We start from the raw sequence: 72,089 nt of genomic DNA, 5'->3' as shown, positions 1-72,089 counted from the left end.
CAATGCTGAATACGGAGAGCATATTGCTCTCTGCATTCAGTGAGGTCTTGCAGACCTGATCCACACTGTTGGATCAGGTCCGCAAGACCTTTGATAAATAGGCCTCAGTGACTCTATAAATGGGACAATCGCTATTGATTGGAGGAGACCTGGTCCAAACATTTACATCAGACCAGATTGAGAACGCTGCAAATTGATCACTTATTTTTATGTGCTTTTATCATACCTCATATGTTTGAGTGATTATAGTGTGAGTGTGCATTTGTGTTTTAATAAAACCATAATCGTTTTAATGTATTTCACTTAGAGGGGTTTGCGCCTTTCTTTTTCTGTGTTTTTGTAACACTTAAACTAAGATAATTATTAAACTACAATTAAACTAACTACCAATTAAATTAAACTAAACTATACATTAACAGAATCCTAACACTACTCTAAAAATTACAAAAAGTATCTAATTACAAAAAATAAAATAACTAAATTACAAAAAAACAAACACTAAATTACGAAAAATAAAAAAACAAATTATCAAAAATAAAAAAGAATTACACCTAATCTAATAGCCCTATCAAAATAAAAAAGCCCCCAAAATAAAAAAAACCCTAGCCTACAATAAACTACCAATGGCCCTTAAAAGGGCCTTTTGTGGGGCATTGCCCCAAAGATATCAGCTCTTTTACCTGTAAGAAAAAAATACAAACAGCCCCCCAACAGCAAAACCCACTACCCTCACAACCAACCCCCCCAAATAAAATAACTATCTAAAAAAACCTAAGCCCCACATTGCCCTGAAAAGGGCATTTAGCTCTTTTACATGCCCAGACCCTAAACTAAGAATAAAACCCACCCTAAAAACCCTTAAAAAAAACCATAAAACACTAACCCCGACGATCCACTTACAGTTCTTGAAGTCCCGCTTGAAGGATCCATCCAGCCGGCGAAGTCCTCATCCATGCGGGATTTTTTAAGGGTTTTTTGGGTGGGTTTTATTTTTAGTTTAGGGTCTGGCCATGTTAAAGAGCTAAATGCCATTTTAAGGGCAATGCCCATACAAATGCCCTTTTCAGGGCAATGGGGAGCTTAGTTTTTTTTAGATAGTTATTTTATTTGGGGGGGTTTGGTTGTGGGGGTGGTGGATTTTACTGTTGGGGGGGTGTTTGTATTTTTTTTTACAGGTAAAAGAGCTGATAACTTTGGGGCAATTAGTAGTGTATTGTAGTGTAGGATTTTTTTATTTTGGGGGGCTTTTTTATTTTGATAGGGCTATTAGATTAGGTGTAATTCTTTTTTATTTTTGATAAATTGTTTCTTATTTTTTGTAATTTATTGTTTGTTTTTTTATGTAATTTAGTTATTTTTATTTTTAGTAATTTTAGTGTTTATATTTTTTTTGTAATGTTAGGTTTTAGTGTAAGGCAGGTTAGGTTTTATTTCACAGGTAAGTTTGTATTTATTTTAACTAGGTAGTTAGTAAATAGTTAATAACTATTTACTAACTAGTCTACCTAGTTAAAATAAATACAAACTTACCTGTGAAATAAAAATAAAACCTAAGCTAGCTACAATATAACTATTAGTTATTGTAGCTAGCTTAGATTTTATTTTACAGGTAAGTATTTAGTTTTCAATAGGTATTATTTTGTTAATAATTGTAACTTTAATTTATCTATATTTTAATTATGTTAAAGTTAGGGGTGTTAGGGTTAGGGTTACATTAGGGTTAGTGTTAGGGGTTAATGGATTTATTTAGTGGTAGTGATGTGGGAGACCAGAGGTTTAGGGGTTAATAACTTGAGTATAGTTGCGGTGACATCGGGAGTGGCAGATTAGGGGTTAATAGTTTTATGTAGGTGGTTGCGATGTTGGGGGTGGCAGATTAGGGGTAAATAATTGTATGTAGGTGGCAGCGATTTCAGGGGCGGCAGATTAGAGGTTAATAACTGTATGTAGGTGGCGGAGATATCGGGGGCGGCAGATTAGGGGTTAATAACTGTATGTAGGTGTTGGCGATGTCAGGGGTGGCGGATTTGGGGTGTTTAGACTCAGGGTTTATGTTAGGGTGTTAGGTTTCAACTTAACTTTTTATTTCCCCATAGACATCAATAGGGCTGCGTTACGGAGCTTTTCATTCCGTAGGTGTTAGGCTTTTTTTTGCCGGCTCTCCCCATTGATGTCTATGGGAAAATCGTGCATGAGCACGTCAAAGCAGCGCTTGATTTCGGTGCGGTATGAAGCTCAATGCCACCATATCGCCCGCACAAGCCTGCTTTATTTAAACTTGTAATAGCAGCGCTATAGGAAGGTGTAATAACGCCGCTTATTTCTTAAAGCATATTCGGCTTTAGTGCACTTGACTTAATGCACCTTCAGCTTTAGTGCACTTGACTTAATGCACATTCAGCTTTAGTGCACTTGACTTAATGCACCTTCAGCTTTAGTGCACTTGACATAATGCACATTCAGCTTTAGTGCACTTGACTTAATGCACCTTCAGCTTTAGTGCACTTGACTTAATGCACCTTTGGCTTTAGTGCACTTGACTTAATGCACCTTCAGCTTTAGTGCACTTGACTTAATGCACATTTGGCTTTGGTGCACTTGACTTAATGCACATTCAGCTTTAGTGCACTTGACTTAATGCACCTTTGGCTTTAGTGCACTTGACTTAATGCACCTTCAGCTTTGGTGCACTTGACTTAATGCACCTTTGGCTTTAGTGCACTTGACTTAATGCACATTCAGCTTTAGTGCACTTGACTTAATGCAACTTCAGCTTTAGTGCACTTGATTTAATGCACCTTTGGCTTTAGTGCACTTTAATTAATGCACCTTTGGCTTTAGTGCACAATAATTAATGCACCTTCGGCTTTAGTGCACTTGACTTAATGCACCTTTGGCTTTAGTGCACTTGACTTAATGCATCTTCAGCTTTAGTGCACTTGACTTAATGCACCTTCGGCTTTAGTGCACTTGATTTAATGCACCTTTGGCTTTAGTGCACTTGCCATAATGCACCTTCGGCTTTAGTGCACTTGACTTAATGCACTTTCATCTTTAGTGCTCTTGATTTAATGCACCTACGGCTCTAGTGCACTTGACTTAATGCACCTACGGCTTTAGTGCACTTTACTTAATGCACCTTCAGCTTTAGTGCACTTGATTTATTGCACCTTCAGCTTTAGTGCACTTGACTTAATGCACCTTCGGCTTTAGTGCACTTGACCTAATGCCCCTTCGTCTTTAGTGCACTTGACTTAACGCACCTTTGACTTTAGTACACTTGAATTAATGCACCTTTGGCTTTAGTGCACTTGACTTAATGCACCTTTGGCTTTAGTGCACTTGACTTAATGCACCTTAGTGTTAGTGCACTTGACTTAACACACCTTAGGGTTAGTGCAGTTGACTTAATGCACCTTCAGCTAAAGTGCACTTGACTTAATGCACCGTCGGCTTTAGTGCACTTAACTTAAAGCACCTTCGGCTTTAGTGCACTTGACTTAATGCACCTTCGGCTTTAGTGCACTTGAATTAATGCACCTTCGGCTTTAGTGCACTTGACTTAATTCACCTTCAGCTTTAGTGCACTTGATTTAATGCACCTTCAGCTTTAGTGCTCTTGATTTAATGCACCTATGGCTCTAGTGCACTTGACTTAATGCACCTACGGCTTTAGTGCACTTTACTTAATGCACCTTCAGCTTTAGTGCACTTGATTTATTGCACCTTCAGCTTTAGTGCACTTGACTTAATGCACCTTCGGCTTTAGTGCACTTGACCTAATGCCCCTTCTTCTTTAGTGCACTTGACTTAACGCACCTTTGACTTTAGTACACTTGACTTAATGCACCTTTGGCTTTAGTGCACTTGACTTAATGCACCTTTGGCTTTAGTGCACTTGACTTAATGCACCTTAGCGTTAGTGCACTTGACTTAACACACCTTAGGGTTAGTGCAGTTGACTTAATGCACCTTCAGCTAAAGTGCACTTGACTTAATGCACCGTCGGCTTTAGTGCACTTAACTTAAAGCACCTTCAGCTTTAGTGCACTTGACTTAATGCACCTTCGGCTTTAGTGCACTTGACTTAATTCACATTTGGCTTTAGTGCACTTGAATTAATGCACCTTCGGCTTTAGTGCACTTGACTTAATGCACCTTCAGCTTTAGTGCACTTAATTTAATGCACCTTCAGCTTTAGTGCACTTGACTTAATGCACCTTCGGCTTTAGTGCACTTGACCTAATGCCCCTTCAGCTTTAGTGCACTTGACGTAATGCACATTCGGCTTTAGTGCACTTGACTTAATGCACCTTCAGCTTTAGTGCACTTGACTTAATGCACCTTTGGCTTTAGTGCACTTGACCTAATGCCCCTTCAGCTTTAGTGCACTTGATCTAATGCACCTTTGGCTTTAGTGCACTTGACTTAATTCACCTTCAGCTTTAGTGCACTTGACCTAATGCACCTTTGGCTTTAGTGCACTTGACTTAATGTACCTTTGGCTTTAGTGCACTTGACTTAATGCACCTTCTGCTTTAGTGCACTTAACTTAATGCACCTTCAGCTTTAGTGCACTTGACTTAATGCACCTTTGGCTTTAGTGCACTTGACTTAATGCACCTTAGGGTTAGTGTGCTAGCAAAAACCAGAACAGGGTTTGAAGTCTATAGGGAATGGAAGTTAGGATGGCTGCACTCTCCAACCTCCAGTGATAGTTTTTTTTATTTTAAACTTGAAAATTGAAATGAATTGAAGCACTATTGATTTAACTTGAGCAGTGTTAGTGCTCAGTAGCGATAATGTCTTTGTGCTCCCCTTGTTATCTTGCCCAATATGTTTATCATCATAACTGTTACCTCACTTTTGCAATAAACATGTTGTTGGCTCTCCCGTTGCAGATTTCCATGGGCGTTCTACAAGTCACTTTGTTGTTTTTATGAGTGTTGGTCCTCACATCGGGGTTCTCATCCCTATCATTTGTACTTTGCAACTAGCCAGAAGGAAACGCTATTATATAATGAAAACAAAAGTATTAAATCACTGTTATAATCTTTACCCAGCACAAAGTTCTATTTGGTGATAATGACCACGCATATGACCACGCTCTGATGGTTAACACAGGAAGATATTTATAACTATGGTATCACTGTTTTTTGGAGATTACATAATCCTCCTGAACCAAAATGAATCTCTTACACTCCTGACCCTCCCACTGGAAAACATATTGGGCTAGATTATGAGTGGAGCGCAATTACGCGCAAGCGATATGGGGTTTATCGCAGGTTTTTGCTCGTATTACAAGTTGAAAGTAAACGCAACTACTTGACTGCAATTAACCTCAGAGGTCTGGTTAACTGTTTTGTAAAACAAAAAAGTGGCACAAAACACATCAAGAATACATTACAAAGTACAGTTACAGTTACACAGTTGTGGATATATGTACTGTACATATGTATTTATGTATTTATATATTTATTTTTTTATTTACAGGCATATATATTCACATTTAACAAAGTATTATCCTGTTTATTTACTGTAAATATTTCACATTAAAATGCAGAATATAATATTTATATATATATATATATATATATATATATATATATATATATACTTTCAAGTAATAAAACTTGTGATGTTAGTGTGTCTGCTTCGCTATATCACCTGTTTTATTATTTATGGTACGCTGATAGCCATTAACCATGACATATTTCTATTTGATAGTTTTTCTACCCTGGTCTGATTTTAATTTGGTACTTTGTGTATCCTGGTTTTATAATAAAATAATTACAATCTTATCATTAAATTATACACAATTAAATTTATAATTATATTAAAGAAATTTCATTTCTGTTTTGTTATGATATTATTTTGCTCGAAAAATGAAAAGGTTTGTGAAGGTGGCTTTAAAGCTTAGTGCGTATGTATCTGTGTGTGTGCATGTGTGTATGTATGTATGTATGTGTGTATGCATATGTGTGTGTGTGTGTGTTGTATGAATACGTGTGTTTGTAAGCATGTATGTGTGTGTAAGCATGTGTGTGTATGTATATGTGTGTTTGTGTGTGTAGGTATGTTTGTGTGTGTGTGTGAAAACCTGTATGTGTGTATGTATCTGTGTGTGTATGTATGTGTGTGTGTAAGCGTGTTTGTGTGTGTGCTGTATGAATATATGTGTGTGTAAGCATGCATGTGTGTGTATGTATATGTATGTTTGTGTGTGTGTGAAAACCTGTATGTGTGTATATATCTGTGTGTTTATGTATGTGTGTGTGTAAGCGTGTTTGTGTGTGTGCTGTATGAATATATGTGTGTGTAAGCATGTATGTGTGTGTATGTATATGTGTGTATGTATGTTTGTGTGTGTGTGAAAACCTGTATGTGTGTATGTATGTGTGTGTGTAAGCGTGTATGTGTGTGTGCTGTATGACTATATGTGTGTGTAATCATGTATGTGTGTGTATGTATATGTGTGTTTGTGTGTGTATGTATATTTGTGTGTGTGTGTGTGAAAACCTGTATGTGTGTATGTATCTGTGTGTATGTATGTATGTGTGTGTGTGTAAGCATGTATGTGTGTGTATGTATATGTGTGTTTGTGTGTGTATGTATGTTTGTGTCTGTGTGAAAACCTGTATGTGTGAATGTACATGTGTGTGTATGTATGTGTGTGTGTAAGCATGTATGTGTTTGTGCTGTATGAATATATGTGTGTGTAACCATGTATGTGTGTGTATGTATATGTGTGTTTGTGTGTGTATGTATGTTTGTGTGTGTGTGAAAACCTGTATGTGTGTATGTATGTATGTGTGTGTGTGTAAGCATGTATGTGTGTATGTATATGTGTGTTTGTGGGAGTGTATGTGTGTCTATATGTGTGTGTACCTGTGTTTCATTTGTGTATGTACTGTATGTGTAAGAATGTATGTGCATATGTATCTGTGTGTGTGTAAATTTTTTTGTGTGTGTAAGCATGTATTTGTCTGTGTGTGTACGTATGTGCATATGAATCTGTGTGTGTGTGTGTGTGTGTAAGCATGTATATGTGTATGTATATGTGTTTTTGTGTGTGTTTGTATGTGTTTGTATAGTCATGTTGTGTGAGAGTATGTGTGTGTGTTTATAGTGCCTGTGTGTTTGTGTATGTACTGTAAGGGGGGTAGTTATCAAGCCGTCAACCTCAAATACGCTGGAATTCCGCAGCGTATTTGTGGCGAGGCTGATTAGCCTTAGTTATCAAAGGCTAGAGACCAGCAAAAGTAGAATTTTGTGACGTAAACTTCGATCCGCCAGACTCAGTCCGACACAGATCGATTCTTACGTCACTACAGATGTTCCGCACACAAGTGCGGCACAATCTGACTACTTTTGCTAGTTATCAAAAAACTAGCAGGTACGCTCGGCACTTTTACGGCCCAGCGTACCTGGTTTTCAAACCGCCACCCTGGAGGCGGCGGATCCCATAGGAATCAATGGGAGTCTGACCATAGCGAAAGTACAAGTTCGCTGCTGACAGACATCCCATTCATTTCTATGGGAGCTGTCTATACCTAACACCCTAACATGTACCCCGAGTCTAAACACCACTAATCTGTCCCCCTACACCGCCGCAAGTAAATAAAGTGTTTAACCCCTAAACTGCCGCTCCCGGAGCCCACCGCAAGCTACTCTATACATATTAACCCCTAAACCGCCGCTCCCGGAGCCCACCGCAACTATAGTAAATGTCTTAACCCCTAAACCTTTACAGCCGCGACTTTTCCATACCGCAGATCCCCTTACGTCAATTGCGTATCCTATCTTTTCAATGGGATCTTTCTAACTCCGGTATTTAGAGTTGTGTCTGAAGTGAGCGTTAGAAATTTAACGACAAGACTCCAGCCGCAGAAAAAAGTCAGCAGTTAAGAGCTTTCTGGGCTAACGCCGGTTTATAAAGCTCTTAACTACTGTGCTCTAAAGTACACTAACACCCATAAACTACCTATGTACCCCTAAACCGAGGTCCCCCCACATCGCCGCCACTCGATTAAATTTTTTTAACCCCTAATCTGCCGACCGCCACCTACGTTATCCTTATGTACCCCTAATCTGCTGCCCCTAACACCGCCGACCCCTATATTATATTTATTAACCCCTAACCTGCCCCCCACAACGTCGCCGCCAGCTACCTACAATAATTAACCCCTAATCTGCCGACGGCAAAGCACCGCTACTTACGTTATCCTTATGTACCCCTAATCTGCTGCCCCTAACACCGCCGACCCCTATATTATATTTATTAGCCCCTAATCTGCCTCCCTCAACGTCGCCTCCACCTGCCTACACTTATTAACCCCTAATATGCCGAGCGGATCTCACCGCCACTATAATAAAGTTATTAACCCCTAATCCGCCTCACTCCCGCCTCAATAACGCTATAATAAATAGTATTAACCCCTAATCTGCCCTCCCTACAATCGCCGACACCTAACTTCAAGTATTAACCCCTAATCTGCCGACTGGAGCTCACCGCTATTCTAATAAATGTATTAACCCCTAAAACTAAGTCTAACCCTAGCACTAACACCCCCCTAAGTTAAATATAATTTAAATCTAACGAAATAAATTAACTCTTATTAAATAAATTATTCCTATTTAAAGCTAAATACTTACCTGTAAAATAAATCCTAATATAGCTACAATATAAATTATATTTATATTATAGCTATTTTAGGATTTATATTTATTTTACAGGTAACTTTGTATTTATTTTAACCAGGTACAATAGCTATTAAATAGTTAAGAACTATTTAATAGCTAAAATAGTTAAAATAATTACAAAATTACCTGTAAAATAAATCCTAAACTAAGTTACAATTAAACCTAACACTACACTATCAATAAATTAATTAAATAAAATACCTACAATTACCTACAATTAAACCTAACACTACACTATCAATACATTAATTAAATACAATATATACAAATAAATACAATGAAATAAACTAACTAAAGTACAAAAAATAAAAAAGAACTAAGTTACAAAAAATAAAAAAATATTTACAAACATCAGAAAAATATTACAACAATTTTAAACTAATTACACCTACTCTAAGCCCCCTAATAAAATAACAAAGACCCCCAAAATAAAAAAATGCCCTACCCTATTCTAAATTACAAAAGTTCAAAGCTCTTTTTTTTACCTTACCAGCCCTGAACAGGGCCCTTTGCAGGGCATGCCCCAAAGAATTCAGCTCTTTTGCCTGTAAAAAAAACACATACAATACCCCCTCCAACATTACAACACACCACCCACATACCCCTAATCTAACCCAAACCCCCCTTAAATAAACCTGACACTAAGCCCCTGAAGATCTTCCTACCTTATCTTCCCCATACCAGGTTCACCGATCGATCCAGAAGAGATCCTCCGATGTCTTGATCCAAGCCCAAGCGGGGGGCTGAAGAGGTCCATGATCCGGCTGAAGTCTTCATCCAAGCGGGAGCTGAAGAGGTCCATGATCCGGCTGAAGTCTTCTATCAACGGCATCTTCAATCTTCTTTCTTCCGGATACCATGTTCATCCCGCCGACGCGGAACATCCATCTTCACCGACGACTTCCCGACGAATGACGGTTCCTTTAAGGGACGTCATCCAAGATGGCGTCCCTCGAATTCCGATTGGCTGATAGGATTCTATCAGCCAATCGGAATTAAGGTAGGAAAATTCTGATTGGCTGTTGGAATCAGCCAATCAGAATCAAGTTCAATCCGATTGGCTGATCCGATCAGCCAATCAGATTGAGCTCGCATTCTATTGGCTGTTCGCATTCTATTGGCTGTTCGCATTCTATTGGCTCAATCTGATTGGCTGATTGGATCAGCCAATCGGATTGAACTTGAATCTGATTGGCTGATTCAATCAGCCAATCAGATTTTTCCTACCTTAATTCTGATTTGCTGATAGAATCCTATCAGCCAATCGGAATTGAAGGGACGCCATCTTGGATGACGTCCCTTAAAGGAGCCTTCATTCGTCGGTAGTCCGTCGGTAAAGAAGGATGTTCCGCGTTGGCGGGATGAAGATTCAAGACCCGGCTTGGAAGATGACATCGCCCGGATAGAAGACTTCTTCAGCGCCTCTTGGAAGATGACATCGCCCGGATGGAAGACTTTTTCAGCGCCGCTTGGAGGATCACTTCATCGGATGGAAGATTTCTTCAGCGCCGCTTGGAGGATCACTTCTGCTGGTCCGGGTCTCCTCTTCAGTTCCATCGGTGGCTCGGCTGAGTGAAGACGACTAAAGGTAGGATGATCTTCAGGGGATTAGTGTTAGGTTATTTTAAGGGGGTTTGGGTTCGATTAGGGTTATGTGGGTGGTGGGTTTTAATGTTGGGGGGGTTGTATTTTTCTTTTACAGGCAAAAGAGCTGAATTCTTTGGGGCATGCCCCACAAATGGCCCTTTTAAGGGCTGGTAAGGTAAAAGAGCTTTGAACTTTTTTAATTTAGAATAGGGTAGGGCATTTTTTTATTTTGGGGGGGTTTGTTATTTTATTAGGGGGCTTAGATTAGGTGTAAGTAGCTTAAAATTGTTGTAATATTTTTAAAATGTTTGTAACCTATTTTTTTTTATTTTTTGTAACTTAGCTTTTTTTTATTTTTTGTACTTTAGTTAGTTTATGTAATTGTATTTAATTGTAGTTATTTGTAGGTAATTTATTTAATTTATTTAATGATAGTGTAGTGTTAGGTTTAATTGTAACTTAGGTTAGGATTTATTTTACAGGTAATTTTGTATTTATTTTAGCTAGGTAGTTATTAAATAGTTAATAACTATTTAATAACTATTCTAACTAGCTAAAATAAATACAAAGTTACATGTAAAATAAAAATAAATCCTAAGATAGCTACAATATAATTATTATTTATATTGTAGCTATATTAGGGTTTATTTTAAAGGTAAGTATTTAGTTTTAAATAGGATTCATTTATTAAAGTATAGTGTAGTGTTAGGTGTAATTATAACTTAGCTTAGTTTTTATTTTACAGGTAAATTTCTCTTTATTTTAGCTAGGTAGCTATTAAATAGTTAATAACTATTTATTAGCTATTGTACCTAGTTAAAATAAATTGAAATTTGCCTGTAAAATAAAAATAAATAGCTAAAATATAATTATTATTTATATTGTAGCTATATTAGGGTTTATTTTAAAGGTAAGTATTTAGTTTTAAATAGGATTAATTTAGTTCAAAATAGAAATATTATTTAGATTTATTTAATTAATATTTAAGTTAGGGGGGTGTTAGGGTTAGTGTTAGACTTAGGTTTAGGGGTTAATAAATTTATTACAGTGGCGGCGGTGTAGTGGGGGGCAGGATAGGGGTTAATAAATTTATTATAGGTGGCGACGGTGTAGGGGGGCAGGATAGGGGTTAATAAATTTATTATAGGTGGCGACGGTGTAGGGGGGCAGGATAGGGGTTAATAGGTATAATGTAGGTGGCAGCGGTGTCCGGGAGCGGCGGTTTAGGGGTTAATACATTTATCAGAGTTGCGGCAGGGTCTAGGAGCGGCGGTTTAGGGGTTAATACATTTATCAGAGTTGCGGCAGGGTCTAGGAGCGGCGGTTTAGGGGTTAATACATTTATCAGAGTTGCGGCAGGGTCTAGGAGCGGTGGTTTAGGGGTTAATAACTTTATTTAGTTGCGGGGGGCTCCGGGGGCGCCGGTATAGGGGGTAGAACAGTGTAGTTAGTGTGAGTGCTTAGTGACAGGCTAGCAATAAAGCTGGGAAAAAGCCGAAGAGCAGCGAGATCGGATGAGTGATAACTCTCACAGTCCGCTGCTCATCGCCCCGCGGCTTTTTTACAGCTTTATTTGATAACTTAGGCGAAATTTTTCAGGTCCGCGGAGGCGATTTGAGGCGAGCTTAGGCGGGCGTATTGGGCCGGCGAAGGCAGGAAAGTTGGCACGTTGATAACTACCCCCCAAAGTGTGTATGTATGTGTGTATGTGAGTGTGTATGTGTGTATGTATGTGTGTATGTATGTATGTGTGTATGTATGTGTGTATGTATGTGTGTATGTATATGTATGTGTTTATGTATATGTGTATGTATGTGTGTATGTATATGTGTATGTATTTGTGTATGTATATGTGTATGTATATGTGTATATATGTGTGTATGTATATGTGTATGTATATGTGTATGTATGTGTGTATGTGTGTGTATGTTTGTGTGTATGTATGTGTATATCTATATGTGTATGTATGTGTATATCTATATGTGTATGTATGTGTGTATGTATGCATATGTTTATGTATGTATGTATGTGTATATGTATATATTTGTGTATGTATATGTGTATGTATTTCTGTGTGCATGTATATGTGTATGTATGTATGTGTGTATGTATATGTATGCATGTATGTATTTATGTGTGTATGTATATGTGTATGTGTATATGTCTGTATGTATATGTGGGAATGTATATGTGTATGTATGTACTGTATGTATGTGTGTATGTATATATGTGTATGTCTATGTGTGTATGTATATGTGTATGTATGTATGTATATGTGTGTGTATGTATGTATGTGTGTATGTATATGTCTATATGTGTATGCGTGTATGTATTTATGTATATGTGTATGTATGTGTGTATGCATATGTCTGTATGTATATGTGTATGTATGTATGTATATTTATATGTATTTATGTGTGTATATGTGTATGTGTATATTTGTGTATGTATGTGTGTATGTGTGTATTTATATGTGTATGTGTAATTATATGTGCATGTATATGTTTTAGGGTTGCCACCTTTAGGTCAGGTGAAACCCGAACACTATTGTGCTGCGCACAGTACAGTGACATTTGCTTTGCAGAGTATACAATATGCATAACATTACAGATGATATGATACAGTTATATGAACTGAGCATGTGCAAGAGTTCAGTGTATAGGTATATAAGTCTGTGATTGGCTGATGGCTGTCACATGTAACAGGGGGCCAGCAAACTAAATTACATTTTGAAATTAGTCAGAAAAAAAATCACTTCTATTGCATTGTCTTTTTATTATGCACTTGCTGACAATGCAGTTGAACTGTATTTAATGGTCCTTTAACCCCCTCCAAGTATACCCAGTTGTATTTTACTGTCATGCTTAATGCAATTTGTTTTCTGATTTTACATTATCCAGAATGTTGTGGTGGTTCATTCTGTGTTATGCAGTTTTCATCCTTGATTTCCCAGTGTTCCATCTCCCATAATCCTCTACTCATCACTGTCCCTTACCTAGCTCAAATCACATCCCTTCATACGTTAAGAAGCAGCGGTCGTAAGACTTGTCCGCCACATTTTAGATACGAATGGGAGGATTAACATCCCCTGCTAGTGGCCGTTTGCCCGCGAATGTGCAGAGGACGTCATTGCACAAGCATTTCACAAGAAATGCTTGTGCAATGTTAAATGCCAACAGTGCATGCTGTCTGCATTTACCAATGTTGGACAGACTTAATTCACTACAGCGCATCATGTCCGCCCGGCACTTGTTAAATCTACCCCAAATGATCATATATTAATTTGTAATGTGATATCATATTGCTCTTTATGGCAGCTAATGATGTGTGCATGTAATGCAAATACAACATTTTTCGAACTAAAAGTAAGTGGAAAGCCCTGAGATGGGCTTGCTGCACCCTCAGGATGGAGGGATGGATAGGAGAAGGGGAGTAGTTGGTGAGCTGCAACAATGTTGCATTTGGTAGTGAGTGTTTTACCTTTTATATTCTGCCTGCAATGGTTCCTGTTCGTTTTTCCTCCTGGACATGAAGCTGTCAAGATGACGTGAGTCTTTTCTCAGATTGGATCATTGATCACGCTAGACGTTCTGCTATGCCTCCTTTGAGCTTTATTGATGGTGTGAAGCAGACATCTGGACATTGCAGACCTGTGCAAAAGCAGGTAAGTGGTGAGGGGTTGGGAGACATCATTCCAACCTCCCAGGAACCTAGGCCTGGTTGTCCTTTTCCGGCTTTCTCTCCCCCTGCACCTGTAGTGGTAGCTTCCCCTTCTACTGTAGTGGTAGCTGAGGCCCATGTTCCTTCTAGGGAACTTCTACCTAGTCCATTTACGGCTGTTGCAGACTCTCAGCTTTGTTTTGAGGAAAAAGCTATTTCTAATCCTGCTCCGGCTCCTCCAGTTCAAGTTTCCAGTAAGCTACAACATACAATTTCGGCTGAAAGCACAGGAAATAATATCTCTATGTTTCAAGCTCTTCATCCCTGTGGCAGCAGGGGCCTATGGCATTGTTGCTATCTTTACTGGCAGCTGCGCTTGATGGTGCCTAAGTGGATAGGCCCTCAATTTCTAGACCTAACCAATTGGGCCCTTTAGTGGATAATTCCTCCCCTGCATCCCTGTCTTCCCCTGCAACCCTGTCTTCCTCTGTTACTCTCAATTGTGGATCTAATGTGGAAAAAGATAGCAGATTGGAGTCCGTAGACCTAGCCCAAATTCAACCCTCTGCCTTGGTTACACTCGGTGGTTGCAGCGATGATATAGCAACATCTCCCCATGTGCCCCTGCACATGGACCTTGAGCAGCCTGTTGCCCCTGATACTCTCATTGGCGGCCAACTTTATTTAGGCCCTGTTCCCCAAGTTAAAGGTACTTGCGGCATGATACGGTGGTAGGCCCTGTTTACTTGTTTCAGATGCTGTATCTGATCCATCTGGCACTCCTTGTCTTCCTGCTCCCTTATCTATATGCTCAGATATTCTTTCAGTGTCTTCTAGGGTGGCTCCGGTTTCTACAGTGGGCCTACCAGGTCCTGACTTCAGGTAATGTCGCTGGAAAACATTTTAGAAATCATTGGGGAAGGTTGGCGTCACGTCGCAGTGCTCCAGCAAACACAGATGAGCACCGCAAGTGCCCAGAAGAAAAATTCAGCTTGGTGGCTTGCCGGTAGGCTAACAGGGATAATTATTTGGGATTGGGCCAGGATCAAGCAAATGAGATTGGTGGTTATGCAGTGCTTAAGGGGGCAAATTGAGAGAAATGAGGATGAACGAGCTGCAAATTAGCAGATTCCTCTGCTCAGAGTGTGCATGTGAGTATGCTAGATAATGCCAACCAGCACAGTAGGGACAATATAGGCAGTTCAGTGCAGCAGCAGGAATTACCAAGATACATTGTGGTTTATACTGTACCTCAGTCAATTAACAGATAATCCAGCTAATCCTGGAGTGAGAAATAACACCAGGATTAGCCACTTCACCTGCCACAACTGCTCCTTCTCCTCCCTCCAGACCACTAACCCACCAGTCACCTCACGCAAAAACAACCACAACCACCTCAACTTCATCCTCCTCAACACCCACTCCGTCCACAAGCACGCCGTCGAAATCTGGAAACCTGCTCAAATCCACCTCCACAGATGTTGCCTTCCTCACTGAAACCTGGGTGAAACCCACATCAATGCCTGCCAAGTGCCAACGCCATCCCTGACAGATAAAAGATCTCCCACAAGGACCGCAGCAACCGACTGGGAGGAGGCATCACCATCATCCACAAACACTCCCTCCACATCACAACCAGCTCCGACTACTACTCACCAGGCTTAGATCACCTACACTTCAAGATCCAGGTCAGTCCCAACAACACCCTCTGCGGCACCCTCATTTACAGACCTCCCGGACCTTGTCCTGCCTTTTGCTACTCCATCACCGACCTCATCGCACCCCACGCCCTCGCCTCAACAGACTTAATCCTCCTCGGTGACCTCAAGTACCACATAGACAACCCCAATGACCACAACACCACCAACCTCTTGGAAAACCTTGGAACCATCAGACTGAAGCAAGTCGTCAACTCCCCAACCCACTTATCTGGACACACCCTCGACCCTATATCTTCTCTGCAGGCAACCACATCCCAGTCAACCACATCACCGAACTCCATTGGACCGACCACCATTGCATACACTTTTCCTTCAACAAACTCACAACACACCTCGGGCAGCACCACCCACCCTGCAGAAACTGGAACAACATCACCGAAGACCAACTGTACTCCACCCTGAACAAGTTCCCCCCAGCTACCTCCACAGACACCAACTCCTCCACCCGCAACCTCCACCACTGGCTCACAAACTGCGCCAACACCCTCACCCCCCTCAAAAAAACATCCAACCGCCAACCCACCAACAAGGCTAGTTGGTTTACCCTGGCCCTCCAGGACTTCAAACGCCACTGCAGGCTATTGGAAAGGACTTGGAGATCCTAAAAAGAAGCCATCACTACCCACCACCACCTCATCAAAACCACCAAGAAGACAGTCATCCAAGACAGAATCAATGCCAATGTCCACAATAGCAAGGAGCTATTCACAGTCATCAAGGAATTCTCCAATCCCAACATCAACACCATTGACATCCCGCCCTCCCAGGACCTCTGCGATAACCTCGCAACATACTTCCACCCCAAGATCGTCAACATCTATGACAGCTTCACGCCCCAGAACTCACCCACCAACGCCGAGCCACCAACTCCCACCGATAGATCACCCAAATACACCACTGCCTACCTCCCACGGACCATCTGGAGCCCCCTCACCACAGAGGACACCATTAGAATCATGAGATCGATGCACTCAGGAGCACCCTTGGACCCATGCCCGCATCACATATTAAACAAAGCGGGTTACACCATCGCCCCCAAGCTCTGCAGCAGTATCAACTGCTCCATCGAAACCGGCACCTTCCCGGATGACCGGAAGCACACAGAATTAAAACCCCTACTGAAAAAATCCACAGCTGACCCCAATGATCCGAAGAACTACCGCCCCATCTCTCTGCTCCCCTTTACGGTCAAAGTCATTGAGAAGTCCATCAACGCACAACTCGTTGACCACATCAAGGCCAACCACACCCTGGATCCCTCCCAATCCGGTTTCAGGAGCAACAACAGCACCGAGACCGCTCCCTCCTCACCGCCACAGACTTCATACTCGACGAGGAAAGACCGCCACCCTCATCCTCCTAGACCTCTCCCAAGCATTCAACACTGTCTCCCACCTCACCCTCCGCACCCGCCTACACGATGCCGGCATACACGACAAAGCCCTGGAATGAATCACCTCCTTTCTCACCGGCAGAACCCAGAAAATTAGACTCCCACCATTCACCTCTAAGCCCACAGAGATTTGCTGAGCCCCACCCTATTCAACGTCTACATGGCCCGTTCACTGCCATCGCCCTACGACACAACCTCAACATTGTCTCCTACGCCGACAACCCCCAGCTAATCATCTTACTCACCAGTGAACCAACCACCACCAAGAGAAACGTCCATGAAGGGCTGACAACAGTTGCCACCTGGATGAGCTACAACTGCCTAAAGCTGAATGCAGACAAGACCAAAGTCCTCCTCCTCGGTCTCACCACATCCGCCTGGAATAACTCCTGTTGGCCCACAGCCATCGGACACCCTCCAACCCCCACCGACCATGCACAAAATCTAGGCATCATCCTGGACTCATGGCTCTCCATGGACTGACAAATCAATGAAGTTTACTCTGCATGCTTCCACATACTCCACCTGCTGCGAAAGATCTTCAAATGGATCCCAACCAAGACCAGGAAGACTTTCACCCATGCCCTCATTCTTTGTCAAGAGGTTCTACCGTTGTTCAGACTCCTATGTGTGCTTCTGCAAGTGAGAGGAGTGCTTCTGCTGGCAATTCCCATGTTACTCCAGCTGTTGTCAGGCCTAGAGAAAGTAGTTTAGGTAGAGGAGTATTAGCTATTGCCTCAGGGACTAAGGTCACCCCTGGGATTTCTCTCTCTTCTCGACTTAGTGCTTGCAACATTTTTTCTCAATTGCAGGAGGTTTTTTTTATCAGGTGAGGGTCTCCCCAATATGGATCCAATCACAATTTCCCTCCTCAGTCAGGATCTTCAAGTATCCCTGCGGCTGCTGTCTCCGTGCCTTCCACGAATCAGAAGTTTCTCCCCTTGCTACTTCTCATCTTAATGGAGGTCCTTTGTCGTCATCATCTGGGGGTGTCTGCTTTCTTTAACTCTTCCACCACAGACTCTGATCTTGACAGTGACACCTCATTAGGTCTATTAACTAAGGGGCAGAAAGGAATGTTCAAGCAGTTTAAGTCAGGTTAGGTTTCAAAAGGTCAGCAGACAGGTGCCGTAGTTTCCATGGGTGATTGTCAACCACAGGTTACAACTACAGTAGTCAGTCGTAAAACAGCATTGGAAGGGGATACTTATCCATATTTAATTAATTCTCTCCATGCACATATAAAACCAAAAATTTTTAGGAAAATACAGAAAGGCAGATACGTCAAGGAGTTTAAACTTTCTGTAGAGGCATACAGGCAGAGAGAAAAGAGCTCTGATGGAACAGGACCAAAAAGATTTAAAGGACCGGATACTTTTGATGAAAGGCTACAAAGTTTGGATATCTTGGTAGGTATCCTAGACATGTGCATGCAATTTTAAAGTATATTGATGCCATCTCTGGATCCATAGATATTATAAAGAAGGTGCATGGCGTGAGTATGATTCAGAATTTAGAAGAAATATGGCCAGAAATCCTATCTTAAATTGTGGGTCTCAAGATATGCAGTTACGGTCACGTTTGGGTCCAGTGAGATCCCCTTCTCCTCTTGCTACTGTTGGTAGGGGTTCAAGCTTTTGATTCCCACATAGAAATAGAAAAAAATATTTGAGAATGCTGGGCCTTTCAAGAGAAGAGGTGTGAAAGGAGAAGTGGCTGCTTGTTTATACAAGTCTGCAAATTCTGTGTGGGGTTCCATTCAGCTCTAACTGCATTAAAAAAAAATTGGAAACATCCAACGTTAAAGCACCTTCAATGGCTAAGGGTGACCCCTCCAGCGAGGGAGAACATGCTTAAGCTCTGGTTAAGAATGTACCCTGACTGCTAGGAGGCAGGCTTTCTGCTGGTGGGATTTTGGGATGGGTTTGTGATCCCAGTAGACAAAGTTGTGACTGGTTAACATGCTCACCAAAATCTTAAATCTGCATACCATCATCCTGAGTTAGTTAGAGATAAGCTTGCTTTGGAGTTCATCTTGGGCAGGATTGTGGGTCCCTTTCCTGAATCTCCTCTTCCTAATTTGGTAGTAACCCCTTTGTGGGAAGGGGGGTGCCAAAGAAGGAAACAGGCATGTTCTGCCTAATTCAGCACCTCTCTTACCATAGAATTTAATTCCATTCATTTTCAATCATTTGATAAGGCTCTTGACCATGTTCGTGGAAAAGGGAAAGGTGCTTGATAAATCGGCCCCCATATCTTCTCTTTACACTCTCTCTTTTCACTTTTTTTTCTCCATTCTTTGTTAAGGCTATCTTTTTCTCCACTTTATCTTTTCCTCTGCAATCTCTCTCTGCCCCTGTTTACCATCTTAGAAGTAACAGTCTAAGCACTAATGGGATCCCTATAGCCCTAGAGGAATAACATATCTGTCATGAGATGCAGGACACAGGATAGAAGATACAACGCTATTTTACTGCAGAGCATAGAAGTAAACAGCTTGTACAACACATCTAACTTAAAAACTATGACATAGACAATAACGGCTATAAGCCAAGCCCCAACAAATAACAAGGTATACAAGAAGCATACAAACATAGTTTTGTTTAGTGTACAACAAATAACAAGTTAAATATAATATATATATATGAACAACAAGAAATACAATCCTGACTTGAACATTGGGGTAGACTACCCTAGTCCACAGTGACCAGGGGATTATTCTGCCCATTCTTCTGGTCACTGCTCTAACTATAGTGCTAATCCCAGTGCTAATCCCGGTAGCGGGCTGGAAGTTTCACAACTCTTCCACTTAACGTCATTTTACATGAACTGTCCTCTGATACAGAAGAAGGTGATTGAGAGTCTGCTGGAAGCAAAGAAGTATCCCGGCTGTGGTCTTGCTGAGGGGAAGGTACCCCTTTTAAAACAGGGGATCCCACCGGCTGTGGCTCTGAGGCATCCAGTCCCATACTCTCAGGTACTGGTCTTCTATTTCGACGTGTGACTGTCCCTCCTTCAGTAAGGACTACATAAGACCTTGGTTCTGTAAAACGTCCTATTACCGTAGCAGGCGTCTTCCATTTCTTCTCATCATCCAGCTTAACTCTGAAATATTGGCCACATTCAGCTCCTGCAAGGGCCTCACAGAGAGCTAGATTACAAGTTCTGCGTTGTGGCTTGTAACGCTGAAAATATGGCATTTTCAGAGTTAAAACAGAACTGCAGCTATTGAAAGTGTTGTCGGTATAGCTGTACCGCACACCTTTTAGCCTGTAACGCAACGTCAGTCCCGCACAAGTAAAAATTAAGTTTTTTCATAGGATTACCTAAGCGCCTGTATTACGAGTTTTGCGGTGAGGCTTAAAAGTGAGCGTTACACTCTAAAATGACAAGATCCGTACCGCCATCTAAAGTCAGTAGTTATGAGTTTTACGTTACATAGCTGTAATATAAAACTCATAACTAAAGTGTTACAAAGTACACTAAATACCCATAAACTACCTATTAACCCCTAAACTGAGGGCTCCCCGCATTGCAAACACTATATTAAACTTATTAACCCCTAATCTGCCACTCCCGACATCGCCGCCACAATTTTTTTTTATTAACCCCTATTCCACTGCTCCCCAACATTGTCACCACTATACAAAAGTTATTAACCCCTAAACCACCGCCCTCCCAGATCAAAAACACTATTTAAATATTATTAACCCCTAATCTGCCATTCGTCCACACCGCCAATATAATAAACCTATTAACCCCTAAACCGCAAGCCCCCCACAACGAAATATACTAAAATAAACTATTAACCTCTAAACCGAAAGCCCCCCCCCACAACGAAATAAACTAATTTAAACCAGTAACCCCTAAACCTAACGACCACCTAACTTTATATTAAAATTACAATTTCCCTATCTTAAATTAAAACTTACCTGTCAAATTAAAAAGATAATTTTAAACTTACAATTAAACTATTATTATAATTATTAAACTACAATTAAACTAACTACCAATTAAACAAAACTAAACAACCAATAAAAAAAATCCTAGCACTACTTTAAAAATTACAAAAAGTATCTAATTACAAAAAATAAACTAACTAAATTACAAATTAAATTAAATTAAAAAACAAACACTAAATTATGAAAAATAACAAATTATCAAAAATAAAAAAGAATTACACCTAATCTAATAGCCCTATCAAAATGAAAAAGCCCACCCAAAATAAAAAAAACCCTAGCCTACAATAAACTACCGATGGCCCTCAAAAGGGCCTTTTGTGGGGCATTGCCCCAAAGATTTCAGCTCTTTTACCTGTAAAAAAATACAAACAACCCCCAACAGTAAAACCCACCACCCACACAACCAACCCCCCAAATAAAATCATAACTTAAAAACCTAAGCTCCCCATTGCCCTGAAAAGGGCATTTGTATGGTCATTGCCCTTAAAAGGGTATTTAGCTCTTTTACTGCCCAGACCCTAAACTAAAAAAAAACACCCAAAAAACCCTTAAAAAAACCTAACACTAACCCCAAGACGATCTACTTACAGTTGTTGAAGTCCCGCTTGAAGGATCCATTCAGCCGGCGAAGTCCCCATTTATGCAGCAAGAGGTCTTCATCCAGGCGGCCTCTTCTATCTTCATCCAGCCGGCGAAGTCGTCATCCATGCAGCAAGAAGTCTTCATCCAGGCGGCCTCTGCCTTCCTATTGGCTGAAAAATTTGATTTAGCCAATATGAATTAGAGCTGCTAAAATCCTATTGCAAGGGACGCCATCTTGCATCCCATTCCTTGTATTGAAGTTTACGGTGGCGACCGTAAGTAAAGGAGCTCTGCGTCGGATGGCTTCAGGATGGACCCACTCCGTGCCGGCTGGATGAAGATCGAAGAGGCCGTCTGGATGAAGACTTCTTGCCGCATAGATGAGGACTTCGCCGGCTGGATGAAGATAGAAGAGGCCGTCTGGATGAAGACTTCTTGCCGCATGGATGGGTACTTTGTCGGCTGGATGGATCCTTCAAGCGGGACTTTAACAACTGTAAGTGGATCGTCTTGGGGTTAGTGTTAGGTTTTTTAAGGGTTTTTTGGGTGGGTTTTTTTTTAGTTTAGATTCTGAGCAGTAAAAGAGCTAAATGCCCTTTTAAGGGCAATGCCAATACAAATGCCCTTTTCAGGGCAATGGTTTGCTTAGGTTAATATATAGAGTTAGGGTTTTTATTTGGGGGGGTTGATTGGGTGGTGGGTTTTACTGTTGGGGGGTGTTTGAATTTTTTTACAGGTAAAAGAGCTGATATCTATGGGGCAATGCCCCACAAAAGGCCCTTTTAAGAGCCATTGGTAGTTTATTGTAGGCTAGGTTTTTTTTTATTTTGAATGGGCTTTTTTATTTGGATAGGGCTATTAAATTATGTGTAATTCTTTTTTATATATGATAATTTGTTTGTTATTTTGTGTAATGTATATTTTTATGGGGTGTTTTTTTTTTAAAGTAAAAGAGCTGTTTATCTCAGGGCAATGCCCTACAAAAGGCCCTTTTAAAGGCCCTTGGTAGTTTGGGGGGTGAGGGTTTGTATAGGGTTAGGGGGTGTTTGTATTCTTTTTAAAGTAAAAGAGCTGTTTATCTCAGGGCAATGCCCTACAAAAGGCTCTTTTAAGGGCCCTTGGTAGTTTATTCTAGAGTAGGGTTTTTATTTTGGGGTGTTTTTTTTAAGGGTATTAGGAATAATCTTTATTTTTTTTGTTGATAATTTCGTTTGTTTGTTTTTGTAACAATAGTTTTTTTATTTTTTGTAATGATAGTTTTTTTATTTTTTGTAATGGTAGTTTTTTTTATTTTTGGCAGCGATATCGGGAGCGGCAGATTAAGGGTTAATAATTTTATTTATGTGGTGGCGATATCGGGGCGACAGATTAGGGGTTAATAAGCTTATGTAGGTTCGGCAATGTTGGGGGCAGCCGTAGGGTTTATGTTAGGGTGTTAGGTTTAAACAGTATTTTAATTTCCCCATAGACATCAATGGGGCTGCGTTACGGAACTTTTGTTTCCACGATCGCAGGTGTTAGTTTTTTTTTTGCCGGCTATCCCCATTGATGTCTATGGGGAAATCGTGCACGAGCACGTTAAAGATTGGGCTCTGATTGTGTGTGGTATGGAGTTCATATCGCACGAAAAAGGCATATGTTTGCAAACTTGTAAATGCAGCAATATAGAAAATGAAATAACGTTGCGTTCGTTAATTTCTCTATAGCGCTCAAAACTCGTAATCTAGCTGAGAGTGTTTTCTGTCGTAAAAGAATCGGTAGTACCTTTTTGCCTCTTCATCCCTCCTAAGGACCTTGTCCCAAGGAACAGAGCGGGCTGGCTGGAAAACACCCACACAGGGTAGTGTAATGCGGATCTGTCATCCTAGCATTAACTATGCCGGGCTAAAGCCTGTGGTTTGTATGGGAGTCACCCTATTGGCCAAGAGAGCTAGGTACGGCTCAGATTACTTCAAAATAAACTTTGTTGTTTGAACTGTCCTTTCAGCCATTCCATAAGCCTGCAGGTAATGTGGACTTGATGTAAAATGGACAAAATCATATTCACTGCTGAAAGAACTGAACTCCATGGAAGCAAACTGCATTCCGTTATCACTCACTAACTCCATTGGTATACCCCACCGGGCAAACAAGCTCTTGAGATGAGTGATAACAGCTTAACTGGTGATCTCATTCAAGGGTGCAACCTTCAAATACCTGGAATAGTAGTCAATCACGACTAGGTACTTTTCACCATGCATTTTGCACAAATCTGCAGCTATTTTCTGCCATGGGCCGGCAGGCAGCAAGGTACAAATCAAGGGCTCCCTTCTCTGAGTAGGTCGGCGTTCTCAGCATAAGGCACATTTTGACACGTGGCTTGCAATGTGAGAACTGATCCCAGGCCACCATACCGCCTTAGCTGCACTTTGTAATGCCCAAATGGCCATCATGAATCCTGCTTAACATCTCCTGCCGCATGCTAACAGGAATAACAATACGGTCCTGGAACAGCACCAACCCATCCAGCTCCGTGAGCTGCGACCTTTCTGACTGTTGTAACTTTCGCCAGCTGAGGCTGTAGAGGCAGTTTTATGAATGCTGCAAGGGACATAACAGTGATGTCTGCTCCTGTGTAAATTTTGAAGGCAACCTTGGGTCCCATTACAGTAAGGGTAACTCGCCAATCTTCGTCTGAACCAGACCGTTCAACAACAGACCCTACAAAGGACACTTCTTGACCGTCCTGGTCACTATCCACCTGCATCGCCTTAATAGATTCAGTTTTACACACCACTTTAAAATGGCCCATTTGATTACACTTCCTACATCTTTTCTCTTTAGCAGGGCATATGACATTCTGATCATGGGTACGGTTACACCGCGTGCAATGAGCCTGCTGCTCCCATCCGCTTCTCGGCCTATCTATTGCCCTTAGTCTACCGCTCACACTGTGCCTTTCACCTGCAGCACAATACTCTCAGACCTCAGATCAGCACTTTGCTTTTTCACCAGTTCACTCTGGTGGGCTATCCTAATAGCCCCATCTAATGTTAAATCAGACTCTAGCTGTAGCTTCAGTGAGACTTCAGCATCTGAAATTTCTATGACTATTCTGTATCTGATTTGCTCCTCTTTAGCAACACCAAACTCACAGAATTCAGCTAGTTCATACAGGCTGCGCACAAATGACTCCACAGATTCTCCCACACGCTGAGCACATTTTTTAAAACAAGCCCACTCATGAATCACATTTCTTTTTGGGCACAAAGTGAGCACTGAGTTTGTTCATAACTATTTCAAAGTCAAATGCTTCCCATTCTTGGAATGTAAAGGCATTAAATACTGGCTCCACATCTTTCCCCATAGAGTATAAAAGAGAATTAACTTGTACTTTACTACTCTCTATGTCCAGCTTGGAAGCAATCCTGAAGCTTTGAAACTGCTGACGCCATGTGGGCCAAGCTGCAGGCTGAGAGAAATCAAAAGGCGCAGGTGGGGTAAACTTCAACATCGTCATTACTCAGGAAACAGAAGCGCAGGTAAGTACTTCTGACACCATGTCATGAGATGCCGGACACAGCATAGAAGGTGCAACGCTAATTTATTGCAGAGCATAGAAGTAAACAGCTTACACAACACATATAACTTAGTAACTGCGACATAGACTATAACGGCTATAAGCCACGCCCCATACGGTGACATCACACTCCCACTCTCATCACAATATCCTTGCCCTTTCATGGATATATATCTCTTTAAGTAATATTTATAGACATTTACTCACTAACTTTCATTTGCCACTGTTAAATTTCCACTCGCCAATGGCTAGTGGGCTAGTGCAAATTTTGAGCCCTGTATATATAACACAACTCTGTAGCAGGACCCACCAATAGTCAACTGCCTGGGTGCAACGATAAAGTACAATATCCAAGCAAAAGATTGCACTCACAGGACTTCTTGAACAAGTAATCAATATACTTTAATGAGACATTTTCGGGAATCTCTTTCCCTTCATCAGCATAACAGGTGACAAAAGGTTACACAATTTATCGTAAATGCACAACAAACAAAATTTCCTACCTAGCGTGTCAGTGGCGCCAAAGTCTAGTGCTGGAACGCATCTTGCGTTCCACTGTCTCATGCAACCGGAAGTGTAATGACACAACTTCCGGATCAGTGTCCGTAACATATTATAATAACTCAAAATAAATCAAGATGACCAATTGTGTATACATATAAACAAAACATATTATACAGGATGTGATATTACTGTGATTCTATTGTCTCAAACGGCTCAAGTATACTGTGTGAAATGATTCAGGCAAATTGCACTGTTACCACGGAGACAATGTCATAAACAGTAAGATACAACAAGCACACAAATTCAGCAATCGATGTTAACAATTTTTTACCCTAAATGTTAACATCAAAGTGAACCAGACAACACCAGTTCTACGCTTTCCTTATGTAATAAATGGTTTCTATACTTAATGTGTATAACTCGTGTTGGTATAAAACCCTGAAGGATCCAACTAGTGATATTATTAGAATCCTAATATACATCTCGGACCTACCGGCCAGATATTGTCTCACCTTGTGCTCATAACAAAGTTAGATATGTATGGTTGATGTTAATGGTTGGCTCGTATAGCATGTCTCTGAGCATCCTTGTGAAATATGAAGGATATATACCGAACATACCAGTTGAAATTCCTCAGATGTGAGGTTAAATATGGTATGCAATAGAGAATAATACATGTTTGTAGGCAATGTTGGCCATATGAGTGATCCAATCAGTATATAACAAAGGAGTTTGATATAATCATCTATGACATAACACAGTGTAGTCTGATAGTGTATTTTTTAGTTTTTGAATGTATATAGTTTGTAACATTTTCTAGCTTTATTTAAACTGTTATGGGACATTCAGTGTGAGAGTGTGACACTGTCAAGCCCAGCTTTGATGAGATCCATGGTAATTGCCTAGAGCACAGCATTATGTGCACTAGTACAATGGATTATCCACTGAGGTGGTTTGATCACTTAGGTAGGCATCTGGTATTGTGCATTGTATGATGTTTTGTGTAAAAATTCTTTGTTATTTAGATGCTGGTACAATTGTATTATATCTAACTTAGTTATGATCACAAGGTGAGACAATATCTGGCCGGTAGGTCCGAGATGTATATTAGGATTCTAATAATATCACTAGTTGGATCCTTCAGGGTTTTATACCAACACGAGTTATACACATTAAGTATAGAAACCATTTATTACGTAAGGCAAGCGTAGAACTGGTGTTGACTGGTTCACTTTGATGTTAACTTTTAGGGTAAAAATTTGTTAACATCGATTGCTGCATTTGTGTGCTTGTTGTATCTTACTGTTTATGACATTGTCTCCATGGTAACAGCGCAATTTGCCTGAATCATTTCACACAGTATACTTGAGCCGTTGGAGACAATAGAATCACAGTAATATCACATCCTGTATAATATGTTTTGTTTATATGTATACACAATTGGTCATCTTGATTTATTTTGAGTTATTATAATATGTTACGGACACTGATCCAGAAGTTGTGTCATTACACTTCCGGTTGCATGAGACAGTGGAACGCAAGATGCGTTCCAGCACTAGACACGCTAGGTAGGAAATTTTCGGCTAGATTATGAGTTGTGCGTTAGACTTAAAAAGCAGCGTTGGCTGGTCATACCGCTGCTTTTTTTTAACGCCCGCTGGTATTAAGAGTCTTGCAGGTACAGGTGTATCGCTCACTTTTTTTTGAACAGACTTGGAAATACCGCAAATCCACTTACGTAAATTGCGTATCCTCTTTTTCCAATGGGACTTGCATAGCGCCGGTATTACGAGTCTGCCAAAAAGTGAGCGGTAGACCCTCTCTTGTCAAGACTGGTACCGCATTTTAACGTCAGTAGTTAAAAGTTTTACACTACAACACCGTAGCATAAAACTCTTAGCTAAAGTGCTAAAAAGTACACTAACACCCATAAACTACCTATTAACCCCTAAACCAAGGTCCCCCACATCGCAAACACTAAAATACATTTTTTAACCCCTAATCTGCGGAACGGGACATCACCGCCACTATAATAAATATATTAACCCCTAAACCACCGCACTCCTGCATCACAAACATTAGTTAAATATTATTAACCCCTAATCTGCCATCTCTAACATCGACGCCACCTACCTACATTTATTAACCCCTAATCTGCCGCCCCAACATCGCTGCCACTATATTAAAGTTATTAACCCCTAAACCTAAGTCTAACCCTAACCCTAACACCCCCTAACTTAAATATAATTAAAATAAATATAAATAAAATTACTATAATTAACTAAATTATTCCTATTTAAAACTAAATACTTACCTATAAAATAAACCCTAAGATAGCTACAATATAACTAATAGTTACATTGTAGCTAGCTTAGGGTTTATTTTTATTTTTCAGGCAAGTTTGTATTTTATTTTAACTAGGTGCAATAGTTATTAAATAGTTATTAACTATTTAATAACTACCTAGTTAAAATAAATACAAAAGTACCTGTAGAATAAAACCTAACCTAAGTTGGTGGGGGCGGAGCTAACTACAGAAGATTCAAGACGCATATCTCATGAGCTCCTGGAAAATCAATGAACATTTACTTTAATAGAGAGCAAAATTCATATTTCCTAGCTAAGTATTGGATATGTACTCATGAAATGGGTGAGCTGTCTCCTTAAAGCCTACTTAGACAAAGTTTTTACCATCTGCTACGACAATTCTGTTTTGGGCCTTTTCCGACTAACGTGACCACGAGGTAGAAGTGGTGCCTGCTTTACAACCGTAGTCTACTTTATACAGAGTCATCTCCTACTAAGCCAAATATGGCAGTTTCCTATGAGCTGGTGCTGGCGTGGCTCGACAATTTAGAGGAGAAGATGAGTTGCAACTTTAATGACTTAACACTTACAGTCTGTGATCAGCATGGGGGAGAAGTAAACTTAGTTTCTAAACTGAAGGCTGATATAGATCTCAACGAGAATGATGAGACCTCCCTGATTGCCGTAGGAGCACTAACTTCTGGGATGGAAACTGAACATATGGGGCAAGATTCTACAAAGAAACCTAGCTGGCAACTCTCCCTTGCAGATGAGGAGGACGCAATCATCCCCTCGGGGTGGAGAGCGAACACGTCACAGACCCATACGGTGTCTCCTCTACATGACTCCCATTTGAGCGCAGCAATGAGTCGTACACTAGAGAGAAGCTTCATTTCACTAGATCCTCTTGAAAAAGATCTACATTTGCGGGACAAACATTGCTATTTCCTAACACCTCACCGCTAACAGGAGGATTGCATCCTTATGAGGGGGGTTAGACTGCTGGCTTTGGATTGACCCCGGCTCCTGTGGAGCCTGCTGCAGATGCTTACAGCACTACACCTCTGACAGAGATAGCTAGCACTTGGTGGCTACCGCCCATTTCAGCTAGGGTCATACAGGGAGCCCGTAACACAGGCCTGAAGTTTTGTGTGGAAGCAATCTCTCCAATCCTCAGGATTCGACCCACCAGCCCAGAACAACTATCGGGAGACATTGCGCACACAGCCTTGGGCTTAGCTGACTATCATATTAACAAGACCAGTGTTTTAACTTGCATGCTCAGCGGTTTCCTGATCTCATTTGCGCTTCCCTATATACTCTGGACTGAACGGATCACGCTCTGGACTCAGGGAATAGGTTAGGCAAAGTGATGATAAAGACATCTGGGATTTTATCTAGGTTAAATTAGATTGCAAGTCTCTAACATATTGCTCATATTCTGGTTTTATCGTTATATATATATATCTGAATATACCCTTTTTTTGTTTAATCTATCTTAACTCATATAAGTGCATAGTTCAGTTTGATGTTCTTTTTGTATACTGTATTATTTCCTGAAGATTGGTCTCTTCTGCTCTAAGATATTCAAAGGTTTACCCAAGGTCATGTTCACTGTTTGCAGTTTACTGTTATGCTGATAACTGAATGCCAGTTTATTTTGTGTTATTTTAAGGGTTTAAGGTTGCATCTATCGCCACTACATACTATGTCTGTGTAATAGAACTCTCAACCGCACATCTTACGCGTTTGCTGTATTTTGGAGCATTGTTTTCTACTCCCCTGTTGCACCTACTCTTACTGTATTTTAAATTTAGCTACCTAATGTCTGTGGTTAATAGCTGGTCTATTCAGAGATATTTGGTCCTGAGCTCATATATCTACTTTAGTTACAGATACAATGATCTTTAGACTCAAAATCCTTGTTCATATTCAACCTAGTAATATGTATTGCTTGGCCTCTTCTTACTTGATAATAAATCCTATCAAGAAATATACTGCACTCAAAAGCCCGTTATGTCATACTCACACATAGTATAAGTTTACAGCTTCCTTAGGCCCCAGGTGAGGTTATGATAGTATAGGTGTCTCATTAGCTATACCAGCCTGAGAGAACTTAGCAATAAGAGATGTAGCAAGATAATACCAGTACCAAGCCCTGATTTCTTCTAATGCACATTGTACAATATCTGGCAAAGTCTTCCACCTTTACCATAAAGTCACACTCTTTAACATGGGACTTTTATTACTATATGGGCTTCGTTAGTTTTGCACTTCATTATGAGATTTCTTATACACTCTTACTCCTGGTACTACCTGAGCACCTATGTAAGGGACAATAACTGAGATTACTACATACTATTGTTACAAATTACATAATCTGTATGGATGATGGCTCTGTATGTTCTTTGTATATATTAGTATATCTATGTATGGGTGCATGTATGTGTATGTATGTATATTTATGTATTTATTGTCCCGTAGCGAATTAAGTATCCATGAGACCTGTTACTTTACTTTTTGTCACCTTTTGAAGGAATCCAAGAAAGACCCCTCATGACTATGGATATAGGGTATTTATGTATTTCAGTTAAGTTTTGCCCTAATGTACACAATAACACCCTATATCATATTTTCCTTAAGACATATTGTACATTGGCGTTCTTGTTACACTTTTCAGGTGATATATCTTATTATACTATCTTAATAGACCACTACTCTGATTATTTATGAAGGCCCAGGCTAATGCGTTGCCTTCTATATTAATGCTACACATTTCTCTCATCAGCTTCAACTTTTAAATATGTGGCTCTATTTTACTCACGTTGAAGAACAGACTAACTATGGATAGGGTGTGTACATTCACTTACTCTCTGCTAACTCACATAGCAGCATAGTTTTCCGTTCACTTAGCCAGATTTCACCAAAATCAGATTGGGTCTATTGCAAACAACTAATAAGGTCTTAAACCTGTCCATGCAATAGATGCCCTAAGGTGGGCTCACTTACAATAGATCATTATAACCTCCCCTATATGTCCTTCGAAAACATAAAGCAGAATTCTGTAGCTGCTCCTCTCTTATTTTCCCCCATAGAGGCCGGATGTCAATAGTTTTCTAAACTCTCTATCAGATGCCCATCAAAGTGGACAGCCTACCCCCCCCCATGCTATTTAACTTTTAGATACTAGACATTGTATATTCAATATAGCCTGCACCCTCTAAAGTAGATAAGAGGCCTAAGAATTATTTTGATGTTTTACCCAGGGGAGCTCCCCCCCTCCCCCCCCCCCCATCTCCTCTTTATTTTGAGCGGCTCTGGTCCGCTGACTTTTACCCCCCCCCCCCCACACGCTATGACTCAATATTGGTCAAAACAAATGCTAATTCTCCACTTCATGGTATTATCAACATTGATAGAGTAAAGATAGATGAAGTGGGGAACATGCGCTGCACAGTAATATAAAATTAAGTCCCATTTTATTTGCTCCAGACCCTTCTATTATAATTTATTGTGGCATGCATGATCTCTTCTCTACATATTCACCCCACATTATAGATTTTGTTTCCCTCACGCAAAAGATAAAACTTTAGACAACACTATTTCTCACTACTATCTAGATATGTTATTTCATGTGACCATGGGAATGTTATGTGAAGACGCAATCTTTAGTTGATGTGATAATCTTTATGTGATAACAATGTGTATCTTGCCCTGTTGCAATTTCTGTGTCTGGACACACTTTGTATGTCATTCCTTTTTCTCACAACTTCAATAAAAACCGTTTTAAAAAATCAAATAAAAAAATTAAACATATAAAAGTGTTGCTTAGCAACGCGTTTCTCAGCTGAATGCCGTTTCATCAGGCTATATTTTTACAATGGTGCCTTGCTCTACTTATACCCCCTATGGCCAATCGTAAATTAAGAAATTCACAGGCCTCCTAAGATAGCGTATATATTGGTTAATAAGGCCATGTGCAAGCGTCCTATCACATGTTACAAAATCTACACACCTCCTCAAATTTCAGACTAGTGCCTACGGGAGGAAAATATATACTGGATGTTAAACTAATACCCCATTTTGCAATAAAATAGTACATAATAATGCTAGCAATTAAAAACATATTAATACAAATGTATATAAAAGATATATATTCATAATACCTATTGCACTATAAAGTAAGATACAATTTGCGCTATAAACAAGCGTTCATATTGAATCCATAACCCCCCCCTAACTTAAATATAATTTAAATAAATCTAAATAAAATTACTATAATTAACTAAATTATTCCTATTTAAAACTAAATACTTACCTGTAAAATAAACCCTAAGCTAGCTACAATATAACTAATAGTTACATTGTAACTAGCTTAGGGTTTATTTTTATTTTACAGGCAAGTTTGTATTTATTTTAACTAGGTAGTTATTAAATAGTTAATAACTATTTAATAACTATTGTACCTAGTTAAAATAAATACAAACTTGCCTGTAAAATAAAAATAAACCCTGAGATAGCTACAATGTAACTATTAGTTATATTGTAGCTAGCTTAGGGTTTATTTTACAGGTAAGTATTTAGTTTTAAATAGGAATAATTTAGTTAATTATAGTAATTTTATTTAGATTTATTTAAATTATATTTAAGTTAGGGGGGGTTAAGGTTAGGGTTAGACTTAGATTTAGTGGTTAATATGTTTATTATAGTGGCGACGATGTTGGGGGCAGCAGATTAGGGGTTAATAAATATGATGTAGGTGTCGGCGATGTTGGGGGCAGCAGATTAGGGGTTCATAAGTATAATGTAGGTGGCGGCCGGTGTCCGGAGCGGAAGATTAGAGGTTAATAATATAATGCAAACACGCTGGTCCTAGCAACTTCCGATCCTCAGCTCCTCAGTCACGGAAGTAGCCCATAAAGTTTGTCCAAACACATCCTCAGATCACAGAGAGCCGAAGCAGTGGCAGAATCAAGCCACTAATATTCAAAGAACAGAGAAGAACCGAGCAGGCACTCCAAGGGGTAGTGTAAAATAAAATACAAATTTTATTGAAGCAAAAAATGATTAAAAACAGCAAAAGTTACATGCTCTTGTGGAGCCAAGGAGAAGCTGACAGACAACAGGCATGGAGTCTGACGCGTTTCGCACCCCCTAGTGGCGCTTATTCATAGACATAACAAATACACATACTGAACCCTCTTATGAAGGAAACTCTTGAAGCTGATAGGCTAAAAAAAACAGGTATAAACCAATCATATGTCAAAAGATAGCAAACAGGTGAAACCCACCAAGGGGGGCAGTAGGTGCATGAAAAAACAGATCCAAAGTTTACATACATTGTTATTTGAACAAAATATATAGATTTATACAAAATGAACATATATGTACATGTGTATACGAATGCTAAACATACTCTCAGAACTTAGAAATAGAGACAACAAAGCAATACAGCTAAAAAGTTATTGTATACCAAATATTTAGGCAAAAGATTATTACATACATACACATATTTAATCTAACCCTATAAGGGATCACATCTACCTTATTTCATGGGCTAAAGACAAAATAAATATAAGAGAAAAAATATTTCTTATATATATACATGCATATAAATAATAAAATACCAACTACCAGTACTATCCATGGATAGAGTAAGGAAGGAAACAATTGTGAATACATTAAAATTAGTCAATAAAATAATTAATGTCACACTCCTTATTTATACCCATAGGGGGTCTAGTTTTTAACTTCAACATCCAATACAATTCCTTTTTTTCTAAGATCTTATATTTATTTACACCTCTGATAGGTAGAGTAGCTTGGTCAATAATTTTTATGGTCATATCTGCCTTATTTGTGAAATGAAACCCGTTAAATGGTTGGCCACAGCAGAATCTTTGTTGTAGTTTTTGACGACTCTTTAATGTTCCCCAAACCTATATCTAATTTCTCTAGATGTTTGACCAGTATATTGACATTGACATAAATTGCAAGTAAGGAGATAGATTACGAATGTAGTACCACAATTGGCAAAAAAGTCTACCTCAAACCGCTGTTTAGTTATACTGCTTGTATAATGGTCACCTAGCCACACATGAGCACACATGTGACAACAATTGCGTTTACCACATTTGAAATTACCTCTCTTATAAAGCCAATTTTGTTTTAAATCCTTTTTATGGGTTACCATATGTTACGGTTACCCTTAGTCTCGCTGAGAGATGGACCGCTTAGTAGCCTGGATTCCTATTGCTGAAGAGGGGAGAAGCTGCTTTCCATAGTATTCTATATGAGTCTCGCAAATGTAGAATAATCCCCCTTAGCTGTAGTACAGCTAGGATACCCTTCTGCCCACAAAAATGAGTCAACGCTGCGATTGAGGGACAACCAAGAACTGAGGACTGTGATGCCCAGCCTGCTTTTTATTTAGGTTACATGCACACAGGGCACTCCCAGGGGGGGAAGCATAAAATCCCCCATCACACATTTAGACAATGCCCTTGGACAGGCCACCGCAGATAACAGGTACACACAAGAAAACAATTGAGTCCTTCTTATCACCTAGCAGTGAATGCTTATCACATAAACTTAATTACAGTATACAATATGCTAGGAAACCTGCCTCAGAAAATAGTTTTCTCAAAACTGAACAGAGTTAACCCTTTATGAAATTATACTTGTTACAGTTTTCTTGGAGCCCTTCTTAGGCGCTGGCTTGGCTGGTTCAGGCATTGCTGCTGGGAAATAAGTTCTTCACAACAAAATAACTAATGCTTCTGTAACAGTGCTCCCTTTCTGTGGAACACTCTGGCAGACACGGTCTGACCCCTTTCGGGGCAGGCTAAGGCTGTCCAGACCACTGGTTATGCGGGGCTGAGGTCGGTTTGTCTGGACAACCCGTCTGCGTTGCCATTCTGTTTCCCAGGTCTGTAAGTAATGGTGAAATTGAAGGGTTGCAACGATAAACTCCAACGTAATAGCCTGCCGTTATCTCCAGAGACCCAGTTCAGCCACACCAACGGGTTATGGTCGGTGACCAGAGTGAACTCCTGCCCATATAAATAGGGAGTCAATTTCTTTAATGCCCACACCAAAGCCAAACACTCCTTTTTGACCGCTGCATAGCTGACTTCGCGGGGCAGGAGCTTCCGGCTGATGTAGGCAACTGGATGCTCCCCTCCATCTTCGCCTACTTGGCTGAGGACGGCTCCCAGCCCGAACATGGAAGCATCTGTATGGACGATAAAACGTTTGTTAAGGGCTGGAGCCGCCAAGACAGGAGCGTTAATTAGAGCATTTTTGAGAGCCTGGAAAGCCGTTTCACAGTGGGGAGACCACAGGACCTGTCGAGGTAAGTTCTTCTTGGTCAAGTCAGTCAGGGGTTTGGCAAGTGTGCTGTAGTCTGGTACAAACCGTCTATAGTACCCTGCCGTGCCCAGGAAGGCTAGGACCTGAGTCTTAGTGATGGAGGTGGGCCAATTGGCGACAGCTTCTATCTTGGCCGGCTCTGGTCGCTGCTTTCCACACCCCACCCGGTGACCCAGGTACTGTACCTCGGCCATCCCAAAGTGGCATTTTTCTGGCTTCAGAGTCAGGCCAGCAGCCCGGATCTGATCCAGAACCATTCCTACGTGAGCTAAGTGGTCCTCCCAGGACTCACTGTGGATCGCTATGTCGTCCAGGTAGGCGCAAGCAAAACTCTGGAAGCCATCCAGGAGCCTATCCACCAAGCGCTGGAATGTAGCTGGGGCATTCTTCATCCCAAACGGCATTACCCTAAACTGATATAAGCCGAATGGGGTGACGAATGCCGACTTGGGGATAGCCTCCGGGGCCAGGGGAATCTGCCAGTAACCTTTGCAGAGGTCAATAGTGGTCAAGTAATTTCCCCTGGCTATACGATCGAGTAGCTCGTCTACCCTGGGCATAGGGTAAGCGTCCGTCATGGTATTTTCATTGAGCCTCCGATAGTCTACGCAGAACCGGGTGGTCCCATCTTTCTTAGGCACCAAGACAACTGGGGAGGCCCAGGGACTATCGGAGGGCTCAATTACCCTGAGTTGGAGCATCTCATTGATCTCCTTCTTCATTCCTATCCTAACTGCTTTGGGGATTCAGTACGGAGCCTGGCGCAAGGGAGCTTGTCCCGGAGTATCTACCTGGTGGGTAGTTAAAGTAGTGTACCCTGGCTTCGGGGAGAAGGTGAGGTGTTTGGACTGTAGGAGTTGGTTGAGCTGCTCCCTTTCAGTGGGGCTAAGTCGGTCTCCTATCTGAACCTGAGCCACTATACCTGTGGGGAGACTCTTTTCTAATAGGTCTGGAATGGGTAGACTGTCGGGTCCTTCCTGAGGGGAACAACATACGGCCGTCACGTTCTCTGGTCGCTCAAAATATTCCTTGAGCATGTTTACATGGAATGTCTTTCTAAGATTGTTGTCGTGGCAGCTAGCTATCACATAAGTGGTGTCTCCCCTTTTCTCTACGATCTGGTAGGGGCCCTGCCAGGACGCCTGCAATTTGTCTAAGTACTAACACCTTTTGTCCTATGGTAAAGATTCTCTTTCGGGCCCCCCGATCGTACCATACTTTCTGTCTTCTCTGGGCCGACTGGAGATTAGCCCGCATGGATTTGGCTAATTGCTCCATTCGGTCCCTGAGTTCCAGCACGTATGGCACAATGGGGACACCGTCAGTCTCCATCTCTCCCTCCCAGTGCTCCCGGATCAGGTTTAGGGGTCCCTGTACCTTTCTTCCATAGAGCAACTCGAAGGGAGAGAACCCTGTCATTTCCTGGGGCACCTCCCGATAAGCAAAAAGGAGGTGCGGCAGGAAGCGTTCCCAGTCTCGGTATTCCTGAGTGAACGTCTTGAGCATTTGCTTGAGGGTCCCATTGAACCTCTCACACAGCCCGTTTGTCTGGGGGTGGTATGGGGAGCTCAGGAGGGACTTAATTTTGCAAACCTGCCAGAGTTGTTGGGTCAATTCAGCCGTAAATTGGGTGCCTCGGTCGGATAGGATTTCTTTTGGAAATCCTACCCGGGAGAACACCTGTACTAGTGCATTCGCTACCGTATGCGCTTGTATGTTGGATAGGGCGACAGCCTCTGGGTACCTGGTAGCGTAGTCCACTACGGTAAGAATGTAGCGCTTACCGGAGGGACTAGGGGTAGCCAGTGGTCCCACTAGGTCAATAGCAACCCGGCTGAAGGGTTCCTCTACAATGGGCATATTTACTAGATGGGCTTTAGGGTGATCGCCTCGCCTTCCTACTCGTTGACACACATCGCAGGTGTTACAGTAAGTTCTAACGTCAGCGTGTACCCCTGGCCAAAAGAACGTGTGAGTAATGCGGTGTAGGGTACGGGTTACAGCTAGGTGGCCTGCTAAGGGGATGTCGTGGCCTATCTTGAGGATTTCTTGACGGTATTTGTGGGGAACTACCAGCTGTCGCCTACGCTGTCCCCTTTTCTCTGTCCAGCGGTATAGTTTCCCTTTTTCCCATAAGAATGTTTCGTTATCTGCCCCGCCCCCTCCGGTCTCTGCTCGTTCCCGGTACTTTTGTAAGGTCGGGTCAGTCTTAGACTCTGTCTCGAAAGCATCTGGGGTGTCCCAGGGTATGGGGCCTAACATGTCAGGCAAGGTCGAGGTAGGTCTTACCTGTGTCTCCCGCACTGGTGAGAGTTCTCGCTCCATCCGGGCTTGGGCCCGTGTAGTCACTGGGTCCGCCTCGTTGTTGCAAATCATTGCCCAGTAGTACTTCGGCAGGTAAATTATCCATTATGCCCACGTTCACAGCCCCCTTTCCCGCTCCCCAATCAAGATGCACTTTAGCTGTTGGAATTTTGTACACATCCCCCCCCGCCACTCTAACGGCCACAGTTTGTCCAGATCGCTTGTGCTCCGGCACCAAATGACTCTGTACCAGCGTGATAGTAGCCCCTGTGTCTCTCAATCCCTCGGTAGATCGCCCCTCGAGCCATACCTTCTGCCGATGGTGCTGGCGGTTATCTGAGGCAGCATATACAGGGTCCGCCTCGTGAAGCGGCCCCAAATATTCCTCCATAGGGGCCTCTTGGTTAACACAGAGGGTCCGGGCCGGACGATATGCCCCAGAGGGGTAATTGTAATTCCTGGGTGTCTGGTGCGTATTAAGGGGGCAGCTAGCCATGAAATGCCCTGGTTGCTTGCATCGGTGGCAAGTCGGTCTGGGACGCTCAGAGCTGTTATTGGGTGGTCCTGAGTGTCGGGCGGGCCCTGCGGGCACCGGGGCTCGGAATTCAGCCCGAGGGGGTGCACGGTAAACCTCTCTGGGTTCGACCCGTGCTGGAGCTCGGTAGTTCGTGGGTTTGTGAAGACGGGAGTCATAATGTTCATCGGCCAATTTGGCTGCTTCTTCTAAGGTAGAAGGTCGCCTGTCTCGCAGCCATTCCTTCCCTTGCTGTTCCATGCCATTATAAAAATGTTCTAAGAGAAACAATTGTAAAATTTCCTCACTAGTTACCGCTTTACTTCCGCTCATCCAGTGATTTGCCGCTCTCCGCATTCGGTGCGCCCATTCCATATGGGTATCGTTAGGCTTCTTTTTCGTGCCCCGAAACTTTCGGCGATACGCGTCCGGAGTTACCGCGTACCGTCGCAACAGTGTCTCCTTAACTAGCTCATACTGTGTCACTTCCTCAGCACCCAGAGTACGAAAGGCTTCCAGGGCTCGCCCGGATAGTTTCCCAGACAATATTGTGGGCCACTCCCTGTTGGGAATCTGGTGCAGGGCACATTGCCTTTCGAAGTCCGCCAAATATTCATCAATCCCTGTCTCGCTCTCTAGGAAGGGTCGAAATGCCGCATAGGGTATCTTGGGCCTCCCAGCATTTTCGACAGGGATGATTACCTGCGGGGCTTCAGCATTGCGGTGTGCGTTCGCTAGGTTGAGTTCGTGGGCTCGAGTCTCTCGTATATCCTTGTCCGCTTCCGCCATCAACTGCTGTACCAATTCCATGGAGGGGTTCGGCCCGTACAGTGAGAGCCTCTCCCGAACAATCCTGGTTTTTTCGTCACTAATCGTGGTCGGTGTTTCCACCATTGTGAAGCTCTGATCCAGTTCGGTCAATTCTGCGATCAGATCTCTCCTCGGCCGGTTGCTGGCGTACCCCCCTCTGTTTTCAAGTAAATCCTTTAGGGTTGTACGCTTCAATTTTTCGTAAGCGCTCTCCATCCGTTCTGTACCTCTCCTAGGAAATCCAGGAAAAATCCCACCGCTGCCGCCAAATGTTACGGTTACCCTTAGTCTCGCTGAGAGATGGACCGCTTAGTAGCCTGGATTCCTATTGCTGAAGAGGGGAGAAGCTGCTTTCCATAGTATTCTATATGAGTCTCGCAAATGTAGAATAATCCCCCTTAGCTGTAGTACAGCTAGGATACCCTTCTGCCCACAAAAACGAGTCAACGCTGCGATTGAGGGACAACCAAGAACTGAGGACTGTGATGCCCAGCCTGCTTTTTATTTAGGTTACATGCACACAGGGCACTCCCAGGGGGGGAAGCATAAAATCCCCCATCACACATTTAGACAACGCCCTTGGACAGGCCACCGCAGATAAGTACACACAAGAAAACAATTGAGTCCTTCTTATTACCTAGCAGTGAATGCTTATCACATAAACTTAATTACAGTATACAATATGCTAGGAAACCTGCCTCAGAAAATAGTTTTCTCAAAACTGAACAGAGTTAACCCTTTATGAAATGATACTTGTTACAGTTTTCTTGGAGCCCTTCTTAGGCGCTGGCTTGGCTGGTTCAGGCATTGCTGCTGGGAAATAAGTTCTTCACAACAAAATAACTAATGCTTCTGTAACACCATACTAGGAGAAAGACTCTGAGCTAATGTCCTCGCTTTTTTAGGGACAAATTTGATGTTTTCTACATATGGTTTTAAAATATTGTCCCCCAAAAGAATATATTTGTGTTTCCTTAATATTTTTACAATGTCATCATACTGTTGAGAATATTCAGTTGTTAATACTACTGATTTTTTGGAAGTAAAGTCTGTATTACAGGAATTAGGGCCTACATCTTTTTTTGTAGTATATGCTTTTATTGCATTACGACATTTTTCTAAGGGACCTTTTTGTACCCTCTATGAATTAATCTATTTTGTAGTTCTTTCGACTGTGCATCATATACTGGCCTCTATTTATCAAGCTGTCAACCGCAAATACGCTGGAATTCCACAGCGTATTTGTGGTGAGCCTGATTCGCCGTAGTTATCAAACCCTACAGACCGGCAAAAGTAGAATATAGTGACGTAACATACGATCCGCCGGACTCAGTCCAACACAGATCGATGGTTACGTCACTCCAGATGTTCCGAATGCAAGTTCGGCACAATCTGACTACTTTTGGCAGTTATCAAAGAACTACCAGGTACGCTCGCCACTATTCCGGCCCAGCGTACCGTGTTTTCAATCCGCCGCCCTGGAGGCGGCGGATGCCATAGGAATCAATGGGAGTCTGACAGCAGCGAAAGCTCATGATCGCTGCTGCCCGATATCCCATTGATTCCTATGGTAAAAGTATACATCTAACACCCTAACATGTACACCGAGTCTAAACACCCCTAATCTGCCCCCTACTTTATAATTATTAACCCCTAAACCACCGCTCCCAGACCCCGCCGCAACTCAATAAACTTATTAACCCCTAAACTGGACCCCCGCCACAACTCTAATAAATGTATTAACCCCTAAACCGCCACTCACGGATGGATGAAGATAGAAGATGCCGCCTGGATGAAGTCTTCTGCCCGTCTGGAGACAAAAGAGCCTTTTACAGGTAAAAGAGCTGATTACTTTAGGGCAATGCCCAGCAAAAGGCCCTTTTAAGGGTTATTTATAATTTAGCATAGGGTAGGGATTTTTTATTATTTTGGGGGGCTTTTTTATTTTATTAGGGGGATTAGATTAGGTGTAATTAGTTTAAAATTCTTGTAAATATTTTTTTATTTTCTGTAATTTAGTGTTTGTTGTTTTTTTGTACTTTAGTTTAGTTTATTTAATTGTAATTAGTGTTATTTAATTGTAGTTAATGTATTTAATTAGTTTAATGATAGTGTAGTGTTAGGTGTAATTGTAACTTAGGTTAGGTTTTATTTTACAGGTAAATTTGTACTTATTTTAGCTAGGTAGTTATTAAATAGTTAATAACTATTTAATAACTATTGTACCTAGTTAAAATAAATACAAAGTTGCCTGTAAAATAAAAATAAACCCTAAGCTAGCTACAATGTAACTATTAGTTATATTGTAGCTAGCATAGGGTTTATTTTATAGGTAAGTATTTAGTTTTAATTAGGAATTATTTATTTAATGATAGTAATATTTATTTTGTTTTATTTAAATTATATTTAAGTTAGTGGGTGTTAGGTTTAGGGTTAGACTTAGGTTTAGGGGTTAATATGTTTATTATAGTGGCGGCGGTGTAGGGGGGGCAGATTAGGGGTTAATAAATATAATGTAGGTGGCGGCGGGGTCTGTGAGTGGCGGTTTAGGGGTTAAACAATTTATTTTGTTGCGGTGGGGGCCGAGATCGGCAGGATAGGGGTTAATAACTTTATGTAGGTGGCAGCGGGATAGGGTGAGGCAGATTAGGGGTTAATATGTATACTGTAGGTGGCGGCGGGGTCCGGGAGCGGCAGTTTAGGGGTTAATGCATTTATTACTGTTGCGGCGGGGTCTGGGAGCGGCCTTTTAGGGGTTAATAACTTTATTTAGTTGCGGGGGGCACCGGGAGCAGCGGTTTAGGGGGTAAACAGTATAGTATAGTGTGGGTGATTATTGACAGTATAGCAAGAAAGCTGTTAATAAGCCGAAGAGCAGCGAGATCGATGACTGTTAGTTATCAACAGTCCGCTGCTCATCGCACCGTACTTGGTGCGCGACTTTTTGACAGCTTTCTTGATAAATTTGGCAAACGTATTCAGGTCCGCGGCGGCGATGTTAGGCGAGCGTATTGGTGCCGTCGAAGGCAAGAAAGTCGACGGCTTGTTAAATAGAGGCCACTATGTCTGATTTAGTGTTTCTCCTGAGCTTAATAAATTGACCTTTAGGTATGGCTTTATTAAGATGACAAGGATGTTGTGAAGTTGCATGAAGTATAGTGTTACCAGCCGTGGGTTTTCGATACATTTTAGTGACAATTTGATTGTCACAGATCTGTAAGGTCAAATCTAAATAGTTGACCTCAGAACCACTATATTAACCAGTAAATTGTAAATTAAATTTATTATTGTTAATGTAGAGCATGAATTTATTAAATTCAGGATTTTCTAGTTTTTTTTTTACGATGACTAAAAGGTCATCTATGTAGCGAACATACAATAAGATGTCCTCAAGACAAGGGTTATGAACACTGTACACATGTGTAAGTTCCCACCAAGACACATATAAATTTGCAAATGCAGGAGCGAATTTAGCCCCCAATGGCGGTACCACAGATTTGGCTATAGTAAACTCCATCGAACATAAAATAATTGTGCAATAATAAAAATGTCAGCACATCTCCTATGTAATGTTTGATGGTAGTTTGCATATCCAACTCTCTTTCTAAGAAGAACTCAACTGCTTGAATGCCAAGGTTTTGGGGATACAGGTGTACAGTGAACATATATCAATGACCACCAAAGAAAAATTGCAATCCCATGTAATTGAATCTAGCGACTGTATTAAATGGGTACTGTCTCTAAGGTATGACAGTTGTCTCCTTGCTATGGGTTGAAGAATGCCATCTAACCATGCCCCCAAAGGCTCAAACAAAGAACTAACCCCCGAGACAATGGGTCTGCCCGGGGGCAGAGGATAGTTCTTGTGAACCTTGGGGACATGGTAAAAAATGGGAGTTAATGGATCACTGGGTACCAGATTATCAGCATCATTTTCTTTGAAAAGACCCAATGTGACTCCCTCACATACTAGTTGTTCTAGATCCTTTTTGTAATTGGTCAGGGAATTGCCTGCTAATCTTTTGTATACTTTATCATCTGACAATTGACGATGCGCCTCATGAAAATAATATTCTTTATCAACACAATACTGCCACCTTTGTCCGCATTTTTAATGACAATGTTGGAATTTTCCTGCAAAGATTTAATAGCAAGATGTTCCTTATATGACAAATTAAGGTGGCAGAATTGTTAATGGCTGTCTTCTCCAATTTAAAGTTATCTTCATGAACCATTTAGATAGTTAGATTTAATTTTTTGTGGGCGTAAAAGCTCTTGTGATGCCACATGCTCAGTGTGATCACTATATAAATCTGTAAGAGTGGCCACCATATGTGCATCAAAAAATGATAAATGAGAACTCTTATCTAAGGTATAATTGGAAGATAAACCTGTTTCATGATCAATTTCATTTGGCCTAGTTAATTAAAAAAAAAACCTTTTTAAAGCAAGTTTGTGAATAAACTTATTTATGTCTAACAGTGTGTTAAAACTAGAAAATGTACTAGACGGTGCAAACCCTAACCCCTAGATAGTACACTAGTTTCCTCCTTGGTTAAAATATGTTTAGAAAGATGATAATGCTAAAGTTATAACACTCAGTATTATTAGAAGGAATGTCGTCTATATGGAACAATCATGGTTAGTTCTTCTGCTGTTTTTCTTTTCCTTTTGGTTCTCCATCTTTTTCGTTTTCTCTGTTTTGCAGCGTGCTCGGTCGTGTTTTCGGACGAACCACCAATGGCCTCTTCTCCTGTACTCGTCTCTCCATAGGCTCCTGTAAAAAATCACAAGAAAGAGAGGGAGAGACAGAAAGAGAGGGTAGAGGAGAGGAAGAGCAGTTAAAAGAGTAAGAGGTGCCTAAAAAATAATATAATGTAGGTTGCGGCGATGTCAGAGACGGCAGATTAGGGGTTACTAAGTGTAAGATTAGGGGTTACTAAGTGTAAGATTAGGGGTGTTAGGTGTAGACATAAAATGTGTTTCCCCATAGGAACCAATGGGGCTGCGTTAAGGGGTTTTACGCTGCTTTTTGGCAGGTGACTTTTTTTCAGCCGGCTCTCCCCGTTGATTCCTATGGGGAAATCGTGCACGAGCACGTACGACCATCCCACCGCTGACTTAAGCAGCGCTGGTATTGGAGTGTGGTAAGGAGCAAAATTTTGCTCAACGCTCACTTCTTGTCTGGGGTGTAAAAACCCATAATACCAGCGCTGTCTGTAAGTGAGCGGTGAGCATAAACTGCTCGTTAGCACCGCACAGCTTCTAACGCAAAACTCGTAATCTAGGTGTTTTTTTGTTGTGCATTCACTATAAATTGTGTAACCTTTTGTCACTTGTTATGCGGATGAAGGGGACAAGATCTCCGAAAACGTTTCATTAAAGTATATTGATTACTTGTTCAAGAAGTCCTGTGAGTGCAATCTTTTGCTTGGATATATATACAATATCTCACAAAAGTGAGTACACCCCTCACATTTTTGTAAATACTTTATTATATCATTTCATGTGACAACCCTGAAGAAATGACACTTTGCTACAATGTAAAGTAGTGAGTGTACAGCCTGTATAACAGTGTAAATTTGCTGTCCCCTCAAAATAACTTAACACACAGCCATTAATGTCTAAACCGTTGGCAACAAAAGTAAGTACACCCCTAAGTGGAAATGTCCAAATTGGGCCCAAAGTATCAAAATGTTGTGTTGCCACCATTATTTTCCAGCACTGCCTTAACCCTCTTGGGCGTGGAGTTCACCAGAGCTTCACACGTTGCCACTGGAGTCCTCTTCCACTCCCCATTCACACCTGAGACCTTGTAACACTAACGAGTCACATGACACCGGGGTGGGAAAGTGGCTAATTGGGCCCAATTTGGACATTTCCACTTCGGGGTGTACTCACTTTTGTTGCCAATGGTTTAGACATTAATGGCTGTGTGTTGAGTTATTTTGAGGGACAGCAAATTTACACTGCTATACAGGCTGTACACTCACTACTTTACATGAAAAGATATAATAAAATATTTACAAAAATGTGAGGGGTGTACTCACTTTTGTGAGATACTGCATATATATATATTTATATTTATATTTATATATACTATACAGTACATGTATATATACAGGGAGTGCAGAATTATTAGGCAAATTAGTATTTTGACCACATCATCCTCTTTATGCATGTTGTCTTACTCCAAGCTGTATAGTCTCGAAAGCCTACTACCAATTAAGCATATTAGGTGATGTGCATCTCTGTAATGAGAAGGGGTGTGGTCTAATGACATCAACACCCTATATCAGGTGTGCATAATTATTAGGCAACTTCCTTTCCTTTGGCAAAATGGGTCAAAAGAAGGACTTGACAGGCTCAGAAAAGTAAAAAATAGTGAGATATCTTGCAGAAGGATGCAGCACTCTTAAAATTGCAAAGCTTCTGAAGCGTGATCATCGAACAATCAAGCGTTTCATTCAAAATAGTCAACAGGGTCGCAAGAAGCGTGTGGAAAAACCAAGGCGCAAAATAACTGCCCATGAACTGAGAAAAGTCAAGCGTGCAGCTGCCAAGATGCCACTTGCCACCAGTTTGGCCATATTTCAGAGCTGCAACATCACTGGAGTGCCCAAAAGCACAAGGTGTGCAATACTCAGAGACATGGCCAAGGTAAGAAAGGCTGAAAGACGACCACCACTGAACAAGACACACAAGCTGAAACGTCAAGACTGGGCCAAGAAATATCTCAAGACTGATTTTTCTAAGGTTTTATGGACTGATGAAATGAGAGTGAGTCTTGATGGGCCAGATGGATGGGCCCGTGGCTGGATTGGTAAAGGGCAGAGAGCTCCAGTGTGACTCAGACGCCAGCAAGGTGGAGGTGGAGCACTGGTTTGGGCTGGTATCATCAAAGATGAGCTTGTGGGGCCTTTTCGGGTTGAGGATGGAGTCAAGCTCAACTCCCAGTCCTACTGCCAGTTTCTGGAAGACACCTTCTTCAAGCAGTGGTACAGGAAGAAATCTGCATCCTTCAAGAAAAACATGATTTTCATGCAGGACAATGCTCCATCACACGCGTCCAAGTACTCCACAGCGTGGCTGGCAAGAAAGGGTATAAAAGAAGAAAATCTAATGACATGGCCTCCTTGTTCACCTGATCTGAACCCCATTGAGAACCTGTGGTCCATCATCAAATGTGAGATTTACAAGGAGGTAAAACAGTACACCTCTCTGAACAGTGTCTGGGAGGCTGTGGTTGCTGCTGCACGCAATGTTGATGGTGAACAGATCAAAACACTGACAGAATCCATGGATGGCAGGCTTTTGAGAGTCCTTGCAAAGAAAGGTGGCTATATTGGTCACTGATTTGTTTTTGTTTTGTTTTTGAATGTCAGAAATGTATATTTGTGAATGTTGAGATGTTATATTGGTTTCACTGGTAAAAATAAATAATTGAAATGGGTATATATTTGTTTTTTGTTAAGTTGCCTAATAATTATGCACAGTAATAGTCACCTGCACACACAGATATCCCCCTAAAATAGCTATAACTAAAAACAAACTAAAAACTACTTCCAAAAATATTCAGCTTTGATATTAATGAGTTTTTTGGGTTCATTGAGAACATGGTTGTTGTTCAATAATAAAATTAATCCTCCCTAATAATTCTGCACTCCCTGTATATATATATATATATATATATATATATATATATATATATATATATATATATATATATATATATATATATACATATATATATATATGTGTGTGTATATATTTCTGTATTTATGTGTGTGTGTATATATATATTTATGTGTGTATGTATGTGTGTGTGTGTGTATATATATATATATATATATATATATATATGTATATATATATATATATATTTATTTATGTACAGTATGTGTGTGTATATATTTCTGTTTTTATGTGTGTGTATATATATTTATGTGTGTATGTATGTGTGTATAAATCTGTGTGTGTGTGTATATATAATTATGTATGTGTGTCTAAGTATATACAGTATGTATGTATGGTAGTGTATGTGTGTAATTTCTTACTGATATACAGTATTTCTCATCTTTCTTCTTATCACACAGATAACAGAGTATACTTCATTTCACACAGAAGCAATATCTTCCATGGCCACTGACAGAGAATGTCCTTGTTCCATGACCTCGTATCTCATATAAGTCACATGACATTCCTGATGACATCATCCAATGACCCTCACAGAAATAGGACAGTTTCACAATAAAAAAACATGTAAAAGACAATGTATTAACCTTGTATCCTCAATACACTTGAATGCTTAATCCTTTGCACCTGTAAGCATATGTGTGCTTATTGTGTACGTCTATTTAAAAAGTATGTATGTATGTAAGTTAATGTGTATGTGCATATCTGTGTATGCCGGTGTATATATGTTTGTATGTATGTGAGTTATATGTGCAAATGTGTGTGCTGGTGTATATGTGTTTGTATGTATGTAAGTTATATGTGCATATGTGTGTGTGTGTGCTGGTGTATATGTATTTGTATGTATGTAAGTTAATGTGTATGTGCATATGTGTGGGTGCTGGTGTATATGTGCTTGTATGTATGTAAGTTAATGTGTGTGTGTGTGCTGGTGTATATGTGTTTGTATTTATGTAAGTTAATGTGTGTGTGCTGGTGTATATGTGTTTGTATATATGTGTGTTAATGTGCATGTGCATATGTGCTTGTGCTGGTGTATATATGTTTGTATATATGTGAGTTGTATGTGCATATGTGTGTGTGCTCGTGTATATATGTTTGTATGTGTGTGAGTTGTATGTGCATATATGTGTGTGCTGGTGTATGTATGTTTTGATGTGTGTGAGTTGTAAGTGCATATGTGTGTGTACTGGTGTATATATGTTTGTATGTGTGTGAGTTGTATGTGCATATGTGTGTGTGCTAGTTTATATATGTTTGGATGTGTGTGAGTTGTATGTGCATATGTGTGTGTACTAGTATATATATGTATGTATATATGTGATTTGTATGTGCATATGTGTGTGTACTGGTGTATATGTGTTTGTATGTATGTGAGTTAATGTGAATATGCATATGTGTATGTGCTGGTGTATTAATGTTTGTATGTATGTGAGTTGTATGCGCATATGTGTATGAGCTGGTGTATAAATGTTTGTATGTAAGTGAGTTGTATGTGCATATGTGAGTGTGTGCTGTATATATGTGTTTGTATGTATGTCAGTTAATGTGTATGTGCATATGTGTGTGTGCTAGTGTATATGTGTCTGTATGTATGTGAGCTGTATGTGCATATAAGTGTGTGCTGGTGTGTATATCTATGTGATTTGTATGGGCATATGTGTGTGTGCTGGTGTATATGTGTCTGTATGTATGTGAGTTAATGTGTATATGCATATGTGTGTGTGCTGGTGTATATATGTTTGTATGTGTGTGAGTTGTATGTGCATATGTGTGTGTGCTGGTGTATACATGTTTGTATGTGTGTGAGTTGTATGTGCATATATGTGTGTGCTGGTGTATGTACGTTTTGATGTGTGTGAGTTGTATGTGCATATGTGTGTGTGCTGGTGTATATATGTTTGTATGTGTGTGAGCTAATGTGTATGTGCTTATGTGTTTGTACTGGTGTATATATGTTTGTATGTCAGTGAGTTGTATGTGCATATATGTGTATGGGTGTGCTGTGTATATATGTTTGCATGTGTTTGAGTTGTATGTATATATATGTGTGTGTGGGTGTGCTGGTGTATATATGTTTGCATGTTTGTGAGTTGTATGTGCATATATGTGTGTGTGCTGGTGTATATAGGTTTGAATGTGTGTGAGTTGTATGTGCATATATGTGTGTTTGTGCTGGTGTATATATGTTTGTATGTATGTAAGTTGTATGTGCTTATGTGTGTATGCTGGTGTATATATGTTTGTATGTGTGTGAGTTGTATGTGCATATGTGTGTGTGCTGGTGTATATATGTTAGTATGTAAGTGAGATGTATGTGCATATGTGTGCGCTGGTGTATATGTGTTTGCATGTATATGAGTTAATGTGTATGTGCATATATGTGTGCTGGTGTATGTGTGTTTGTATGTATGTGAATTGATGTGTATGTCCATAAATGTGTTTGCTTGTACATATGTGCTTGTAAGTATGTGTTTGCTGGTGTATATGTGTTTGTATGTATGTGAGTTGTATGTGCATATGTGTGTGTGCTGGTGTATACGTGTTTGTATGTATGTGAGTCATATGCACATATGTGTGTGTGTGCTTGTGTATATATGTTTGTATGTATGTAAGTTGTATGTGAAAATGTGTGTGTGCTTGTTTATATGTGCTTGTATGTATGTGAGTTGTATGTGCATATGCATGTTCTAGTTTATATGTGTTTGTATGTATGCGAGTTGTATGTGCATATGTGTGTGTGCTGGTGTATATGTGTTTGTATGTATGTGAGTTGTATGTGCAGATGTGTGTACTGGTGTATATGTGTTTGTATGTATGCGAGTTGTATGTGCATATGTGTGTGTGCTAGTGTATATGTGTTTGTATGTATTTGAGTTGTATGTGCATATGTGTGGGTGCTGGTGTATATGTGTTTGTATGTATGTGAGTTATATGTGCATAAGTGTGTGTGCTGGTGTATATGTGTTTGTATGTATGTATGTGAGTTATATGTGCATATGTGTGTGCTTGTGTATATATGTTTGTATGTATGTGAGTTATATGTGCAGATGTGTGTGTGCTTGTGTATATGTGTTTGTATGTATGTAAGTGAATGTGTATGTGCATATGTGTGTGTGCTTGTGTATATATGTTTGTATGTATGTGAGTTGTATGTGTATATGTGTGTGTGTGCTTGTGTATATGTGTTTGTATGTATTTGAGTTATATGTGCATATGTGTGTGTGCTTGTGTATATGTCTTTGTATGTATGTGAGTTAATGTGTATATGTTTGTGTGCTTGTGTATATGTGTTTGTATATATGTATGTATGTGAGTTGTATGTGCATATGTGTGTGTGCTGGTGTATATGTGTTTGTATGTATGTGAGTTAATGTGCATATGTGTGTGTGCTGGTGCATATATGTTTGTATGTATGTGAGTTGTATGTGCATATGTGTGTGTGCTGGTGTATATGTGTTGTATGTATGCAGTGGCGGCTGGTGAATTTTTAGGATGGTGGTGCACAAGACCCCGCCCCTATGAGAAAGTCACGCCCCTTTGAAAAGACACGCCCCTTTCAAAAAGCCACGCCCCTTTGAGAAAGTCACGCCCCTTAAATGGCCCCACCCATTTGAACCAGCAGTGTTTTTGGTCATCATCTTGTTGAAATATCCTGCCCCTGGGGTAACTTCAACTAAAGTTTGTGACTGATTCCTCAACATTATTCTCAAGTATCTGCTGATATTGAGTGGAATCCATGAGACCCTCAAGAAGATTCCCAGTACAGGTCTTTGGAGGTGGTCTGTGGGCTGTTTTTGACCGTTCTCACCATCCTTTGCCTCTCCGATATTTTACTTGGCCTGCCACTTCTGGCTTAACAAGAACTGTGCCTGTGGTCTTCCATATCCTCACTATGCTCACTATGTTCCTCACAGTGGACACTGACATCTTAAATCTATGCAATAGCTTTTTGTAGCCTTCCTCTAAACCATGATGTTGAACAATCTTTGTTTTTAGGTCATTTGAGAGTTGTTTTGAGGCCCCCATGTTGCCACTCTTTAGAGGAGAGTCATAGAGAACAACTTGCAATTGCCCACCATAAAACCTTTTCTCATGATTGGATACACCTGTCTATGAAGTTTAAGGCTTAATGGGCTCACCAAACCAATTTTGTCTTCCAATTAATCAGTGCTAGGTAGTTACAGGTATTCAAATTAACAAAATAACAAGGGTGCCCAACAATGTTCCCTCTAATTTTGTTGAGAAATGGGCGCAAAAAAATTTACCTGTGCAAATTTTTGGCAAGTGATCAAAATGTGTGCGCACTTGAAAACATAACACACATACACAAACCCACACACAGATATTCACATAACCCTCTCCCTCACATTCTCAAGCACACTCACACCCTCTCCCTCACATTCTCAAGCACACTCACACCCTCTCCCTCACATTCTCAAGCACACTCACACCCTCTCCCTCACATTCTCAAGCACACTCACACCTTCTCCCTCACATTCTCAAGCACACTCACACCTTCTCCCTCACATTCTCAAGCACACTCACACCTTCTCCCTCACATTCTCAAGCACACTCACACCCTCTCCCTCACATTCTCAAGCACACTCACACCCTCTCCCTCACATTCTCAAGCACACCCTCTCCCTCACATTCTCAAGCACACTCACACCCTCACAAACTCTTAAACACACACATCCACACACACAGCCACACACACTCACACAGCCACACACACTCACCTCACACCCAGCAAACCAACATTTGGTTAGCAAACAATTTATCTAAACTGCAGAATCTAAAGTGTGCAAAAAAGCAAAGCAACAGTTCATGGGAGTCACTTATGCAGAAGTGACATAAGATTACCCTTAATCCTAAACCTAATGCAAACATTTTGTAAACTCTAATAGATAAGCATCTTATAAATCAAAGAAAAGAATAATAGAGTGGCTCTTGAAAAGCTAGAGGTGTACACTTGTTTTAAAATTAGTTCAGAAAATATAATATAATAAAATAAATATCAGATCCAAAAAATCCAAAGTATTTAAATATATATAAATTATTTAGGGATTTACTACAAATAAAATGTAACAAACTGATAAGCATAAAACATATATTAATATAATCATTCATCCATCCAATTAATTCAAAACGCATGTTGTGGGCACAACTAAAAATGAGATGTTAATAATATTAAAAATCTGGATAGTATAAAAAGAAGATAAAGTCAATGATGTTGAAAAAAGGATGCCTCTTGTATCCCAAAAAGATACTGAAAAAATATCCCAGGTGATAGTATAGAATCCTAGTCCATAGTTACAAGATATTTCTCACATGTTATGTATAGGAGGAAATGGAATATCTCAGTGTTTGAAAAAAATGAAGCTAGGCTAGCGGTGGTGTATTTGTAAACCACAGTGTCGCTCGTGGCCGTCTTATTATAAGCATTAGGGCCGTCAGATTGCCCGATAAAATATCCGTGATAGCGGATATGTAAGGGAGCCTTACCGGACCTCTGAAGTGGTGTTACGGGAGTTTCAATCAACATGCACATCCCCATCTACCGCGATCATCACCCTGGGCCCTGCTCTTACAAAACTGAGTTCTGCTGAGGCTTTTGGCGCTCCAAGATGCGCGCCCTTAATCGCGCTCATTAGAGGGAACATTGGTGCTGTGTAACTGCTGAAATTCAATAACAGCACAGGTCAGCTCAGTATGGCTAGAACGCCTGTTGATGCGGGGGAGGAGCCGGTGATGACGTATCCGGCGTCATGGTGCAGCCTATCAGAGCACAGGCTGGAATTTGTCCCTCCCCACTCGCACAGTTCAGTGTGTGCGATCAAGCTATCAATTAGAATTGCTTGAGGCTGGCCCAAATCCTGCAGACTGACGTAGGCATCACTGACAGAGCCCTATATCATGCCTATCGCATGTGCGGTTTTGTATTAAAGAAACACACACACACAATTTTTTTTTACTTTTTAAAAAAAAAAACAAGCAGAATGTTATTTTTGGGGGTTAAAAAAAATAAAATATAATTTTTGCCAATAGGGGGCCATTGAAAAAAATATATTTTATTCAGCATAATTTTATTCAGCATAATTTTTTTTATTTATTTTTTTCTCAGCATCTGACAGTTTATTTTTTTTTCTCATCTGACATTTTTTCTTTTTGCTCAGCAATCTGACAGGGGGGCACGTGCGCTTGTGCACAAATGGAGGAGCCTCCACTGTATGTATGTGAGTTGTATGTGCATATGTGTGTGTGATTGTGTATATGTGTTTGTATGTATGTGAGTTATATGTGCATATGTGTCTCTGCTGGTGTATATGTGTTTGTATGTATGTGAGTTATATGTGCATATGTGTGTGCTGGTGTATATGTATTTGTATGTATGTGAGTTATATGTGCATATGTGCGTGTGCTGGTGTATATGTGTTTGTATGTATGTGAGTTATATGTGCATATGTGCGTGTGCTGGTGTATATGTGTTTGTATGTATGTGAGTATTATGTGCATATGTGTGTGTGTGCTGGTGTATATGTGTTTGAAGGTATGTGAGTTATATGTGCATATGTGAGTGTGCTGGTGTTTATGTGTTTGTATGTATGTGAGTCATATGTGCATATCTGTGTGTGCTGGTGTATATATGTTTGTATGTATGTGACTTATATGTGCATATGTGTGTGTGTGCTGTTGTATATGTGTTTGTATGTATGTAAGCTAATGTGTATGTGCATATGTGTGTGTGTGCTGGTGTATATGTGTTTGTATGCATATGAGTTAATATGTATGTAAATATGTGCGTTTTCTGGTGTATATGTGTTTGTATGTATGTGAGTTAATGTGTATGTGCATATGTTTGTGTGCTGGTGTATATGTGTTTGTATGTATGTGAGTTATATGTGCATATGTGTCTGTGCTGGTGTATATGTGTTTGTATGTATGTGAGTTATATGTGCATATGTGTGTGTGCTGGTGTATATGTATTTGTATGTATTTGAGTTATATGTGCATATGTGCGTGTGCTGGTGTATATTTTTTTGTATGTATGTGAGTTATATGTGCATATGTGCGTGTGCTGGTGTATATGTGTTAGTATGTATGTGAGTTATATGTGTATATGTGCGTGTTCTGGTGTATATGTGTTTGTATGTATGTGAGTTAATGTGTATGTGCATATGTTTGTGTGCTGGTGTATATGTGTTTGTATGTATGTGAGTTATATGTGCATATGTGTGTGTGCTGGTGTATATGTGTTTGTATGTATGTGAGTCATATGTGCATATGTGTGTGTGCTGGTGTATATGTGTTTGTATGTATGTGAGTCATATGTGCATATGTGTGTGGTAGTGTATATGTGTTTGTATGTATGTGAGTTATATGTGCATATGTGAGTGTGCTGGTGTATATGTGTTTGTATGTATGTAAGTTAATGTGTATGTGCATATGTGTGTGTGCTGGTGTATATGTCTTTGTATGTATATGAGTTAATATGTATGTAAATATGTGAGTGTGCTGGTGTATATGTGTTTGTATGTATGTGAGTTAATGTGTATGTGCATATGTTTGTGTGCTGGTGTATATGTATTTGTATGTATATGAGTTAATATGTATGTAAATATGTGAGTGTGCTGGTGTATATGTGTTTGTATGTATGTGAGTTAATGTGTATGTGCATAAGTGTGTGTGCTGGTGTATATGTGTTTGTATGTATGTGAGTTATATGTGCATATGTGTGTGTGCTGGTGTATATGTGTTTGTATGTATGTGAGTTATATTTGCTTATGTGTGTGTGCTGGTGTATATGTGTTTGTATGTATGTGAGTTAATGTGTGTGTGCTGGTGTATATGTGTTTGTATGTATGTGAGTTGTATGTTCATATGTGTGTGTGCTAGTGTATATGTGTTTGTATTTGAGTTGTATGTGCATATGTGTGTGTGCTAGTGTAGAGTTAATATGTATGTAAATATGTGTGTGTGCTAGTGTATATGTGTTTGTATGTATGTGAGTTGTATGTGCATATGTGTGTGTGATAGTGTATATGTGTTTGTATGTATGTGAGTTGTATGTGCATATGTGTGTGTGCTGGTGTATATGTGTATGTTTGTATGTGAGTTAATGTGTATGTGCATATGTTTGTGTGCTGGTGTACAGGGAGTGCAGAATTATTAGGCAAATGAGTATTTTGACCACATCATCCTCTTTATGCATGTTGTCTTACTCCAAGCTGTATAGGCTCGAAAGCCTACTACCAATTAAGCATATTAGGTGATGTGCATCTCTGTAATGAGAAGGGGTGTGGTCTAATGACATCAACACCCTATATCAGGTGTGCATAATTATTAGGCAACTTCCTTTCCTTTGGCAAAATGGGTCAAAAGAAGGACTTGACAGGCTCAGAAAAGTAAAAAATAGTGAGATATCTTGCAGAGGGATGCAGCACTCTTAAAATTGCAAAGCTTCTGAAGCGTGATCATCGAACAATCAAGCGTTTCATTCAAAATAGTCAACAGGGTCGCAAGAAGCGTGTAGAAAAACCAAGGCGCAAAATAACTGCCCATGAACTGAGAAAAGTCAAGCGTGCAGCTGCCAAGATGCCACTTGCCACCAGTTTGGCCATATTTCAGAGCTGCAACATCACTGGAGTGCCCAAAAGCACAAGGTGTGCAATACTCAGAGACATGGCCAAGGTAAGAAAGGCTGAAAGACGACCACCACTGAACAAGACACACAAGCTGAAACGTCAAGACTGGGCCAAGAAATATCTCAAGACTAATTTTTCTAAGGTTTTATGGACTGATGAAATGAGAGTGAGTCTTGATGGGCCAGATGGATGGGCCCGTGGCTGGATTGGTAAAGGGCAGAGAGCTCCAGTGTGACTCAGACGCCAGCAAGGTGGAGGTGGAGTACTGGTTTGGGCTGGTATCATCAAAGATGAGCTTGTGGGGCCTTTTCGGGTTGAGGATGGAGTCAAGCTCAACTCCCAGTCCTACTGCCAGTTTCTGGAAGACACCTTCTTCAAGCAGTGGTACAGGAAGAAGTCTGCATCCTTCAAGAAAAACATGATTTTCATGCAGGACAATGCTCCTTCACACGCGTCCAAGTACTCCACAGCGTGGCTGGCAAGAAAGGGTATAAAAGAAGAAAATCTAATGACATGGCCTCCTTGTTCACCTGATCTGAACCCCATTGAGAACCTGTGGTCCATCATCAAATGTGAGATTTACAAGGAGGGAAAACAGTACACCTCTCTGAACAGTGTCTGGGAGGCTGTGGTTGCTGCTGCACGCAATGTTGATGGTGAACAGATCAAAACACTGACAGAATCCATGGATGGCAGGCTTTTGAGTGTCCTTGCAAAGAAAGGTGGCTATATTGGTCACTGATTTGTTTTTGTTTTGTTTTTGAATGTCAGAAATGTATATTTGTGAATGTTGAGATGTTATATTGGTTTCACTGGTAAAAATAAATAATTGAAATGGGTATATATTTGTTTTTTGTTAAGTTGCCTAATAATTATGCACAGTAATAGTCACCTGCACACACAGATATCCCCCTTAAATAGCTATAACTAAAAACAAACTAAAAACTACTTCCAAAACTAATCAGCTTTGATATTAATGAGTTTTTTGGGTTCATTGAGAACATGGTTGTTGTTCAATAATAAAATTAATCCTCAAAAATACAACTTGCCTAATAATTCTGCACTCCCTGTATTAAGGGATTAAATGCCCTACCTCTCCTGAGTGTCTGCTTGGAACCTAATTTAACTTAACACTTAACATATAACTTGTTGTAAATAAATAACAACTCAACACAGTTTGTGGGTGATAGACCCGTGGGTCGCATTTATGTATACCAGCAGAGGAACTGGCAATGGCAGGTCAACTACCACGGGTGGCGGCAATAGGGGCCTACATTCTAACTATGAATAACCCCTTCTAGAAAATGGACAAGGGACACTGCTGCAGACCACAAGGCGGAAATACTCACGCAACTTAATATTTAGGGGTTTTCTCGGCCCGTCAATATTCAGCCCAAGCATACCAAGCCTGTGACGTCACCCTGGCCGCAATGGCCATTATTCAAACCTCCTTCCAGCCTGCAGCCGTGATCCTGACCACCCACCAGAGTAGGGTGCAAACATTAAAATCTCCGAACCAGTAGGTCCAGCCTTGACTTGACGAACAGCATGTCAGTAACTGTTGAGCTCAAGTTACCATCCTTGGACTTAAGGAAATAGTTTGAGTAACCCTCTTCCAGCCTCAGACACCTAGTCTCAAATAGAGATGCTAAAGATCAACGATTGCCGCCTTATATATAACTAGTTCATATCAATAGTGCATCGCAAATGCCAATCAGCGATGCATAGCCAATTCAGATCAATAATGCATCACAAATGCCAATCAGCGATGCATAGCAAATTCAAATCAATAATGCATAACAAATTCAAATCGACAGTGCATAACAAATTCAATAACAGTGCATAACAGGGATGGGAGGGTGGGGAAAGATCTTCTAGGAGTCCACAGGAACAAAGAGAAAGTGGAATCCCTGCACATCCCCTTTATCAGGTTGGTAGACCCCTCCCAACACAATGCAACATTGTAACTAATACACACACACAGCAGCAGCACTCAGTCAACCAGGCCTTAACCCTTAGCTACGCTCCGGGCTATTTGCCCTGCACTTTCTTAAGGGATTAAATGCCCTACCTCTCCTGAGTGTCTGCTTGTAACCTAATTTAACCATAACTTAACACTTAACATATAACTTGTTGTAAATAAAGAACATCTCAACACAGTTTGTGGGTGAAGACCTGTGGGTCGCATTTATTGATACCAGCCGTGGAACTGGCAATGGCAGGTCAACTACCACGGGTGGCGGCAATCGGGGCCTACATTCTAACTATGAATAACCCCTTCTAGAAAATGGCCAAGGGACACTGCTGCAGACCACAAGGCGGAGATACTCATGCAACTTAATATTTAGGGGTTTTCTCGGCCCATCAATAATCAGCCCGAGCCCGCTCAAGCATACCAAGCCTGTGACGTCACCCTGGCTGCAATGGCCGTTATTCAAACCTCCTTCCAGCCTGCAGCCGTGATCCTGACCACCCGCCACAAGAGACCGACCTGCATATTAAATGGTCCTGACTCTTGCCGCCACCCTATACCCTTAGGAGTAATGCCTGCCTGATGTTCTGCAAGAACAGATCTACTCCTGCCGGTTCTAAATGAACCCCATCCTGCCTATATAAACCCTTATGGGCTGCCAAGATGTTCCCGTGCTCTATCACAAAACCCTCGAGGTCCACTACCTGCTTCCTCAGGTCCCTATTGATATTTTTTTCTGACCTGAAAAGCCGCTTTATGACACACCATGTGCCTCCATCTCAATCTAGGGATCACATTCGACCACCCGATTCACACACCTGGAAACCAGAGTTTGAACTGCCGCAGGTCTGACTGCATTGCTCTGATTAAATCCAATGTGGGAATGGCTCCCACATCGTTACCACCGGCATGTAATATCAGTATGTGGGGTTTCTCCCACCTTCTCGTGGCGTTCTGAAGCAATACAGGCAGCTCTGCCCAGGCCAAGCCTCTGCGCCCTAGCCAAAGTAACACAGCCCTGGACGAAGGGATTCCTAGCTGCTGTCCTCCTGGCATGGCTGCAGATTTAATTGCGGCCCAGTGCGCATAAGAATGGCCAACGATCCACACCCGTACAGGACCTGGACGTGTTTCTGAAATAAAGAAAACAAGAGTTAGCTTGCCTGTAATGGACCAGATCCTCATCAAACCTTGGCCCACTCCTCTTAAGTATCACCCCCGCAAGCACCAAACCCTTGTTACCCCTGTTACATTGACACCCACTCTCAAGCGTACAAAGGCCATACATAGGACTTGTACCGCTGCGACCTCTACCGCCCTAATGAGCGAATGCGAGCCTCCAGTCGGTCCCACCCCCTAATAAGCTGCTTCACCAAGAAGGACCGTGACTCGTCCTTGAAGGCATACAACCTGCAGAAGAAAGCAACCGCCGATAACCTAGAGACCACCACCCCCTTTTTTGTTTGCTTACCTCTCAGGTCAGCCAACCACTGCAACAGAAATCCCTGTTCCCCTTCACAGGAAGGGAACTCACGTAGGTCGCAGAAACCTACCCACTCGCTCAAGTACCTCACGTAGGCCGACCAAGTGCTGGGTGCCAAAGAAGCCCGCAACAGGGGAATCAGTCGCTGCAATCCCTCGCCATCTGCCACAAGAAGAGAGGGCAAGAAAGACCATTAGGATCCGCAGCAGGTGCTGCCACCCTAAACGCCTCCCACTTGAAGTGAGACAGTGTATCCGCAATTATGTTCTGCACCCCTGGCACATGCTGATCCCTAAAATCAATGTTCCATTGCAAACATCTCAACACCAGGTGTGGTAGGTAATGCACCACCACAGGCGATGAAGCTGAAAGTCTGTTGATGGCGTACACCATGCTGAGATTATCCATCCAGAAAATCACAGCCCTGTTCCTGAACAGGTGACCCCACAGTTCCACTGCCACTAGTATGGGAAACAGCTCCAAAAAGCAAAGGTTGCGTATAAGCCCTCGTTCCGCCCACTTGGACGTCCAAGGCTCCGCACTCCATGCTCCTTCAAAGTAAGCTCCGTACCCGGATCCGCCAGCGGCATCCGTGAACAGATGTAACGCTTGGTTAGATATTGGGTCACCTCGCCACATGCAGATGCCGTTAAAATCCAGTAGAAACCTTTCCCAAACCTGCAAATACGCCACAAGGTCCCTCGTGATGAGAATGCATGATGATGGCGTCCTGCCTCCGCCCAAGCTCTGCTCTAACCGTTTGCTATACACCCTGCCCCACGGGATAACACTCCCCGCAAAGTTCAGGAGACCCAGGAGTGACTGCAGCTCCCTCAGCGAACATGTCCACGCCAAAACCATGGCACGGACAGTCGCCAACATCTTGGCAACCTTCCCCTTAGGAAGCCTACATTCCCCTGCCACCGAATCTATTTATATGCCCAGAAACGTCAGACACGTGCAAGGTCCCTCCGTCTTATCCTCTGCCAGGGGGACTCCAAACCTTGCCATCATGAACCTCATGACCTTCATCAAGGAGGCACATTCCCTGAGTCGGCCGACCCCACCAGCAGGAAATCGTCCAAATAGTGCGCTACCCTGTCACTTCCTGCTACCGAGACAACTGCCCAGTGGAGGAAAGTACTAAATGCCTCAAAATACGCGCAGGATAGTGAACAGCCCATGGTAAGGCAACGGTCCACATAATAACCCCCTTCAAACCAACATCACATCAGCCTGAAGGATGATGGGTGAATCGGGAGAAGACGGAACGCAGATTCTATGTCTAACTTCGCCATCAAGGCTCCCTGGCCCCTCCCCCTGACCATATCCAGCGTGTCGTAAAACGACTGGTAATGGACCGAGCTGAATTCCTCCGGAATGGCGTTGTTTACGGATTGCCCTTTCGGATAAGAGAGATGCTGTATAAGCCTAAACTTACCCGATTCCTTTTTAGGAACCACCCCCAGCGGGGAAATGACTAAGTCCGGCATCGGTAATTCACAGGAAGGGCCAGCAACTCTGCCCAAAGCCACTTCCTTCCCCAGCTTCTCCCTGACTGCCTCGGGGTACTGAGATGCCGATTTCAGGTTCCTCCTGGCTCGGGATCTCTTACAGACGTGCTTGAACGTGCAGGATGTGCCCCACTCGCACGCCTTGTCCTGGTATCTCCAGTACACACCCCCTTGCCGCCGTTGAAACCGCAATGTTTGCCTGCTCCCCGGCGACACTGCCGTTGAACCCCCTTGCGCCCTCCTTTCCGCATCAAGATGTGCCCAGAGAAGCAGGTCCATAGTAACAAAATCTAACAATGGGTTGCCTACCTTCTTCTTACGATATAGCATATCGTTTTCTCTCCATGCACCATCCGCAAACTTCCTATGTATTGCATCAATGGTGTCAACATATTTAAATAGGGCCGTACCTTGGTCAGGAAATCTCTCTAAATAGCATGTGGCGTATACACGGAAACACCTATGCCATTCCTCCAGTGTATCCGGTCGCCTAAATTTTTTAGGGCCCGTACCATCCTCTGCCATTTCCTTAAATTTAAATGCCTCAGCAGACAATTCGAACATGTTTACATACTTACCATCCTGGATACGCTTCACAGTCTTAGACTTAAGGTGTGCATGTAAGCTGTGTACCTGGCATGAGTAAGTATCCCCATTTACTGCTGCTTTCCTGTTCACTGCCTGTGGTGACCCCCCAGCAACCCCCACGAGTTGAGATGACTGCCCCACGTTACTGGCATTACCCTCCCCGTGATTGCCCCTACTCATCTTTCTTAGCATTCTGTACATTCTCCTATGCCCTTTTGTGTGCAATCCCAGGGACCCATCTATCTCTGACCCCGATCCTGACCCACTAGAACTGGAGGAATCACACCGCCCCCTAGTTAAACCATTTTGCAACTCACCAGATGAAGTACCCGATGAGGCCTGACCCTGTCCAGAAGTGTTGCTGACAAAAGCCCACGGCACCACTGCTCTAGGCACGAGAGCTCCGGAACTCTGAGTCGCCATGTCTCTACGTGAGGAGGATGCACCGGGTACCTGCAAAATAGAAGCCAAGAGGGGAGTACCTCGGGAAGAGCCAGCCGTCTCCTCCCTATCCCCCCCTTCCCCAAATTCTAGATACCCTTCCCGGTCGCTATCACTCACACCACATGCCAAACTCCCATCATCATCCGTACTGGTGGCCTGCCCACTTGCATAATCCTCTTGAAATCTCACAGTCCTACTCCAACCCTGAGACTTTAATCCCCTGGCCTGTCTTACCAACCCCCTCCCGGGGCTCTCCAGGCCTTCCCCAGGGCCATCGCTAATACTAGCATGCCCCCTTTTTACAGCCCCTCTCGTGGCTATTTGCCCCGACCCTGCTGTTGAGGTCCTGCTGGGCGTTAACGTACCCTGCAGGCCCTGCTCTTGGGGCTCCACTACCGCGGTATCACCCCCTGAGCCATGTGCCATGCTGGCCCCCTTATGCGTGGCTTTAGCGGCTGGGGCCTTCCCTTTACTTTGTGCCGCGGCACGTGCGGGAGCCGCCTTGGCTTTGCCCCCTCCTAAAGTAGGCCGCGAGCACGAGGAGGGTGACCTGTCGGCTTCCCCTCCTTTATTGCTTGCTCCCGCTGAGGCTCTTGTGTGCACTCCCTGCTGCGCCACCCCCGGAGTGCCCCCCGAGGGGCCTTGCTGTCCCGCTTCCTCATTCACACTTGCCCCTTGACTCCTCGCAGCCGCACCCTGTTCTAGCCTACCATGCACCCCTTCGGCCTCCTGAGGCCTAGCTTGCTTGCCCCCAAGAGCAGTTGTCCCCCCCGAGGTGCTCCCTTCTTACCTTTGGAGCCAGGGGGGGAACGATCTGCTCGGTTCACTGGCCAGATTGCGAGTGCCGCGAAAGGAAGTGACGTCGCCGGAAGTGACGTAAGGACGCACAACGCCACCGGAAGTCGATGCGGTGGCCATTTTGGATGCTTCTTGTGACGACGAACCGGAGGCCTGCACGCTACGATGGGCCAAAGCCTGGGCCTGAAGTACCGCTGCACCCGAAGATGCACCCTCGAGGACCGACGCTAAGGACTGCAGGAGGGCAACCTCCGCCACCACGGATTCCCCGGAGAGGACCACCGCCGCAGGTAAGGCCGCACTGCTCCCACTACCGACGCCAACGAAACCCTCCCCAGAGGTACCCGAACCCCTTTGGGCCTCACTGGGCTTTGCAACTACAGGCCCCTGCCTAAGGCCCACTCCGGAATCCCCGGGTGTATCACCGGGACCCCCGGAGCAGAAACCGGAACTCCCCTGGAACCCACTAGGCCCTACGCCTGACCCTCCTAGCGTGCCTGCTTGCCCCTCAGGCCCTACCACCCCCGGAGGCCGACACTCTAACCCGACCGGCTAATAAGCCTGCCTGGGCCCACCATCCCCTACTAAATTCTCCTGTACAGGAGAAGAAAATAAATCAGGGCTACCCTCCCCCCCCCCGAGGGAGAAACAGGCAAACATAGCCCAGACACATGGCCCTGACCCACCGTAATATTTCCTGATGGGGATGGTGCGACCCAATCAATGTCCTCTAACTCCATCTCTTTCCATTCTCCAGATTCGCCTTCCATTGGAAATGCTGCAAGCTGCTATGCTGAAAGATCTTCTAGAAGTCCACAGGAACAAAGAGGAAGTGGAATGTGTTTGTATGTATGTGAGTTAATGTGTATGTGCATATGTTTGTGTGCTGGTGTATATGTGTTTGTATGTATGTGAGTTATATGTGCATATGTGTCTGTGCTGGTGTATATGTGTTTGTATGTATGTGAGTTATATGTGCATATGTGTGTGTGCTGGTGTATATGTATTTGTATGTATGTGAGTTATATGTGCATATGTGCGTGTGCTGGTATATATTTGTTTGTATGTATGTGAATTATATGTGCATATGTGCGTGTGCTGGTGTATATGTGTTTGTATGTATGTGAGTTAATGTGTATGTGCATATGTTTGTGTGCTGGTGTATATGTGTTTGTATGTATGTGAGTCATATGTGCATATGTGTGTGTGCTAGTGTATATGTGTTTGTATGTATGTGAGTTATATGTGCATATGTGAGTGTGCTGGTGTATATGTGTTTGTATGTATATGAGTCATTTGTGCATATGTGTGTGTGCTGGTGTATATGTGTTTGTATGTATGTGAGTCATATGTGCATATCTGTGTGTGCTAGTGTATATGTGTTTGTATGTATGTGAGTTATATGTGCATATGTGTGTGTGTGCTGGTGTATATGTGTTTGTATGTATGTAAGTTAATGTGTATGTGCATATGTGTGTGTGCTGGTGTATATGTCTTTGTATGTATATGAGTTAATATGTATGTAAATATGTGAGTGTGCTGGTGTATATGTGTTTGTATGTATGTGAGTTAATGTGTATGTGCATAAGTGTGTGTGCTGGTGTATATGTGTTTGATTGTATGTGAGTTATATGTGCATATGTGTGTGTGCTGGTGTATATGTGTTTGTATGTATGTGAGTTATATTTGCTTATGTGTGTGTGCTGGTGTATATGTGTTTGTATGTATGTGAGTTAATGTGTGTGTGCTGGTGTATATGTGTTTGTATGTATGTGAGTTGTATGTGCATATGTGTGTGTGCTAGTGTATATGTGTTTTTATTTGAGTTGTATGTGCATATGTGTGTGTGCTAGTGTATAGTTAATATGTATGTAAATATGTGTGTGTGCTGGTGTATATGTGTTTGTATGTATTTAAGTTGTATGTGCATATGTGTGTGTGCTAGTGTAGAGTTAATATGTATGTAAATATGTGTGTGTGCTGGTGTATATGTGTATGTTTGTATGTGAGTTAATGTGTATGTGCATATGTTTGTGTGCTGGTGTATTAAGGGATTAAATGCCCTACCTCTCCTGAGTGTCTGATTGGAACCTAATTTAACTTAACACTTAACATATAACTTGTTGTAAATAAATAACAACTCAACACAGTTTGTGGGTGATAGACCCGTGGGTCGCATTTATATATACCAGCAGTGGAACTGGCAATGGCAGGTCAACTACCACGGGTGGCAGCAATCGGGGCCTACATTCTAACAATGAATAACCCCTTCTAGAAAATGGACAATGGACACTGCTGCAGACCACAAGGCGGAGATACTCACGCAACTTAATATTTAGGGGTTTTCTGGGCCCGTCAATAATCAGCCCGAGCACGCCCAAGCATACCAAGCCTGTGACGTCACCCTGGTCGCAATGGCCATTATTCAAACCTCCTTCCAGCCTGCAGCCGTGATCCTGACCACCCGCCAGAGTAGGGTGCAAACATTAAAAACTCAGAACCAGTAGGTCCAGCCTTGACTTGACGAACAGCATGTCAGTAACTGTTGAGCTCAAGTTACCATACTTGGACTTAAGGAAATAGTTTGAGTAACCCTCTTCCAGCCTCAGACACCTAGTCTCAAATAGAGACGCTAAAGATCAACGATTGCCGCCTTATATATAACTAGTTCAAATCAATAGTGCATTGCAAATGCCAATCAGCGATGCATAGCCAATTCAGATCAATAATGCATCACAAATGCCAATCAGCGATGCATAGCAAATTCAAATCAATAATGCATAACAAATTCAAATCGACAGTGCATAACAAATTCAATAACAGTGCATAACAGGGATGGGAGGGTGGGGAAAGATCTTCTAGGAGTCCACAGGAACAAAGAGAAAGTGGAATCCCTGCACATCCCCTTTATCAGGTTGGTAGACCCCTCCCAACAATGCAACATTGTAACTAATACACACACACAGCAGCAGCACTCAGTCAACCAGGCCTTAACCCTTAGCTACGCTCCGGGCTATTTGCCCTGCACTTTCTTAAGGGATTAAATGCCCTACCTCTCCTGAGTGTCTGCTTGTAACCTAATTTAACCATAACTTAACACTTAACATATAACTTGTTGTAAATAAAGAACAACTCAACACAGTTTGTGGGTGAAGACCTGTGGGTCGCATTTATTGATACCAGCCGTGCAACTGGCAATGGCAGGTCAACTACCACGGGTGGCGGCAATCGGGGCCTACATTCTAACTATGAATAACCCCTTCTAGAAAATGGCCAAGGGACACTGCTGCAGACTACAAGGCGGAGATACTCATGCAACTTAATATTTAGGGGTTTTCTCGGCCCATCAATAATCAGCCCGAGCACGCTCAAGCATACCAAGCCTGTGACGTCACCCTGGCCGCAATGGCCGTTATTCAAACCTCCTTCCAGCCTGCAGCGGTGATCCTGACCACCCGCCACAAGAGACCGACCTGCATATTAAATGGTCCTGACTCTTGCCGCCACCCTATACCCTTAGGAGTAATGCCTGCCTGATGTTCTGCAAGAACAGATCTACTCCTGCCGGTTCTAAATGAACCCCATCCTGCCTATATAAACCCTTATGGGCTGCCAAGATGTTCCCGTGCTCTATCACAAAACCCTCGAGGTCCACTACCTGCTTCCTCAGGTCCCTATTGATATTTTTTTCTGACCTGAAAAGCCGCTTTATGACACACCATGTGCCTCCATCTCAATCTAGGGATCACATTCGACCACCCGATTCACACACCTGGAAACCAGAGTTTGAACTGCTGCAGGTCTGACTGCATTGCTCTGATTAAATCCAATGTGGGAATGGCTCCCACATCGTTACCACCGGCATGTCATATCAGAATGAGGGGTTTCTCCCACCTTCTCGTGGCGTTCTGAAGCAATACAGGCAGCTCTGCCCAGGCCAAGCCTCTGCGCCCTAGCCAACGTAACACAGCCCTGGACGAAGGGATTCCTAGCTGCTGTCCTCCTGGCATGGCTGCAGCTTTGATTGCGGCCCAGTGCACATAAGAATGGCCGACGATCCACACCCGTACAGGACCTGGACGTGTTTCTGAAATAAAGAAAACAAGAGTTAGCTTGCCTGTAATGGACCAGATCCTCATCAAACCTTGGCCCACTCCTCTTAAGTATCACCCCCGCAAGCACCAAACCCTTGTTACCCCTGTCACATTGACACCCACTCTCAAGCATACAAAGGCCTTACATAGGACTTGTACTGCTGCGACCTCCACCCTCCTAATGAGCGAATGCGATCCGATGACCAGCCCAGCTCCGCCGCTGTTGTCGCCGCCCCCACTCGGAAGGAGTGCGGGGCAATCCGAGACCCATCCAGATCAACCTTCTGCGCTACCCTACCTAGAACCTTCCCAAACTGGTATCTGGTCAGCGGGTACCGATTAGCATGTATCAGGAACCTGGAGGAGCCTCCTGGCCGCACGTCCAGGTATGAAGATACCAAATGTACCAGGCAACAGGTGACCCCTGGCTGTCCCGGAAGGGAAAGCCAAGCCCGCCGGCCCTCCTGGTCCGTTTTGGACCTGGGAATGAACAACAGAACGGAGTCATCCACCAACCTCACATGATTGTGCGTGACCCCCCCTGTGACCGCCATATTGGCGCATGGGACCAACTTGCCCACCCTCAAAGCACTATGGAACGCCAGGCAAAAGGCCGCCCCGAAAAGTTGCACCTCAAAAGTTGAGGAACAGATCTCTGGCAGAACCGCCAGCAACTTCGCCAGCCGCTTCGCCATGATGGGCTCCCTTGTGTCCCGTCGTGGAGCCTCCAGTCGGCCCCACCCCCTAATAAGCTGCTTCACCAAGAAGGACCGTGACTCGTCCTTGAAGGCATACAACCTGCAGAAGAAAGCAACCGCCGATAACCTAGAGACCACCGCCCCCTTTTTTGTTTGCTTACCTCTCAGGTCAGCCAACCACTGCAACAGAAATCCCTGTTCCCCTTCACAGGAAGGGAACTCACGTAGGTCGCAGAAACCTACCCACTCGCTCAAGTACCTCACGTAGGCCGACCAAGTGCTGGGTGCCAAAGAAGCCCGCAACAGGGGAATCAGCCGCTGTAATCCCTCGCCATCTGCCACAAGAAGAGAGGGCAAGAAAGACCATTAGGATCCAGCCTAAACGCCTCCCACTGGAAGTGAGACAGTGTATCCGCAATTATGTTCTGCACCCCTGGCACATGCTGATGCCTAAAATCAATGTTCCATTGCAAACATCTCAACACCAGGTGTGGTAGGTAATGCACCACCACAGGCGATGAAGCTGAAAGTCTGTTGATGGCGTACACCACGCTGAGATTATCCATCCAGAAAATCACAGCCCTGTTCCTGAACAGGTGACCCCACAGTTCCACTGCCACTAGTATGGGAAACAGCTCCAAAAAGCAAAGGTTGCATATAAGCCCTCGTTCCGCCCACTTGGACGTCCAAGGCTCCGCACTCCATGCTCCTTCAAAGTAAGCTCCGTACCCGGATGCGCCAGCGGCAACCGTGAACAGATGTAACGCTTGGTTAGATATTGGGTCACCTCGCCACATGCAGATGCCGTTAAAATCCAGTAGAAACCTTTCCCAAACCTGCAAATACGCCACAAGGTCCCTCGTGATGAGAATGCATGATGATGGTGTCCTGCCTCCGCCCAAGCTCTGCTCTAACCGTTTGCTATACACCCTGCCCCACGGGATAACTCTCCCCGCAAAGTTCAGGAGACCCAGGAGTGACTGCAGCTCCCTCAGCGAACATGTCCGCGCCAAAACCATGGCACGGACCGTCGCCAACATCTTGGCAACCTTCCCCTTAGGAAGCCTACATTCCCCTGCCACCAAATCTATTTCTATGCCCAGAAACGTCAGACACGTGCAAGGTCTCTCCGTCTTATCCTCTGCCAGGGGGACTCCAAACCTTGCCATCATGAACCTCATGACCTTCATCAAGGAGGCACATTCCCCGAGTCGGCCGACCCCACCAGCAGGAAATCGTCCAAATAGTGCGCTACCCTGTCACTTCCTGCTTCCGAGACAACTGCCCAGTGGAGGAAAGTACTAAATGCCTCAAAATACGAGCAGGATAGTGAACAGCCCATGGGAAGGCAACGGTCCACATAATAACCCCCTTCAAACCAACATCCCATCAGCCTGAAGGATGATGGGTGAATCGGGAGAAGACGGAACGCAGATTCTATGTCTAACTTCGCCATCAAGGCTCCCTGGCCCCTCCCCCTGACCATATCCAGCGTGTCGTAAAACGACTGGTAATGGACCGAGCTCAATTCCTCCGGAATCCTTTCGGATAAGAGAGATGCTGTATAAGCCTAAACTTACCCGATTCCTTTTTAGGAACCACCCCCAGCGGGGAAATGACTAAGTCCGGCATCGGTAATTCCCAGGAAGGGCCAGCAACTCTGCCCAAAGCCACTTCCTTCCCCAGCTTCTCCCTGACTGCCTCGGGGTACTGAGATGTCGATTTCAGGTTCCTCCTGGCTCGGGATCTCTTACAGATGTGCTTGAACGTGCAGGATGTGCCCCACTCACACGCCTTGTCCTGGTATCTCCAGCACACACCCCCTTGCCGCCGTTGAAACCGCAATGTTTGCCTGCTTCCCGGCGACACTGCAGTTGAACCCCCTTGCGCCCTCCTTTCCGCATCAAGATGTGCCCAGAGAAGCAGGTCCATAGTACCAAAATCTAACAATGGGTTGTCTACCTTCTTCTTATGATATAGCATATCGTTTTCTCTCCATGCACCATCCGCAAACTTCCTATGTATTGCATCAATGGTGTCAACATATTTAAATAGGGCCGTACCTTGGTCAGGAAATCTCTCTAAATAGCATGTGGCGTATACACAGAAACACCTATGCCATTCGTCCAGTGTATCCGGTCGCCTAAATTTTTTAGGGCCCGTACCATCCTCTGCCATTTCCTTAAATTTAAATGCCTCAGCAGACAATTCGAACATGTTTACATACTTACCATCCTGGATACGCTTCACAGTCTTAGACTTAAGGTGTGCATGTAAGCTGTGTACCTGGCATGAGTAAGTATCCCCATGTACTGCTGCTTTCCTGTTCACTGCCTGTGGTGACCCCCCAGCAACCCCCACGAGTTGAGATGACTGCCCCACGTTACTGGCATTACCCTCCCCGTGATTGCCCCTACTCATCTTTCTTAGCATTCTGTACATTCTCCTATGCCCTTTTGTGTGCAATCCCAGGGACCCATCTATCTCTGACCCCGATCCTGACCCACTAGAACTGGAGGAATCACACCGCCCCCTAGTTAAACCAATTTGCAACTCACCAGATGAAGTACCCGATGAGGCCTGACCCTGTCCAGAAGTGTTGCTGACAACCGCCCGCGGCACCACTGCTCTAGGCACGAGAGCTCCGGAACTCTGAGTCGCCATGTCTCTACGTGAGGAGGATGCACCGGGTACCTGCAAAATAGAAGCCAAGAGGGGAGTACCTCAGGAAGAGCCAGCCGTCTCCTCCCTATCCCCCCCTTCCCCAAATTCTAGATACCCTTCCCGGTCGCTATCACTCACACCACATGCCAAACTCCCATCATCATCCGTACTGGTGGCCTGCCCACTTGCATAATCCTCTTGAAATCTCACGGTCCTACTCCGACCCTGAGACTTCAATCCCCTGGCCTGTCTTACCAACCCCCTCCCAGGGCTCTCCAGGCCTTCCCCAGGGCCATCGCTAATGCTAGCATGCCCCCTTTTTACAGCCCCTCTCGTGGCTATTTGCCCCGACCGTGCTGTTGAGGTCCTACTGGGCGTTAACGTACCCTGCAGGCCCTGCTCCTGGGGCTCCACTACCGCGGTATCACCCCCTGAGCCATGTGCCATGCTGGCCCCCTTATGCATGGCTTTAGCGGCTGTGGCCTTCCCTTTACTTTGTGCCTTGGCTTTGCCCCCTTCTAAAGTAGGCCGCGAGCGCGAGGAGGGTGCCCTGTCGGCTTCCCCTCCTTTATTGCTTGCTCCCGCTGAGGCTCTTGTGCGCACTCCCTGCTGCGCCACCCCCGGAGTGCCCCCCGAGGGGCCTTGCTGTCCCGCTTCCTCATTCACACTTGCCCCTTGACTCCTCGCAGCAGCACCCTGTTCTAGCCTTTCATGCACCCCTTCGGCCTCCTGAGGCCTAGCTTGCTTGCCCCCAAGAGCAGTTGTCCCCCCCGAGGTGCTCCCTTCTTACCTTCGGTGCCAGGGGGGAACGATCCGCTCGGTTCACTGGCCAGATTGCGAGTGCCGCGAGCGGAAATGACGTCGCCGGAAGTGACGTAAGGACGCACAACGCCACCGGAAGTCGATGCGGCGGCCATTTTGGATGCTTCTTGTGATGACGAACCGGAGGCCTGCACGCTACGATGGGCCAAAGCCTGGGCCTGAAGTACCGCTGCACCCGAAGATGCACCAGCGAGGACCGACACTAAGGACTGCAGGAGGGTAACCGCCGCCACCACGGATTCCCCGGAGAGGACCACCGCCGCAGGTAAGGCCGCACTGCTCCCACTACCGACGCCAACGAAACCCTCCCCAGAGGTACCCGAACCCCTTTGGGCATCACTGGGCTTTGCAACTACAGGCCCCTGCCTAAGGCCCACTCCGGAATCCCCGGGTGTATCACCGGGACTCCCGGAGCAGAAACCGGAACTCCCCTGGGACCCACTAGGCAATACGCCTGACCCTCCTAGCGTGCCTGCTTGTCCCTCAGGAAATCCCCCGGAGGCCGACACTCTAACCCGACCGGCTTATAAGCCTGCCTGGGCCCACCATCCCCTACTAAATTCTCCCGTACAGGAGAAGAAAATAAATCAGGGCTACCCTCTGTGTGTGCTGGTGTATATGTGTTTGTATGTATGTGAGTTATATGTGCATTTGTGTGTGTGCTAGTGTATATGTGTTTGTATGTATGTGAGTTAATGTGTGTGTGCTGGTGTATAGGAGTTTGTATGTATGTGAGTTGTATGTGCATATGTGTGTGCTAGTGTATATGTGTTTGTATGTATTTGAGTTGTATGTGCATATGTGTGTGTGCTAGTGTATATGTGTTTGTATGTATTTGAGTTGTATGTGAATATGTGTGTGTGCTGGTGTATATGTGTTTGTGCTTGTGTATATATGTTTGTATGTATGTGAGTTAATGTGTATGTGTATATGTGTGTGTGCTGGTGTATATGTTTGTGTTACGGTACCAACAGTGTACCAAGGGTTAGTACCAGGGAACAATGTCCTGCATAGGGAATCAGCAATTCACAACCCAGCCAGTTTCAGGTTTAAAACAGAATGTCATTTATTAAAGGCTAGATGCCTAGTATTTATACAGGTTTTACCCCAGATGGGGGGTTGAAAGACTCTTGTACATTTAGATAAAAAGGGGAAGACGCCCTTTTATGAAACAGTAGAATTACATTGCTTAAATACTTTACTTAGGCAGATAACAACTTAAACACATTTGGCTTGTCTTATCACCTAGCGTCTGCTCTCTGAGGGTGATTAAACAATGGCCTGTTTATTACTTAAATGTAATTATAGCACACAATAGCTGAGGCCAGAAAACCTGTCTTTAGAAATTAGATTCTTAGCTAAACACAATTAACTCCTTCAGTCCTGACAGAAGGGTCTGTCACATATCTCCCCCCTTGTGGAACACTCCGGCAGACCCGGCTTGACCCTTTGGCGGGTCAACCTGGGGATGACCAGACTAGGAGGTGGTAGGCATGTCAGTTTGCCAGGACAATCCATCTGTATTCCCGTTATGAGAGAGAATTCCTGTCCATACAAAGAAGGGTTCAACTTCCTCAGTGCCCAGACTAGGGCTAAACAGTCCTTCAAAATCCCATCAGCTTCTTTACGAGTTTTCTGTACCTGCTCTTTATAGGTATCCACAATCCCTTCATACTGACATAGGGTGCCCTT

At 42.7% G+C, this 72,089-nt stretch overlaps 1 long non-coding RNA gene across 1 annotated transcript; it reads left to right on the top strand.

Annotated features, from left to right (window-relative positions):
- Positions 1-43,717: 43,717 nt before the first annotated feature.
- LOC128655819 (uncharacterized) lies at positions 43,718-47,295 on the top strand. Its single transcript, XR_008401919.1, has 2 exons — positions 43,718-43,826; positions 47,074-47,295. It is a non-coding gene; the product is annotated as an uncharacterized LOC128655819 (long non-coding RNA).
- The last annotated feature ends 24,794 nt before the right edge of the window (positions 47,296-72,089 follow it).

Source organism: Bombina bombina, chromosome 4 (assembly GCF_027579735.1).
Source record: "Bombina bombina isolate aBomBom1 chromosome 4, aBomBom1.pri, whole genome shotgun sequence".
Taxonomy (NCBI): Eukaryota; Metazoa; Chordata; class Amphibia; order Anura; family Bombinatoridae; genus Bombina; species Bombina bombina.
Note: the sequence above shows the minus strand (reverse complement) of the source record. Positions and strands in the feature narration are given on the sequence as shown.